This window comes from Durio zibethinus, chromosome 4 (genome assembly GCF_047325235.1).
Source record: "Durio zibethinus cultivar Kanyao isolate XHJ-2024 chromosome 4, ASM4732523v1, whole genome shotgun sequence".
In the NCBI taxonomy this organism is placed as follows: Eukaryota; Viridiplantae; Streptophyta; class Magnoliopsida; order Malvales; family Malvaceae; genus Durio; species Durio zibethinus.
In genome coordinates, this window is record NC_143165.1 from 29,850,507 (window position 1) to 29,922,595 (window position 72,089).

Genomic DNA, 72,089 nt, shown 5'->3' on the forward strand with positions numbered 1-72,089 from the left:
TGTAGATTTTGCTTGTTCATGCATAATGTGGTTTTGTCTGGATAAACTTGGAACTTTAGGTTTCAAACTGGTTGAAATCAAAACCATTTGTCTCCTAATCTATTCTTCTTTCTATATTTTGTTTTGTTGTGATATAACACCATTGTGAGCACTGCTGAAACCCAAAATTTTTCTTTAATTAATAAGTAGTTTGATTTCTGTATTTAGTAGACCTCACGATGCTTCTTAGTTAAAAAAACTAGTTCATGCCAAATTGACTGTCCTCATTTCATATGCACAAAGTGTCATGGATGAGGTATTTGGTTTTTATTGTACCACTATTTCCCTTAAAAGTTAGAAGGCCCTCCTAAAGTTAGTACTTCAATGAAGGGTAACATTAGAAGGTATTTTCCATTTTGTGAAAGTTGACATTGTTTGAAACATCCTAAAATAGTAAGATGGACGTTCAAATTCAAAAGGATGGTGTAATATAATATTGGAGGTGGTAGGGTTTGCTTGCTTGAAATTGTTGAAAGAAGGGTAACAAATAGGTAACGCATCATTGTTTATTTATTTGTTTTTCAATTGGATGAGACAATCTTAAATTGGCTAACAAAAAGTTCCTTACTGTCCTGTTTCGAAAATTAAAAATATCTGTTGTTTCTTGTTTACAGGGCTTGGGAATCTCTTTCAGCCGTAACATGCTGCAGGTCTCTTGTTATTGTTTACAACTGCCAATGTATTGCTCAAATTGGTGTGGCTGCTAAATTGCGGAATGATGAACCTTTCGCTGTGGATGCTGCTAAATTGATGCAGGGATCACTTTGTCAAGGTGTTTTGAAGTCTGGAGCACGTAAGTTACTTCTGTCTGGATTTTCAATTATTCTTTTATGTTGTAACTATTCATGTGATTTGTGTAGAATGTAGTTTTCACTAGATTCCCATTACTCAATTCAATTCTTTGCAGAGAGCTACTTGGCCAACCTGTCTCTTTACCCTGGGAGGTCTGAGCTGCCATTTCTGCCTTCAAATACTCAGGTCTCTATTCATGTTTACTATTTCTCATATGCACCTTCTTTTCATGCACTGGATAGCTGGGATTCCTTTAATGCACTTTATAGAGCTTTTCTCTTTTCCTGGGAATTGAGATTCCTTTAATGCTATAAACTAGAAATTGGCCCACATTAAGCTGCTGCTGTTGTTGTTGTTTTTTTTTTTTTCATGAATTTTGAATATTATAAACTATTGTAATAAAATTGATAACTAAATTTTAAAAATTAAATGAAGTTATTTTTTTTCAAAAAAAAAAAAAAACTTAAATCCAAATAAGTCTTACTGCATGAGTTTTTAATCAAAGTTCACATCTCAATTAATCATCTGTATCATCTCACAATAAAGCAATAAGAAAAATCAAATATATTACGGTGAGTTAAACTGAAATTTTCAAAACACAAAAATTGTGAACATTCAAAGCTGATATTAATTAGTAATTTTTAATCTTTATACAAATGAATGGATGTTGTGAGTGTTAGACCTTTAAGAAACAATATGAGAAGAAAATTAGCGTAGCTGATATGAAGATGTTTAAATAGATGTATGGTAAAACTAGAAGAGACAAAATCAGAAATAAAAGGATTTGAGAAAAATTAAGGATAATCCAAACTGAGAAAAAGATGAGAGATAGTCATTTGAGATGGTTTGGATATGTGAAATGTAAACCTATCTGTGCACCAGTTAGGAGAAATAAGCTTTTGGATTGGGGAGAGACCAAAGCTTTTAGAGGTAGACCATGAAAAATGTGGATGCAAGTAGTAAGGAATGATATTAGGGTTAAGGAAGTAGATAAAAAGGTTGTTTTTTTATAGAAATGAGTGGCATAAAAAGATTCAAAATTACGGCCTAACATGATTCTTTTTTGGCCTTTCATATAGCTGACTCCATAGTTATGGGATACAAAGCTTAGTTTGTTGTTGTTGTACAAATGAATGGATGATAACCATTGACAAAAGCTCTAGGTATTAGATTTTTTAAGAAAAAAGATGAAACTACCATGACTAGGAAAAAAAAAAAAAGACAAGAAAACAAGAATTTTTAAATTGAATGAAAGCATAGATCAACATAATGTTTAACATTCCATCTTCCATTGCTTGCATCTCCAATTGGGCAAACTGGATGACGTTCTAAGAGCATGGTATCAATAGAGTAATAACAGCTTGTGTCATAACAAAAGGAACAAAAAAATTGCCTTCAGGAATCTTTGCCCCAAATCAAGGAGGGAACTCATAATTTCCTCCTAATATGATCCAAAACCTAAATTCTATTTAAAGTTGATGACTTGAGCAATCAAAAACTAAGAATAGAGGTTCTAATCAACAGCCTTAATCTACAGTAATATAAACATAAAATGTTGAATATAAACCTAAATTTCTATAAACAAATAATAAAATTCATAAAATACAAAAAAAAAAAATTAATAACATAAAATAATATTAATTCTTCAAAGAACATTTAGATTCCAAAAAGCAGCAAAAAAGAAAATGATTACTACACGATTTAGGGAACCCAACACTAATAACTTACCTCTGCTATTTCATAATGTTATGTGCGTATATATAGATCAGACAACTAATATTATTTTCACTTTAAAGGCAGTGATCTTGCAACCACTGGGAGATAGTAGCATTGCAATTCTTGGTGGGGACACAATTAGGGGTTTTACAACTTCTGACCAGGTACTTTATTTTTCAGTGGTGACAATTATCCAATCTCTTCTTAGTATTAAGCTGGCCGATAATGCAATTTTTATGCCATAAGTGTCATATTTCATTCCTAGTTGCTCTTTCTTTTCTAGAGTGGGGGGGGGGGGGGTGTTGTAAATTTAGCTCTTTCGTTCTGATGAGCAAAATAGAGATTTATACTTGATTTTTAAGTCCTTTATTGTTCTTCACTTTTTTAATGTAGTTCATTTGTTATTATCCAGTTCTGAATTCTGGTTTGGTGATTTTAAAACTTAAATGATGACTTCAATTTTTTCAGTCATTCTCACCCCAAATGGTACAAAATTTTAAGCATTATATATTGCCTTCTGTTTTCCGACAGTTGAAATAATTCTTTTCATTGAACTTTTGACTCTTGTGCATAAAAGATTTTCTTAATTTCTTAGACATTGTCTATCCTATTAATCAGTAACTCCATTTTGATTGCTATTATGGTAGTTTATCACTTGCTCTCTTCTCTTTTAATTTTTCTTTGATTGGGGGAAAGGGGATTCAAACTTTGCTCAAAGAACAGGGGAATACACGCACCACTGAGTCAAATGCTTGGTTGTTCTCTTTTAATTCTTCTTTCTCTTTTTTTTTTTTTTTCTAAAAAAATAATTTTATTGACCTGATAGGCCTCTATTTTCAGGCATGGATTACTTATGTTGGAGAGAAATTGGATGCCACACTTTCAAAATATCTGAGCAACATGCCATCGGTGGTGCAAGAGTGAGTTTGAAACAAATCAAACTATGAGCAATGATCTCTTGTTTATAACATCTACTGCAGCTTTTGTTTAAGGTAGTTCTTCATTTCCCTTTTTTCTATTGCAATTCAACATTATGAAACTTTAAGAAAATGTGTTACTTCTAGAATATAGAAATAGGGCATTTTGTCCTTTTCTTCATTTTAAAAGATTTATTTTGGTGACAAATTGATTGATCAGGAAAAAGTTAACCCTTAATGACACCCAATGGAGCTCGTCCCATTTCCATTTCTTTTCTGGAGTGCTGATTCTTATCTGAAGGCATCTGTGACAACTGCAAACATCAACCTTTTTTATGTATAAAAGTAGGATGCTCTGCTTATGCATGCCAATGATAAAATTGCAAGATCATATTGTGTTGCCCTCACAATTTTTACCTTAATTTTATGTCACTCTATTTTCCTCATTAACTCTACCACACTCTGTTTGGTTGCTGATGAGACCAAGTAAATAATCATACATCTGAATACATGACATGAAGAGAATATTAGTATGATATTATTATTAAGGACAATTTGATGGTATCTGGATATGTAGCCTTAGTGAAAGTGTCCAGGTTTCTAGGAGAATCAGTGCCTTTTACCTTGAAGCTTACGTTCTGATTTTTGTACAGAAGATGCACCCTGATACATATTGCAATGTTTCCTTTTCCTTTTTCATGCCTTGTTGTCCTGGTGTTGAAAGGGCAAAACTATAAACTGCAGAGTTCACTAGCCAAAATAATGATTAAGATCGACAGGTCATAGTTTCAACTCATGCTTTTAAACAATGGGATAAATTTGGATTGACTGCAATATTTGCAACATATTGGTTCACAAACACATATCCTGTTCAACAACTGCAGACATGAAAACATAAACTGCATGCTCTTGTGGTCTATCTTTTCAAATTTTATAATATGCTATTTTGTTTTTTTGTTTTCTCTACTTTGTGAATTTTGTTCTCCCTCTCAGTCTCTAAATTTCAAGGTGTTTTGTTCTTGTTTATGGATTTTTCGGTTTTCCAGGCAGTGATGTTCCTTGGAATTGAGGGCAGAAGACATCTCTGGACACGGGGCCATACATGCTGCCATGTTATTACTAATTCAATTTTGCTCTGGTCCCTGAAAATATTTCTATTGCCAACTTCTGATGCTTTGCATTGAAACATTCTTGGATATGCAGTTGAAAATTTCTTATTTAAACAAAAACATATCTAAGTCTAGTATTGACACAAAAGGGTTCTGTTACATGCCTTGACGCTTCAAAACCTGCGATGGCGTGTTTTTAGCTGTAGGCTGTGCATGAACAGTAAGTAGATCATGCTTATTTTTGTAATAGGCTAAACTTCCAAATTGCTAGTTCAATTCTCCAGCTTCCAGGAAGCTACTAATGAACGAGCTGGTATCCACTTTCTATATGATGTATAGAGGATGCAGTTATTGTGCACCATAAGGTCTTCAGAAACATTTTACATCATGCATTCAAGTTCATCGCCCTGTTATTAATAAAATAGGATTATGAGTTTTTCCAACATTTTTTAAGTAGTCCCCCTAAATTCGTTCAATTGTTTGAAGTTATGTCCTAGTCTATTTCTTCTCATCTGTAGAAAAACATGAAGATGCTGTAGCACTAACCACTTTAACAGAAATAAACTAGAGGAAAGATCATCAATAACTCTTTAACTAGAATGGAAATTAAAGTGAGGGAAAAATGTTATTTCATCATCACAATATTTACAGCTGTGTAAGAACCCTATAATCAATTGATCTCATATATAAATGGAAAGAATGAATTTTTGCTGGTGACATGACTCCGTTTTACACGGGCACAAGGCTGGAAGCAACCATATTTGGTATTGTTACAAAAGAGCCTTCTCCCAGGGAACGGCTCCAGTGGCAGGATCAGCTAAATTTGTCAGGACAAAGTCCCTCAGACCGGTGTCCCAGATTTCACAGAACTGTAGCCGCCAATTGGGTGGTTCGATGGCCTCAGTTCCTAGCCCAGGCGCTCTGTCCTTTGACCCTTGGTTTTGGTTTTGTTGCCAGTCAACAACATAAGTTGCAACCCTTCTGAAGAACTTTGCTCTAAAGGTCTCCCATACCTGGTACTTGTAGTGGTTTATTACGATCGAACCTTCACGCACATTCAGGTACCTTAATCCCTTTCTCAGCTGGAAGTGGTGCACCACATTGAGAAGAGTTTCATTGAGTAAATCAGGGCGCACAATAGACTTGTGCCGCTCAGGGCTTTGAAGCCGGCAAGTGTAACCTACAGTTACTCCTTGCGATGGAGGTGAGCTCAATCCAGATGGACCAAAGTTGTGGCAAGCTGTTCTTATTTCTGCAATTGTCCTTGATGACGAGTAATTTGCTACCAGGGATCTCAGTAAATTTTGACCCGGTAAACCTCTCCGGTGATGACGAGGGAAGTAGTAGAACTCATCAACATCAAAGAATCCTACCCATTTGCACTCCTCTCTTGCTCTCAAAGCACAGTGTGAAAACCCTGCCTCTTGGGTTTTAATCCATGGCCAGGTATGCCTGCTCACATTGTAGTCTTGAAAATCAAGCTCTTCAATGACTTGTTGAATTCCATCATCACTATTGTTGTCATAAACGAACCATCGTTCAACCCCTAGCCAGGCATGGTACATAATCCACTCCCGCAGTGCCGGTGCCTGGTTCCAGAGCATAGTGCAGGCGCAGAGCTCATATTTCCCCCCCTTCCTTCTCTTCTGGTAGGACTTTGAATCGTATAATTTAGCCACAGAAGGCATAGGCACATTCTCCTTATGCCTTCTCTGATTCATTCTGTTCACGTAGGATCTGGAATTGTGAATTCTAACCGCAGATGGCACTGGCTCATGTTCCACATTACTCTCACCAGCATGGACAACAGTAACTCGAATTTCCTCAGCCTTATCTGGATTATTTCTTATACTACTCGGCAATGAACACCTAACAACCTCTTGTGCAGCCGCTATGGCTTCAGTCATTAGCACAAATCCTTCATCTTTATTCCCATTCCCCAAGCCAAACTGGCACCTGAACCGGGTAGGATCGGATGCTCTATGGGGTCGAAGATTCAACCCTTTAACAAAAACAACCGCAGTTTTCCCATCAAATGCTGCCTCATAAACTATTCTATTCCATGAATGAACCGTCTGATTACTCCTCAAAGACCAAGCATAATCAACCCCATCTCCTCGCCGCCTCAAAGCCACAGCAGCCGAATAATTCCGAGGTGGGATAGGGCACCTAACAATCGATCTAAATCCTTCATATTCATCAATAGCCAAAACCACCTGATGGACAATATCCTTATCTTTACGCTCCTTGACTATTTCACCAGAATCATCCAAAATTTTGTAGTAAACACAGTCCAACTTGTCAGCTTGATCAATCTTGCCGGCTACAAGCAAGAGCAAGTGATCAGGGAACAAAACTCGATCTTCTACTCTCAAAGGTAACCGTAATTTACCAGGAAAAGAATCCTGAAGGGAACTTTTTGACAAGATTGAAAAACTTGGGACGCTGAGAACTGGGTGAAAGGACGCGGTCCGGATTGGAAACCTATCCGAAGACAAGAACAAAAGGAAAACCAAGAAAGACAAGCACAAGATTAACGATCTTACTGACAAAAACTGAGCACGTGAGTACGGCCTGTAGATTCTCTTCCGCTTCCGACGCTGCTCAGAGTCCATATCTTTTCAGAATCCAAAGGCAAAAACCAACAAAGAAGAAAAAAGCTCAAACAAAATACTAGTAAGAAAAAGAAAAATGAAAGAAATAAAAAAGGCAAGAAGGAAAAGAATAATGATAGATCTGGGGTTAGGTGTTTTTGGTTCTGGAAACTGGCTAGTGAGGGAGTACTTGGGGGAGTGCAGATCTGGAAGCAAGTACCGACAGGGTTTTCTTTTTATCTTTGTATGTTTGGGTGGACGATGCTTTTATAGCTGCCGTCAAAGGACAGACTGAAAATGGGGTTAACAGCAAAATTTTGGAGATTATTGGTTGAATTGTATTTCTTTTTCTTTTCCGTTTTGGCTTGGAGAAGATAGTGGTACTGGAACTTCTTTTTTTTTTTTTTCTTTTTGTTCAAGACAATGGACAGGTGGATGTTCGGCATTTGTGTTAGACTGTTTTTTTTAACAGTTGCGTTAGACTTTGTTCTTTTGGATTTTTGGTGACGTGAATTGTGAAAATAATGGACTGGCTATTGACTATTAAAATAATAAAATTTATATTTTACTAGAGACGATCGTCCTGGTGAACTATTTTTTTATTAAAATTTTTTATTATTATTTCTTAATTTTTTTATTATTTTGAATATATTTATAATTATTTAAATATACAAATAATAAATAAATAAAAATATTATAAAATATTAAAATAATAAAATTTATATTTAATTAGAAATAGCCGCCGTGCAATGTTGGGATTAATTATTTTTCTATATCAAAAATTTTTATTATTATTTTTATTATTTTAAATATATTATAATTAATATACAAATAATAAAATAAATAAAAATATTATAAAACTATTAAAATTAAAATATAATATTTATATTATATTTTTTATATTATATTTTGAGTGTCGTATTTTTGTTAATCATTTGATCAAAATGTATGATTTTTAAATTATTATAGTTCATAAATCTTTTTTGTAAAAATATTTAAAATAAAATAAAAAAATAATTTAATTTTTATTAATGTTTTTATATATTTATCACATTGTATTTTTTTTTATTATAATAATTTAATATGTAGTTAAGTTTTGTACAATTAATTTAATATGTAATTTAATATGGGTATTATAGTAATTTTAATACAATACTATATGCTAAATTTTTATGAAGTGATTGTAAGGGTTTTCTAATAATTTAATATATAGTTAATTTAATATAATGTTAAAGTTTAATATGTAATTGAATATGAGTATTATAGTAAATTTCAAATAAAATATCATATGTCAAATTTTTATGAAGCAACGGTAAGAGAATTTTAGTAATTTTGAAATAAAATATCATATGTAATTTAATAAGAGTTTTATAGTAATTTTCAAATAAAATATCATATGTCAAATTTTTACGATGTAATGGTAATGGTATTTTAATTTAATATATAATTAATTTTATATTATGTTAAAATTGAATATGTAATTTAATAAGAATATTATAGTAATCTTGAAACATAATGCCACATGTCAACTTCTTATAAAATATTCATAAGGGTATTTTCATAATCATATAGGGCAATATTGTGATTTTAATCAATTATAATAAAAAATATTTTTGTAATTATGATAAAAAGAGCATTACAGTAATTTTAATTATTTATGAAAAAAGTTTTATTTCTATAATTATTGTAGAGAGGTATTATAATAAATTTCAACACATGTCAATTATTTATCAGATAAATAAAAAGTCATTATAATAATTTCATGAAAATTTTTTTAATATATAGTTATTGATACACGGTTAATGCATATATCTTGAGAGATAAAAGATTATATTATACACTTTTTTTCATAAAATTGTCTAAGGACAAGGAAAGGAGTGCCAACGAGGCCTTAGTTAGTAGCAAGGTAGAGGTCCTATAACCTTTAGATCTTAGGTTCAAGTCTCACTATGTATAGGTTTAGTGTATTTAGTTAAATGATAGTTTATTAGTTTATTATTCAATAATTAGTTGATTATTCAGTAATGTAGTTGATTATACGAATATAATATTTGATTATGAGTGTAACTTAAAAAAAAAAAAGGACAAGGAAAGAAGTTGAAATGTTGAGATTTGAACTCCAAACATGTTGAAAACCATTTTTTTATGAGAATTTGCATGACCCAATTGAGTTAAACTTTGAGTTCAATATACTTTTAATATATATATATATATATATATATTTTATTCAAATCATATCATATAACTGTGTTATTAAAAAAATCAATCTTTTATTATCATAATTATTAATGAAGATATTAAAAAATATATTAACTATTTAATTATCATATGTATTGTATAATAAATAATTTATTTTTTCAATAAAGAGAAAAATAGTTGCCATATATGTTATGTAATATTTCAAAAGTAATGTTATTTTTAGTGTTCTATGACACTTTAAGGAATGTTAATTACATTTGAATGTTTTTGTATGATGTAATAAAACAATGAATTATCTACTAGGCCTATTCATTTATACATCACAAATGCAATATAAAAAAAATACAAAAAAAATTGAATTTTAGTAACTTGAACCTGCATCTTTTAACTATTTGTAATGAATAGTAAATTTTTTAAAAAATTCCATTGTTTTCATTTTCTTCATCTTTTTCAAAGTATTTTCACTAAAAACAATGAAACTTTTTCTTTGATTTTGGTTTATTTTCATTTTCATTTTGGTTAAAGGGTAAAAAAAAGTCCTCAGACAAAAAAATTTAATAATCATTCAAACTTCTATCATTTTATTGCAATCAATTAAGCACTCAAACATTTATTTTTATCGATTAAGCTCGTATTAGACAAAATTTGATTAACCATCAATATTCATTTCCATGTAATTAATGGCTTAACTAGGGTGAAAATAGATGTTTAAATATAAAATTGCATGAAAATAAATATTTAAGGGTTCCACTAATCTGAAATAAAAAATTTAAAGTTTGATTTATTGTAATAAAATGTCAGAGGCTTAATGATTATTAAATTTTTTTTAGAGCTTTTTTGACATTTTTGCCTTTCATTTTTTTAAAAAACATTTACCATTTTTTCAACCAAACAAATTTTCTCACATATTTTTTATTTTTAGTAAAAATGAAAATGAAAAACAACCTTACTTATTTATTATTACTGGGTTGTAAGCCTAGCTTCGCCTAGTTATCAAAAGTAAAAGTTCGTAACATTTTCTAATAAATGGTATGTCTAAAAATGTAGTTTTCTCTTGGTATTAAAAGTGGGAAGAATGTTGGAATTGTTTGTGTTGGAATAAACTGCCCATTCATGAGTTGGATAAACTTCCAATAAATGTAAATTGCCTTAGGCAGTTTTTTGCTTATTGGTTTTGAATCAAAACTGCCTTGGGCAATTAAAATGGTGTGGTTCAATCAAACAAAAAAAAATGCCACCAATTTTGTCCTTCATGAATCATGGCATTCGACCATTGAAATGAAAATAAAGATAGCATTTTCGATTGTTGAAGTCTCTTCCTCTCTCAAACAAATCATGGCTTTTGGCCATGATGAAATATGATAAAAGAGTATTTATACAAAGTATGAGATAGGTCTCATTTATACGTGGGACTATGTGATAAGTCACATAAAGAATAAGAGAGAAAAAAAGAGATTGGCAAAGCAAAGGAATAAAGCATTCCTTGTGAACTCTCTAAGGAATCTCATGCTTTGATGTTTAAAGACTTACGCTGTGGATATTAAATAGGTTTTGAATGTGTGAACTTGTCCCTGACCAGTGAATTAAGTCAACATCTCTTCCATAACTCTTTCATAAAAACACTTTTGCTATGCTTTTGTAATCCAAGTAAGTCTTTTGCATCATTTCGAAATATGATTTTTTTTTTCATATTATTAAATTATCCATCATTGGTATCCGAGTCAGGTTGGCTTGATTCCTGGTTATTACAATGTTTGTCGTGAAACATCGAAATTATAGATATATTCTTAAGCTCTTACTAAAATGTGTCCGAAAATCTATGAAGCATAAAAGTGTGTAATTTTGTTATAGAAAGTTGTTATGAATGTTTTGAAACATTCAATGGCATGTCGCCATTGCCATTTGGATTATTTTGGATCAAGTTTTCAATTTTCAAAACTCAAGCATTAGAATGCTCGATAGGGCATTTGAATGCCCTAAGCAAAATATCGATTTTTAACCTATTTTTTGAATAGGCATTCAAATATTTTCTTAGAGAATTCGAATCTTATACATGATTTTTTTAATAGATTGAAAAAATAAAAAATTTAATAAACAAATGTTTAAAAAAATTTTTTTGATAGTTCTTAATTAACTTTAAAAGGATGAAAAAGCATAAGAATGATTAAAATATGCTTTAATCATTATGAGATGTGTGTGTTCATGAAATTTCTTGTATATATTTTATAGAATATCATGAAAATGATTGTGAAAACTCCTATTGTTATAAAGACTTAGGTGTAATTACTTAGAGCCATAAGGCTGCTAACTAATTTAGCGCAGCACCAAATGGATCCAATGATGATGATATAGTGTGTTATATCATTAAAGGTTAACAACAAGATTAACGAGTTAATACTGTTAGGCAACATGCATATAAGGAGGATCTATACATATACATGATGTTGAATAGATACGATCTTTACACTTAGACAAAAAAAATTTTTCAAAGATATTTAGATGTCTAACAAGAGGAAACATCCTAATGTTATAACTTTGATAAAGAATTTTTTTATTTTGTGAGAAAGGGACAATGAGGAATGCGACCTTCTTTATTGGCTCAAGTTTTCATAATGGCATACACAAAATTTTTGAATCTCCATGGATGGATAATAAGAATATGGAATTGTCATAGGAATTTATGGATTCCATCCTAGTCACTAGACAAGTGATACGTACTGATTGTGAACATAGTATGCTTAATGGTGAAATTTGTTTATGTGTTTGGTACGTACATGTTATATGAGACTTGTCTATGCGAATTTCAATCAATGTATGTTATTGATTAAAGGTAACCTTAGGGTTAGTGGGGATTCTAAGATAATTGATTTGTTCTATCTTAAAATGGTTGATTTTATACAATGAAATAAATTAGTGATAATCAAACGCATTAAAAATGGAATTTGATTGTGAACATAGTGACTTTTTGGTTTTATTTTTATGTGAATGATTGTCATTGTTTTATTGGCAACATTGTGGCAAAATAGATGTGTGTAATGCTTGGCATTAATTAGTGCTTAGGTCTTTTAATATTAAATTATCCTTTGAATATGATTTTTATATTTAAGTATATGGTTACTGAATGAGGATAATTATGAAATCTGGATTATGAAAATCCAGTACGTGTTAAAAAAACAATAGGGTTTTTGAAATTCTAAATATTATCCTAGTTGAATATGAAAATAGGAATACATCTGAACATGGAAAGGACTAAGGGTTTGTGACACCTGGATAGATAAAACTCCATTTCTCGCATTACGTTGCTAAGTAGTATGGAGAATGATATCATGCATGAGGTAAGGTTGCATAATATTGCTAAAAAAGATGTAAAGTGCCTTAACAATAAAGTTTATATAAAAAAATGACTGATTACACTCTGGTAGATGAACACGAAGTTCAAGCTATAATTTGGTCTTTGCCACATAATTGAAAGCACATAAAGTTGAATCTAACCCACAATAAAAGTATAAAGACTCTCGATGATGCTTCTCATCATCTTTAATTAGAGGAAGATCGTATAAAAAGCATCTAAGCCTAGTGCTAATATGCATATGGCATATGCATGTTTAAAGGAAGTTATGGGCTTCAACCGTCGCCCACATGGTAGGAATAAAGAGAAAGCTCTTAAAAGATAAAAAAAAAGTGGTCAAAGTGGCAAAAAGAATGGTCCTAAGGCTCAGTCTAAGAATAACAAAACTAAAGTCAAGTGCGTTAGCTGCGATAAAAATAGTCACTTTGCTTGTGAATATAACGAGACAAAAAAGACTCATAAACCATAAACCATATTGCACAAGACATGAGAAAAATGTATTTATATAGGAAACAATCGAAGGATTAAAGTACAGGGAGTTGACACTTGCAAGTTAAGTGTGTAAGGTGGAACAACTCTCATCTTGTATAATATCTTGTTTGTTCTTAATATTTGATGAAATTTAGTTTCTGACACTGTTTTTCTTTGTCTAGGATTTGTTACAATTTTCAATAACACTAATATGGATTTGTTTTTGAAAACAAATCATTATGCATTTGGATCTTTATTAAATGGTTTTGTAATGCCAATATTAATGTGAATGTTTGCATGCTAGACTTGACCATATGAGTCAACAAAAAAAATGGATAGATTAGCAAAAGAAGGATTATAATGCCTTATATGAAAATTTTAATAAGCTATTATGTGTGTCAAATATATCGGTTCGAGGACTCGATCGCTAGATGTAGTAATCAATAGGGATGGCAACGGGTCGGGTCGGGGTGGGTTTTTGCTCGCCCCGAACCCGACCCGATTTTAAATATACAATACCCGAACCCGTACCCGACCTGATATTTTTTTCATTTTAAATACCCGAACCCGACCCGACCCGATATTGTATAAAATTAAATTCGACCCGACCCGAAATTAATAAAATATTATTTTAAATATAAATATAAAATTAAATATATATAAAAATATATATAATTAAATATATAATTAAATATAAAATTAAAAAAATAACTAAAAAATAATTTTTTATATATATCGGGTCGGGTAGGGTCGAGTTTGCTTAAAACCCGACCCCGACCCGAACCCGAATTTTTTTTTACTCTACCCGAACCTACCCGACCCGATACCCGATTTTCAAAAAAAAAAAACCGACCATAAGGGGTCGGGTCGAAACCCGACGGGTTCGGATGATTTTGCCCTCCCTAGTAATCAATGAGTCGTTGCCAATATTTTTTGTTGAGGTGCGATTGGTCATCAATTCTATCTTTTAGTCTACGAATTCGAGGTTAAGTTTGGGAGTACAATTATGTATGAAAAAAGTTATAGCATCTTCACAGCACTCGTCCGAAGACAGTACCAATTAATCTTATATTACCTAAATTGGTCTTATTCAAATAGTCTTTTACTTATTACCTTATTATTTTTATTTTTATTTTTATTACTTGAATATTGAAAATTTTTTAAGTTATTTTTAACACTTTTGGTATAACCTAAGAAATTTTCTTACCTCAATAGTATTAAAAAAAATCACTTATTTTCTTAAAGAGGCTTTTCATCATATTTATTTTAATATTTTTTAAGTAAATTATAATTTCTTTATACAAACGCTAATGGTATGATTTTTTTTTTCCAAAATTGGAGAAAAATTATCACTTATGACTCCCTCTTAATTTCATCATCAATGAAAATTTTAATCTACTTTATAATATTTCTTTATTGTTTATTTTATTATTGAGGTAAAAAAATTTGTTGGTTAAATTTTCAAAATATTTTCAAAACTTTTGGAATATTCTGAAAAAATTGCTTGCCTAAGAAATTTTGATAAAGTCACCACTCATGACTTTTAATCTTGTAAAATTTTACTTAGCTTAATAATTTAAATATTTTATATTTTATTATTTTTTATTGAAAAGATTTTCAAAAATCTTATTAACACTTTTGACAAATTTTTGAAAAATATTTTTTTAAGAATCACCACTTGTGATTTTATTATTATTGTTATTATTATTTTTTTCTTTATGTATTTATTTAATTCTTGCTATTTATTCAAAGTGAAAAAGAATTCTAAAATATTTCCAATACTTTTATATTTTAGAAAATTTTTTTGTGTAAATATTTTTAATAAAATCACCACTTGTAATTTTATTTTTTATTAATATTTTTTTTTTATGTTTGAAAAAATTTTAAAATATTTCTAACATTTTTAGAATATTCTAAATTTTTTTGTGTAAATATTTTTAATAAAATCACCACTTGTGATTTTATAGTTATTTTATAATATTTTTTATTTTTTATTATTTATTTTTATTCATCCATTATTCTTAATTTTATATTTATTATTTTGTTTTTATTATTATTGTATTTATTTTAACATATCGTAAATTGGAAATTGAAACACTAAAAATAACACAAAAAATAGAAAAGTGGAATAAATTTTTAAAAAAAGAAAAAAATACCAAACTTTGTTGGTTAATGTCGAAGTCAATGCTAACAGTCCAATCCCAGTCTAGTCAACCTAAGGCAATTCTGGATCAGTTCAATTGGACCAATTAGTGGCTGATGGAGAAATAGATCATGGGTTAGGTGCGCAGACCCCAGGTCGAATATAGGTCCACAACAAATCCTTTTTACTTAAAACGACGTCGTTTCATCTTTTTTTTTTGGCAACACTATAAAAAAGCAGATTTTTTAATTTCATTTTATTCAAACCTTTCTTTATCTAAATGAGATAGCTTCTCTCTTTAAAAATAAACCAAACCTACCCATCAAAAAACCTAATAATCCCAGAATCTGACGACTAGCTACCGTGACAACCGCCACCGATCGCTAGTCATTGGAGCCAAAAAATGCCTAAAATTTTCTCAATCTCCTTTTTCTTTTTTTCTACATGGTTTTACCAAATAACCCTTGATTCATACTAGACCTAGGTCGGAACTTGTAGCTAAAAATCTTAAATTTTCCACCTCTGTTGCACCATTTGCTTTTCTTTCCCACTATATTCTTTCCTTGGTCTTAACCTCTTTCTTCACCAAAAAGCTAGGCCTAAAATTCTTCAAAAATCAAAACCTTTTTCCCTTTTTTATTTCATTTTTCAATATATTTTTTTGTCTTTTTGGCGTTATGTTTCTCATTACCATTGGCCGTAGCTTTTTTTTTATTATTGTGTGTTTGTGATTTTTTTTATGTTTTTATAAGCCATTTGTTTTTTTTTTTTTATCTGGCAAAATGGATTTTGTTGGTCAGAGTCTTAGGTCGGTGGTCTTGGTTTTGGTTTGCTTAGATGATGGTGGTTAAAGCACCAGACTGGTGAGGGGTGTGCATGAAGAAGAGGTTTAGTGAGGTTCGATTTGGAGCTGGTTGGTGATGCTTAACGGTAGTATTGATTGTGGGTGGTCTGGTGGGAGTTTATGCGTGGCAGGACTGAAGAGAAGGCTATATTAACGATAGGCAAATGCTGATTGAAAGCAGTATTGGTTCGTGCAGTGTAGTAGCCAAAGGTGTTTTTTTTTTTTTTTTGGGCTACTCGCTAGTAGTTTTAATGAGGTAAGGCTTCGGTTTACAGAAGGTTGAGTTTTGTGATTTTTACAAGATTTTTTTCGAATTACCCCATGTTGCAACAATTGTTTTTAGGCTCAATTTAAATAGACAATCTGAAATGAAATCCTAGATTTCATGGGATTTAAATAAGACTTTATGGCTGATTTTTATGCTGCCAAGTTAGGTAGTAACAGGGTGGGCGATTCGAAAAATTCAACAGTCAAATTCAAGTAATTTGGCAAATTAAAGTTTTTTTCAAAGTTTTTTGCTTTTTTTTTTATTTTTTGACTTTTTTCTTTTTTTTTTCCTTTTTTTCTTTGACTTTTTTTCTAAACTAATTAATGAAATAGTAATATATAATATATAAAATAATTATACTTAATAAAGAAAAAAATGATCAAAATATCTAAATAGGTTTAAATCGAACATATAGATGCAATTTAGATCTATTTCGATCAATTTAGATAAAATTAGGTGTCTACAGCTATCCATCTTTGCTCATTATTGAGAATCAGGAATAAGACAAAGATCAAAAGATAACAATTTTATCAGGACAAACATATATAAATATTTTTTTAAATCAAATCTAAAACTCTTCTCATTAGAAGCTTTGAATAAAAGTAAATTGAAACTAAAGCATAGGTATCACTGTAAAAAAATAACTTTGAATATTACCACCGAAAAAAACTCAGATATCACCATTAAAAAGATGTAAATAATTTCAGATATTATCACCGAAAGAAACTCAGATATCACCACTGAGAAAATGTAAATGACTTTAGATATCACCACCGAAGAAAACTTGAATATCACTATCAAGAAAATGCAAATGACTTCAAATATCGCCACCAAAGAATATTTGAATATCACCAATGAGAAAATACAAATGATTTCAGATATCACCATTAAAGGTAACTCGAATATCACAATCGAAAAAATACAAATGATTTCAGATATCACTATTTAAGTAGAGTCAAATATCACCATTGAGAATATGAAATTCAGATTTTTAATACTCAAATATCACCACTAAATACTTTAAAAACGATTTATCACAATATTTTTCTTGACTGATGCTAATTTTTCTGAGTTTATAACTTTCATGCCAACTAAATTTAGCTTAAAACTCTCATCTTATGCCATCTCATTTAAATTCCTACAAATTCTTAATCTTTGGAATATGTTTTCGCCTTTTTTTTTTCCTTTTTCCTTCTCTAATGTTTCCAAAATTGGCAAACACCATTACAATACAAATGTCTTCTCTTATAATGATGATGCAAATGCAATGCAAATGCGATGCAAATGCAATGCAAATGCAATGCAAATGTCTTTTACAAAGATGCTAATATATACATCCCTATCAATGATGGACAAACTAATGATGCAAAAGCAAAGTCAAAAGATGCAAATACTCAAAATTTTCTTTTCTTAATTAGAAAAACCATGCCAAAATATGCAAATGCCCAAAATCTTCTTTTCTTAAATTTTTCAAAGTTCTTTTTCTTTCAATCCCAAATCTTTCATCTCATTTCAATTCCAAATCTTTTCTTTGTTGCTCATTTTTCATCAATTTCTACTTTCTTTCTTCACAACTTGGATTTCTCAACTTTTCTTTCCATTCTATTTTCGCCTTTAGATCAAACATACATATGATCAGCTTAGACTTAATGAAAGGGAATTGAAGAAAACAAACCATCAAACTATGGTCAAACTCAACTGATTAAACATATTTTTGTATTATATAATGCTTCTCATCATGCCACTTATTTTCTTCAAAAAAAAATTTTTCAAAATTTTATTTTCCTTCCAAAAACAATGCCTTAGTCAACCTTTATGAAACAATGTCAAATCTCTAAAAAAAAAAAAATTGGTGATCATTATTATGCACATGTTTGGACATAGTGGCAATTCCATCTTTTCAAACAGCTTAGATGGTTAATTGTCAGATTGAGGTCTTGATTATCAAAAGTGACTTCACGACTTGATGGGAGAAGTTGAATTTTTATTCATCCATGCTCAATAATAAATTTCTTTAGAAGGTTCTTTTGAAGTACAATCAGATCTAACACTCTTTTCAATATCATAATGTAGTATTTTAATAGATGTCAAGACCAGCTACTTTAAATTCAATATTATATTGAAAAAGGCCAGGATTTTCTATGATAATCCTTAAACACATCTCAATCATTGATTACAATGAGTTTTCCTCTTGCAATCTCATTTCTGCTCTAGATTGCCCATTTTTTTGTTTTCACCCTAGAGCTTCATTCTTTCATTCTTTTTTGACAATTTCACCATGCATTCAAGTACTCTTTGAGAAAAAAAATTTACAAAGAAAAGAGGCAAAAGCAAAATTGGTTATGAGGATTCTGCAAGGAATCAACTATTCAATTTAAGATCCATGTTTGATCAAAATAAACTTTTTAAGGTATATAACATAGGCTAGGGTTCGAGGTTTTGAAAGAATGGATAAATAGGTCCAAAATATGTGTTTAAAGGTGATCAAACTAAAGATCATTTTATATCATGTGACGGACTTTCTTTCAAGCATTTATCCTTTTTATTTCTTCAGTCTTAACATCATATCATCTCATTTTTTCTTCCCTCTTTTTTTCTCTTCTTTTTTTTGTTTTATTTTTTTATATCATTTCTACATTTGCTTTTTTTTGCATATTTCCACTTTTGCTGGAATATGTTCAAAACTTCTAAAACTCAATTTATCTAACATTTGCCCTTACAACATAAGGTATTCTTCCTTTGTTGTCGAAACATAACTTCATCAAATAAATCATTCTTTGTATTTTTTTCCCTAATGTAGAAGGTGATTTTCGGTCAAGATTTATTTAGAAAGAATTGATTAAGTTCAAAAGGGTAACAAATGGATAATTTCTTGTTTGTGAAAAGATAAAGAAAGATGGCCATTAGTTATCTCAAGCCTGGTCACTTGCGTTGAAGAGTGATTTCTTGAAAAATCTTAATTTTGTTTTTATCATTTTTTTTTGTTTTTTCACTTTCTCTTTTTGGGATCATTTGAATATCTAAAGCACAGAATAAAACTATCGACCTTTTTTATTTTTTTTTTGTTTTCACAACTCATATGACAACCAGTCTTTCTCTTATCTTGATAAATCAACTAGGTTTATTGACAATAGAAATCATGTTGAAAAGGTTTATTTAGGTTCCAATTGTGCACATCATCACCAAATTAGATAATGGCATGAACTAGTCAATCTTGGGGCAATTGAAAATCATGCTTCTCTGCCAATATGCCCTTAGATGAAAAAAATGGTGCATTTGTGTATTCATGGCTATCTAAATGATTTTGTGTTTGAAGCATAGCCTTGACACCTATTAAATCAACAACCTCTAAATAAAAAAGCATCATATTTATTTGATTTTCAAGAAACTCAAAAAGTTTTTTCAAACTGATTGTTTCAATGTTTGTTACCTTTACGAGAGGCATCACAAAGTTCAAGCTTGTATCCTTTGGAGTATTAAGGTTTTTCAGGTAGTTTTAGAACATGAAAAAGACATGAAAATACTTTATTTGTATAGTCTCATAATAACGACCATCAATTTTTCTTGAGACTTTTTATTATGAAATAAAAAGAATTTTTTTTCTTTTAAAAACTTGAGAGAAAAAGAGAAATGGAAAAAACATTATCTCAATTAGCATTCAAATTCAAACTTTCATACAGTTCATGAAGTTCATATACATATCTAATACAACAGTGAAAGATTAAAATGAAAACAAAAAGATCACATTTTTTATTTTGAATCAATCAACCTCTTTGTAACACTAAATGAAATGTCCACCATTTTCTTACAAAAACACACAAAACCATTCTCCATTTCCTCCTCTAACCATTGCCTCAAAATTATGCATATTAATGCTTTAACACCCTCGGTTCACCTCTTTTTCAATAAATCAAGGTAAAGTGTCTTTAGTGACACGATGATCCCTTTTAACTCCAAACTCTATTTTTCAAGCTTTAATCAAATTTCTAACTTTGCATTTTAGTGTAGGGCAGTTCTTTGTTGAATGGCCCTGATTTTCATTGTGAAAATCACATTTTGCATTAGGATCATACCATTTTAGGTAAGGGGGTTGAAGGGATTCTAAACACATAGGCTCCAAAAGTTGATTCTAGATAAGTTGGGATAACAATTCAGTGTAAGATATGAGAATGAGATCAACACCATTTTTTATTTTGTTACTTTGCTACCTTTTTTTGTTATTTTCGAAAGAATTTAAATGATTGGCTAGTTAAAGGTGTAGGTGTAAGTGTTTGAAGGTGAAAGCTTGGTTAAACCTTTAATTGGTTCGAGTAAAGATTTGATGAGACATTATTTATGGCAAGGTAGTAAGGGTGGTAAATTGGGTGAAGATAATACGAGGCAAAACCATTGTCTCATTGCTCCTCATGAGTTGTAGTTTGCACATCTTTTTCTTTTTTAGATGCCCCATCTTTCTTTGTATCTCTCTCATTGAGGTTTTCACTTTTGATTGCATTTTCAATTATCTTCCTTAAAATTACCATGTCCATAAAATTTTTTGCGCCATTCCCAGTCATCTTGTCATAATAAGGTGCTCGAAAAGTGTTAACAAACAAAACAGTGATTTCTTTCTCTATGAACAATGGTTGAACTTGGCAACCCCATATTTCCATCTTTGCGCATATTTTTTAAAGCTCTCACTAGCTTTTTTCTCCATTTCTTGTAATGATAGACAATTTAGGGTCAAATCTACTATGTGCTTGCATTGGGTTACAAATGCCTTAACCAATTTTTTTCATGAAGTGATGCGAGTTTTGTTTAATTGAGAATATCACCTAACAGCATATCTCATAACACTATCTTAAAATACATGAATTAAGAACCTGTCATCACAAACATGGGCAACAATTTTCTTATAGTACATCATGACATGGGTCATTAGGCATTTAGTCCCATTATACTTCTCGAATTTTAAGACCTTAAATTTAGGTAGAACAATCACATCTAACACCAAACAAAGCTTCGATGCATTCATAGATCAATAAAAATTTATTCCCTCAATAACTTGAAGCACATTTTTTATGATATCCATCTTCTTTAAGGCGGTTGAATTTTTTATTAATTCAAATAAACTTTCTTTCAATTTTTTTAGCTTTTCAAAATTGTCAGATATTTGAATTAGATCAAATTTATCTCTAGGAATAATGTATCCTTGGGACTATCCTTGTACAACTACTAAAGGTATTTGAAGATGAGAGTATGCCCTAAAATGTAAGGCTTGTTGTGATTGTGTTCTTTGGGATACTTGGACTTGATGTGAACCAAACTTAGCGAGATATGAGGAATCTTTGATTCTTTGAATGTGGGCTTCATCTGCTTCTCTATTCAAATTTTTTAACATTCCATTATCTAGACCAAGTCTCTTCTCAGTTCATCTTGAGCTTTCTAAAATTTTTTATTTTGGCTATTTTATTTTTACTCCATATGTATTAGATAAGTGGCAACTAGAATGTTTTGAAACTTTTAATGATCAAATTCTTGAACCATTGTTACTACAATCAAGAATTAGGATGATAGGCAGTTACAAATTTATGCAAACAAAAAAAATTTATATGAATGAATGGATAGATGCATCCATTGAATGCTATCAAATAAAAAGCTTTTAAAAATTGAAAATCATCTTGACAACAGGAATCTCCAAGTAACACTCCTAAACAATCCTAAAATCTATTGCCTTATCCTATATTTCAACTTCAAGATCATGGTACTGCTAGTGATAGGTTTTTTAACTGATACAATTAGGTAATGAACTTTCAGTAATCTTAAGCTTCCTTTCGTTTTTGAAACTTAATCGACTAGCTTTGATTAAGCCCTAGACTTTACATTTGAAAGCGAGGTAGTTTTTTGTTGAATGGCCTGTATTCTCATAATGATAATCACACCGAACATTAGCATTATAACACTTAAGATAATGAGGTTTTAGTGGCTTTAAAAAAAATGGTACAATCAGATGGTTTTTAAAAAGTTATGGGAATAGCTTAGTATAAGTCATGAGGATTTGATCAATGATCGCTCTTTGTTTATTTTTACTTAATGTTTTTTTAGGTTGAGCAGTTATTTGTCTCATCACTATGGGCCTTGAAATAGAATTAGGTGTATTTGTTGGATAGTTTATTGGGAAACTTAGCTATTGGATATACTGATAAGCACTAGGGTTTTAGGACACACTGCTTATAACTGTGATATAGTATGGGTTTGGGTTGATTTGTTGAGGTTGAATGGGAGCAGATTTTGTTTAAGCTGCCAAAAAAGATTGTTAAGGGATAACTGGATGAGGATTTAGATTTGGGTGTGAACTAATTTGTGGAGTTCGGACGAAGTTAGAAGAACTTATCTCTTCTGCTTCTTTTCTAACTTGGTCTTTTCTTAAACCATCAGATGCATTGGTAGCATCAGTATTTTGAAAAGCTTTTTGGTCTTGACCTAGTGTTTGCTTGATGCATAAACAAATTGGGTGTGATGAGGTTTCTTGAGAATGGGCTACTTCAAGCTTTCTCACCAACTAGGTAAGTCTTATTTTTATTTCTCATATGTCATGATCAAATTCCTCTTGGTTGATTCCAACGCTCGTATCTGTGCTTCTAATTGATCTCCCATTTTTTTTAAATTACTAACCCAAATAAAGCAAAAGAGTTTTGTATTATGCAATGACATGATGAATGAATGATAATGATCTATGAATGAATAAAATGCATGAAATGAATGAAAATAGATAAATAATTAAACATACAAATAAATAAATAATTGCAAACCTATTGATGTTAACATGTTCTATGCAAAAATGGAATAAAAAACAAGAATATAGTTAGCATACAATATAAATCACAAAAAAGACAAAATAAGTTAGTGCACAATTTATGTAAAATAATAGGTATGTGACCTAAATTTAGGTTACTTCTACAGAAAGGAAGGACATGGCTCTATCCAAAAGCTGGACTCCTAAGGTTCACTATATGCATGGTTTAAGGTTTGATATAGGCTAAAAGGTTTTCAAATTGTTTTTCACTATCATCCACATTGGACTAGTAAGGCATTTCGATCCTCACCCATAATAGGCATCAAATGAAAAAGATTCAATTTAAGTATCAATACTTCATTAGCCATTGTGAAAGTTAACATCTCACAAGAGCATAGGTACTCTACCCACTCCTAAGAAAGACGGAGCTCAGGTTTAAAGCTTATGTTATGATATGCACGTGAAGTGTGTGAAAGAATAGACTTTTGAACACATTTCAAATAAATAAACAAATAAGAAAATAATCAAGCAGAGAAATCAATAAAATAAATAAACAAAAAAATAGACGATTCAATGAAGACTTTAAGATCATGTAAAATTAATTTTTGGTTCGACTCTCTTAAATCCCCAACAAAATCACCAAGCTATCATAACGTAATGGTTTAGAGACTCACTCACTAGATGTAATAATCAAGTAGTTACCACCAATCTTTTTTGTTAAGATGCAATTGGTCATCAATCCTATCTTTTAATCTACGAATTTGATATTGGGTTTAAAAGTACAATTACGTGTGAAAAAAATTACAGCACCCCCACAATGTTCGCCTAAAGATAGTACCAATTAATCTTATGCTATCCTAAACTACTCTTGTTTAAATAGTCTTTTACTTATTACCTTATTAATTTTTTTTATTTTTATTTTTATTAGTTGAATATTGAAAATTTTCTAAGTTATTTCTTACACTTTTGGTATAACTTAAAAAAAATTTTCACCTCAAAAGTATCAAAGAAATCACTTATTTTCTTAAAAAGACTTTGTCATCGAATTTATTTTAATATTTTTAAGTACATGATAATTTCTTTATTCAAATGCTAATGGTATGATTTTTTTAAACAAATTAGAGAAAATCACTTGTGACTCCCTCTTAATTTCATCATGAACAAAAATTTTAATCTACTTTATAATATTTTTATTGTTTATTTTATTATTGATGTAAAAAAAATTTTATTAGTTAAATTCCCAAAATGTTTCCAACACTTTTGGCATGTTATGAAAATATTGCTCACTTAAGAAATTTTGATAAAATCACCACTCATGAGTTTTATTTTTATAAAATTTTACTTAACTTAACAATTTAAATATTTTATATTTTATTATTTTTTATTAAAAAGATTTTCAAAAATCTTACCAACATTTTTGGTAAAATTTTGAAAATTACTTTCTTAATAATCACCACTTTTGATTTTATTATTATTGTTATTATTTTTTTATGTCTTTATTTAATTCTTGATTTTTATTCAAAGTGAAAAAAAATTTTAAAATATTTCCAATACTTTTATATTTTAGAAAATTTCTTTGTATACATATTTTTAATAAAATCACCACTTGTAATTTTTTTTTTATTAATAATATTTTTTTATGTTTGAAAAACTTCTAAAAATTTTTAACACTTTTAAAATATTCTAAAAAAAATTTTTGTGTAAATATTTTTAATAAAATCACTACTTGTGATTTTATAGTTATTTTATCATATTTTATTTACTTTTACTATTTATTTTTATTCATTCATTATTCTAAATTTTATATTTATTATTTTATTTTTTATTATTATTGTATTTATTTTAACATGTCGTATATTGTAAAATGAAATACTAAAAATAACACAAAAAAATAAAAAAAATCGAATAAATTAAAAAAGAGAAAAAAATACTAATTTTTGTCGATCAACATTAGAGTCAACGTCAACTGTCCAATCCAAGTCTAGTGCGGCTTGAGGTGATTATGGACCAGTGCAGCTGAACCAATCAGTGGCTGAAGGAGAAATGAGTCATGGGTCGGATGCATGGATCCCAAGTCAAAATCAAGTCCATACACAGATCTTTTTTGCTTAAAATGGCATTGTTTCATCCTTTTTTTCAGCATTATCAAAAGGTAATTTTTTCATTTCATTTTTATTCAGACCTTTTCTCTCTCTAAAAGAGAGAGCTCCTCTCTTTTAAAATAAACCAACCCACTAGAAAACCTAATAATCCCATAATCTGGCAACTGATAGCTGCACCGCCCACTGGTCATCGAAGCCTAAAAATACGTAAATTTTTCTAAAAAAATTTTCTCATTATCTTCTTTCTTGTTTTCTACTTGGTTTTATCAAATGACCCTTGATTCGTCTTAGATCTATACCGAAACTTATGGCTGAAAATCTTAAATTTTTCACCTCCACCACACCGTTCACTTTTCTTTCCAACTATATTCTTTTCTTTGTCCTAACCACTTTTCTCACAAAAAAAAGAAAAAACTAGGCCTAAAACTCCTCAATAACCAAAATATTTTTCCCTTTTTTATTTTATTATTTTATTTTTTTGGCTTTTTGAAACTGTGTTTCCCATTCCCAAAGGCTATGGATTTTTTTTATTGTTGTGTATTTGGGTTTTTTTTGTGTTTTTGCAAGCTTTTTTTTTATCTGGTAGAATGGACTTTATTGGCTAAAGTCATTGGTGGGTGGTCTTGGTTTTGGTTTGTTTGGATGATAGTGATTGAGGCATCAGAATGGTGAGGGGAGTGTATAATGCTGGGCAAAAAAGAGGTTTAGTGAGGTTTGGTTTGGAACTAGTTAGTGGTGCTTAGCAGTGGTATTGGCCACAGGTGATCTGGTGGGAGTTTATGCATAGCAGGATTGATTAGAGGGCTATCTTAGCATTGGGCAAGTGCTGGCTAAAAGTAGTATTGGTTCTGGTAGTGTGGTGGCCAAAAGTGTCATTTTTTTGGGCTACTTGTTAGTTGTTTTTAATTAGGGTAGGCTTTGGTTTACAGAGGATTAAGTTTTGTGATTTTTATAGGATTTTTTTCAAATTGCCCCCTCTTTGTAGTGATTTTTTTAGGCTCAATTTAAATAGTTAATCTAGGATGAAATCATAGATTTCTTGGGATTTGGAGAAGACTTTAGGGTTGATTTTTATGCCACCAAGTTAGATAGTGACAGGGTAGGCAATTAGAAAAAATTCAATAACCGAGTTTAAGCAATTTGGCTAATTAAAGTTTTTTTTTCAAAGTTTTCTTGTTTTTTTTTAATTTTTTAACTTTTTTTCTTTGACTTTTTTTTCTAAACTAATTAATGAAATAATAATGTATAAAATAATTATACTTAATAAACAAAAAATGATCAAAATATTAGAATAGGTTTAAATCGAACATACAAATGCAATTTAAATCCATTTGATCAATTCGAATAAAATTAGGTGTCTACAATGTATAAACTGTCTAGCAAGGTAACTAACAAAAAAAAAAAACTATTTGATAAAGAAACTAAAGTTAAAGTTCCATTGCAAGTAATACATTTTGATATTTATTTCCCAATGTATGTAAGAACACGCAATTGAGGTTAATATTTCATCATATTTATTAATGATAACACATATTTCAATTTTTGTCTATTTGATTCTTCACAAGTCTAAAGCTTTAAAATGCTTTAGAAAGTATTTATACTTTGTGAAAATCAATTAGATAAAAGTGTTAAGGCGTTGAGAATTGATTGTAGATGTGAGTACTTGTCTAATTAGTTCAAATAGGTATATGATGAAAATGGTATTAATAGGCAATTAATCATTCCAACGACTCTACAACAAAATGGTGATGTAGAGAAAGGAAACAAAACTCTTCTGAAAATGGTTAGGTCAATATTGGCAAAAGTGAGTTTGTAAATCATTTTTGGTGTGAAATATTATTATTAACTATCTATATATTCAATAGAATATCTTCCAAGCCAATTACAACCATTGCCTATGAATTATGGATTTGTAGAAAACCTAATCTTAGTAACTTGAGAACTTAAGGTTGTACTGTTTATGTTCTTGAGTTTACTAATTAACATGACAAGTTAGGTCTATAATGCAAAAAGAGTATATTTGTAAGATACTCTAAAAATTTCAAAAGGATGTGTTCATAAGTGAACAATTAAGTGAAAGCGTCACTGAATTTTAAAACTCGGAATGCCATTTTTCAAGAAAATAAGTTTTCAAATAAAGGTGAGATGAGTCAGAAAATGTCTCTTTATGAGATTAAGGATGCAAATGATTTGGTAAGTTGCAAATCAATTAATATATATTCCCAATCAATAACTAACAATATCTCATCCAAGCGGGAGCATGACTAAAGTTGATGAATTTGTTTCACAAGAATCACAAGTTAAGCAAAAGAAAAGTGGATAAAAGCCATGAAAAAAGAAAATTGAAGTTTAAAATCAAACAACATATGAAAATTGATTTATTATCCAAAGGACGCAATTCTAGCCACTGTAGCCTGTTTAGATTTGGAATTACATCTAATGGATGTGACAAGTATCTTTCTAAATGAAAAACTAGAAAAAAATATATATATGAAATGGCTTATAGGTTTTATTGACAGAAGTTAACAGCATAAAAGTGTGCAAATGATGAAGGTCATTTTATGGTCTTAAAGAATCTTTTAGGCAATGATACATTAGTATTCATCAAGCAATAATTTCTTATGATTTTATTCTAATTGATGAAGATCACTGCGCATATGTCAAAAAAGTAATAAATAAGCTTGCGATCTTGTAACTCTATATGGATGACATACTATTGGTTAAAAATAATAAGGAGTATTCCATTATAACGAAAATTGGTTGTCTTCAAATTTAAAATAAAAGACATATGTGAAACAGCTTACATACTTGGTTTAAAAATCAATAGAGATTGTTTCAAGAAATTGTTCTTTTTCACATGAGTAATATATTAAGCAAATTCTTGAACGATTTAGTATGCAATACTGCAAACCAATTGACACTCTTATGACAAAAAATGAAGGCATGAGTCAAAGAACATGTCATGGGACTCCACAAGGTAAAGGAATAAATGAAAAAAGCTCTTTACTCTAGTGCTATTGAAAACCTTATGTATGCTATGATGTACATAAGATCGAACATTTGCTATGCCATAAGCATGGTAAGCAAATATCAATCCAATCTAGATTGATCCCATTCGAAAGCCATGATAAAGGTATCAAGGTGTCATAAAGACACTGTTGATTATTTGTTGTGCTATTAAGAAAGTTGTCTGCATTTAATTAGCTATATGGATGCTAATTGAAAAGAAGATTTAAATAAAGAAAAATCTATCTCTCGCTATGTTTCTTATTGAATATTGGGCTATATTTTGGATTTGTAAAAAAAAAACTTGAATACCACTATCCACAATGAAAGCTAAACTTATAACATTTTCAGTGGCAGTGCAAGAGGTTGTTTAGCTTATGAAATTTTTTTAATCTTTTGGGAATCGAGAAAGATGAGTCTAACTCAATGTTAGTGAATTGCAATAATTAGGTAACAATCGCATTCTCAAACAAATTCCAAAAACCAAATACAAAAATACTAAATATAATTTTATAAAAGATATGGTGGTATAAAAAAAGTCAACAAGTACATTTCTACGCATGAGATAATTACTAATCCATTAACTAAGCTCATGCCCAAAGATATGTTTCATAGCCACATGAAATCTCTAAAGTTGTGTAGATAAAGACGTATCGATTAAGATGTTCCATGTGAACAATCTATGATTTTTTCCATTTGAGTTAAATTATATTGAATGAGATTAATGTTGTTAAAGTTTATACTTTATTTTGTGAAACGTGCACACATGTATATGAATATGTACATAAAAGATATGATTTGAAAGGTATGTCTAACAGATGATTGACCTTTACACACAAGTAATCGCCTTAATGGTTTGGCACCATGTAAATGATATTAGTTTTAAACTATGGCCCCAAGCTTAAAATGAAATCCCTTTGATAAGGGATCAAGATAAGGTCACTTGATATTGAGCTTTGTGACTGAAAATGAATAATCCCACAAGTTACTTTGTCTGTCTTAAATGCTAAATGAAAGTCTTATTGATTATGTGGAATCGAGTTATGGATTAAAGTTAGATACTAGGAGTATCTAAACTATCACATATACGTATGATATTAATATCAACTGATAAAGACAAATGCTCCATGAAAAAATGAGTAATATTGTAGCATGTGTGTCATACCACATGTCCATTGTTCGAACAAGACAATAGAAGAATAAATTTTTACTTCTTATTGTGTGAGACCCTTAAAATCAAAAGATCTCATATTTAGCATCCTTAAAGACTTTCGACCGTTTCTTAAAGTTTCAGCTCAATGTTAGCTATCTTAGATTGTTGCCAATGGTCATAGATGATTTGATTTAATGGGACATATTTGGATAGCAATTGAATTGAAATGGAAAAATTCTAGAAGAAAGAAAAACCATTCTAGTGTCAATGGCTGCAATCACAAGCCAACTAATTATGTTTGAGAAGTAAAACATAATTGTGAATACACAAATACATCAAGCAATATGATAAAAAAGAGATCGTGAGAAACTTGAAATATAACTGAATGGATCTAAAATGCTACATACTTATTCTAGTTGTATTTGAGAGTTACTATATATATCTAATAGTTATATAAGTGACTAAATATGATTTTGAGGTCTTATATGCACCTAACAGTCGTATAGCAACTATGCTTTCAAAGTATGCTAATTGCATAACTTATTTTCTTATATGAACCTTTTATAAAGAGTAAAGAAACGTTTTCATGATCGTGAGAGTTTGCCACCCATTCTATGTGAGCGAGAGATATTGGAATAAATCACCCATTCATGGGTTAGATAAACCTCCAATAAAATGGTGTTATTCAATTAAACAAAAAAAAAATACCACCTATTCTCTCCTTCATGAATCATGGCATTCAGCCATAAAAAATGAAATATGACGAAAGAATATTTATCCACAATATGAGAAAGGTCTCATTCATATGTAAGACTATATGATAAGTCACATAAAAAATAAAAAAAAAAAGGGAAATTGGTAAAGTAAAGGAATAAGGCATTCCTCACGAACATTCTGAGAAATCTCATACTTCAGTGATTAAAAACCTACACTATGGATAGTGGACAATTACTGAATGCATGATCTTGTCAATGACCAATGAATCAAGTCAACATCACTTTTACAACACTTTTGCAAATATTCTTCCACCGTGCCTCTACAAATTATGTTTTCTACATTATTTTTTATATATGATCTTGTTCATATTATTATATTATCCTTTGGTTTGAATAACTTTGCATACATTGTTATACAAACAATTCCTTTAATAGTGGGATGTAGGATCATTTCTTTAATAGTTTTCAAGCTAAAAATTTTGTATGTAGAAACAATGATCGAGTAAAATTAAATTTTAGATTTTCTGCTAATGCATTTAAAAAGTAAGGCCAACTATTTTGTTGTTACAAAGTGGTTATCTGAAGGTCAGTTTATCCATTTACCATCAAATCTTCTATGAACCTTGACAAACCAATGTATGCAACAGAATGCAACCCAAAACACATTCCAACTACCATTCTTTTTTTTTTTTTTCTGTACATAGTATCACCAAAAAAAAAACAATGGAACGGAAACAACCATTGAAAAAGACTTTCCACCCTTAACACATTAAGAGAGTTAGAACTATTTGCACATGCTTTTATGTATTTACAAAGCTTCTAAGAGGGAGGCAACAAAAAACAGAACACTATACCAAAAGGAAACAAATAAAAAAAGAATATCAGCACGATGGTAGCAGCAAACATCTCTAAGATGATAATATTTGATGTGCTTCATAAGCTTGTTGGGTAAATATTTTTTTTTTTTTTTTACATGTGCTCAAGACGTAGGTGGCTATTGTCTTAGGAAGCTCCATCAAGTTGTTCCAACTTTCAACCTGGGCTATGCCAGTAATAAAACATGAGAGAACGCATGATAACCCAACATTAATTTGGTCAAAGGCTATTTTTTAAGAGGAAAGGTAGGTTGCTATAAGTTTAGTTGTAATTAAAGGATAAGCCTACAAAAGCTCTAAATAAAGTTAAGTTTTATAGTTAATGGCAATAGCATATGAAATTCTATTCTGAAGCAACTTCAGACGAAAGCCGAAAGGATGTGCAAAAGAGTAACATTGCAACTTATGAATGAAATCATATTAAAAGGTCACATGGATTTTTTTTTCCTCAAAACAGTAATAAAGTTGATAATACATGATAAATTGTATCTAAGGAGATATAAATATTAATTTGTACCTTACTTGGAAGAACCTACAAGAAATTCTTCATATTCATCTTATGAAACACTGTGTGCAGTGCTCTAAGCTGTTTGGCATTCATCTCTGTGGCCTAAAACAACTTTTACAGGAGTTACTGGTATGTCTTCAATACCAGACATGAAAGATTCATCCCGCACTGGCGCATCAAGCTTCACAATCATTGATGAGCTATTTAATTAGGGATCGGAGATAATAAGTAAAATCTGTATGAAGTATTTAACTGGTGACAGCAATAATAATAGGAAAAGCAGGCAGACAAAAAACCAATTCTAAGTGATAACAGAATCTTACAAATCATAAGATATCGCAATAAAGGAGGAGCAAAAAATTTGAAGTTAAACAAGCAAAGAAAAGAAAATGAAAGAACATGAAAATGTAAATGGAATGTTGGTGGTCATATCAGTTGTTGCAAACCTAATTGCAATTTCGGTTGCAGCAGTTTTAAATCTTTTTGTTGTAGATTTATCTAGAAAATGTTAGCTCGTTGTTTGTCTGCCAGTTATAGATGTGGGCAGTGACTGTGGTGTTTGATTGGCAGAAATAATAACTTTTGGTTGACAGAGTTGCTGAGGGGTTGTCAAAGTTGTGGTTGTAGGTGGGCTGACTATAACTTTGGACGATTCCCATGAACTCATTTGTGGTATAGCCATTGAAGGAGTTTGGAGATTGGGAGCAGAGATTTCGAGACTTTGGTGCAACAAGTTATAAATGTCTTCTTAGACCGTTTGTATCATCACTCTTGGAGTTTTTATCAGGGTCGTGGCTCCAAAGAATTTCATGCTTTTTTTCCTTTGCTCAACTAACACGATCTATGACTAAAAGCTACTGCTTAACAGACCAATCGTCCAAGCAATAAAACACAAAGCAAAAAATAGAAGAAAAACAACACAATAACTTATAAGGAAAAATGCGAGAGATCAAGAAACCAAAAAAGCAAAAAAAAAAAAAAAAAGTGATACACAGTCAAGAACAATTGAGCCAAGATGATCAATAACATGCTGAGTGTAATACAATAATTACCGTTATTGCTTTTGGGTCTCAAAAGACAAAGCAAAAGCAAATAAAAAAACCAACAATAATGAAAGAACAAAACCTTAACCTGAATTCATCTCAAACTTAATGAGCCAAAAACCTTCAACAGTGCCTGCAAAAAAAATAGAATAATAATTAAAAACCCTTTTTGAGCAACACGCAAAACAGACAAAAAATCCATTCAAACTCTTTTCCATCAATGATAGAAAGTATAAACTGATTGAGCCTGGTAAAAGAAACACAAAATGATAAGAAACTTGGAATGTTAACAATCAATCTAACACAAAAAAGGACTCAAAACCAACTATAAAAAAAATACTAATATAAATTAATTTCAAACTGCAATTAACCACCTTGCAAACCTGAAAAAAAGGTAATTCAAAAAATAAGAAAAACATACATTATAAAAATCAGGTTGGGATTATCCTCGCTATAGAGAGAAACAAAGCTGTTCCCCCATTCCAAAGTTGTGATGCTTCTATGCAGACAATTCTGCATGTCCCAAAGCACTTCTCCCAAGATTAATTGAAAAGAAGAAAAGCAATTAGAGCTCAATCTCATCTCTTAAAGCAGTTTTGTGCTAAAAAATTTATATATTATTAAAATTTGACATACCGTCGTGTTTCATAAGCCTCATTCTTGTATCTCTTAGCCAGAATTTTTTGTTGTTATATCCGATCATGCTTCCTTCTTCTCTTTCCACTTCTTTTTCTCCGCTCCCTTTCTCTCTTTTAATTTTTTTCGATTATGAGGTCCATAAGTTTCTACTTTGTTTTTCAATCCTTCTCTTCCCTTTTCTGTTTTCATTTTTTTTTTTTTTAATCCTTTTAAATCTAGAAGCCTCTCCTCTTACAGCATCCAGAAGTTTCTCCTTCTGTCCACCGACTGTAAAACAATTTTTGCCCAAATTTACCCTTTAATTTTTTTAATACATTACTAACATGTACAAACAAATGCAGTCCCTTGTAGTCCAGGGACTACTTAGTTTCTTTTTTTTTTTTTTTTTATCTTTTGCTTTCTATTCGTTTTTTGCAAGAAAATTAAAAAAAAAAAAAAAAAAAAAAAAACAAATAACAAAAGCATCAATTAAAGCGAGACCAATATGAACAAAGTTTACCTTAATTTCAACCATTGAACAACTAAAACACCTCTCTTTTTATATTGAATCACGACAACTGAAATCCCATAACAATATAAACACTAATAATTCTTAAGGCCTTTTTTAGATTCAACAAGCATTTCAGAATTCTAATAAGCTATGGTTTTTTCGAACCCTCACCGGCATATGCTCGGATGGTTTCCACCCTCGCCACCTCCTTGGTCAATGCCGGCAGCTTCTCCCCCATCCTTCTCCATCTATAACACAGTAATTTCCACAAAGTAACAAATAAAATCAACGCTCTCCATGCAAAAATTCAAAAAAATGCCTCAACTTTCCAACAAAAATAGAAAAAATTTAATATCAAAATCAAAACTTTTACATTGATTAGAACTTGAAGCGGAGCTTCGAGAACCAAAGGAGGATCCTAGATCGATATATTTTGAATTTACATTGCCAAAAAGGTCAACAATGCGATCGAAGAAGCAAGTGCGAGGCTTAATTCGAGGGTGCAATTGAGGTGGATTAGGTTTCACTCTAAATCCTCGCAGAGTCAGAAACTCAGAGACCATACTCAGTTCTTGAGTAAGGTCATGGTCGGAGTCGAGTTTAGTGTTAAGAACAGAGGAGGCTGAGGAGGGGAGTCAAGAGTAGAGGGAAACTGTGCAGAGAGTCCATATGGGTCGGGTTTTCGAGTCAAGCCATGGAAGATTAGGGCGACGAGGCAAATTTTATAGGGAAATGAGGGTATATTTGGATTTTGAAGTTACAGATTGGATCGGGTGCGTGAGAAGTGGATCATGATCGGCTGATTCGATGCTAGCTTCCATGGAGGAGATACTGTAGAAAAAATTAGAGCTCGATCTCGTCTCTTAAAGCAGTTTTGTGCCAAGCATCCAAAAATTTCTTCATCTGTCCATACCGACTGTAAAACAAATTTTGCCTAAATTTACCCTTTAAATTTTTGTTAATACATTACCCTAATTGCAATTTCATGTTGTAATCGGGGAATGTTTTAATATATTAGCATAGATTATTGTCAATGTTGTATATATAGGCATTAATCTTTTACTTTGTGGTATAATTTCTATATAAAGGCTCTCGAATTTTAACTTTCAATTATGTACCCCAATTTGTGTGCGTGTGAAATTAACTTTAAGATTACTACGATATAAAATGGGCATCTGGAAACAAATTAACTTCACAACAATTTCTAGGTTAGTTTGTTCACACTATTAAACTAAAAAAAAAAAAAAAAAAAAAGATACGATTCATTTGCAAACAAGAAATATCGACAGCATAGGAGTATTGATTTTGTCATTGATGCATGATATACCTGTTTAATAGAATTATTTGTCTAAATTCAAAGATTTATCTAATATTTAAATAGTCCAAAAATTCAAATTTTGGTACAAAGATAAAAGGAAAAGCAATTCATAATTTGAATAAATCATACAATCTTCAAATTTCTACTACTTGAATTAAGTTTTCTAATTAGTTAAGGCCTAAAATTTCTCCCGTAAGCTCATCTTTACATCAGGAAGTATAAAATGATGAGTAATGCAAAATCTTGTAAAAAATTTTCTTTGGCCTACCCACACTTAATTTGTTCGGTTTACATCAACGATGATCACAAATTAAACAATAATTAAATTGGCATTCTCTTTATAAAACAACATGTAATTGTTCTCATATACATATATTTTGACTAAACCAAAGTCAAATTTTGCCATCTTCGTCTTATGGAAGCTTATCCTTTATCATCACAATGAGATAATCAAAACATGCTTTACTTATGTTAAACTATGACTTACAATTTAAATGTTGAGATACAACAAATAATGTCATATGCTTTGTGCAACCCGACTACAATGACTCATCTACACCATTCATCAAAGAATAAAAGTTTGGTGTCCCCTTATTTGTTATTTCTCAATCATTTCTTGACTCGTTACCAAAATTAACATTTGAACCAAAATTTAGATCTAAAGAATTCATAACCATTTTTGCATAAGGATTTTTTATTTCTACTTTACACATTGGATCAAATTCAAGATCTCTACTTTTTTTATGATTCCGCTTGTTCAACTTTTTCGTGAAGATACCAATTCATGTAACCAATGAAAAAACTTTTATAATAAAGGTTTTTATGCACTTCACTGCATGAAAATCATTTATTCTAACATTTGTTGTAAGGACACTTAATTTTATCCCCACTAACAAAATTTGTTTAAGAAAATGCAAAATTTATAAACTTCTCAACTCTTTTCAGGAATTCATTGATAATAAACCTATTTGCATCTAACAGATGATACATCTAAGATTTATCTCTATCCATTTTTCAAACTTAAGTGGCAAAAAGTTCATAAGCACAAAATTATATATGTCATAATCAAACATTAATTCTCAAAATTCCACAAAAATGCACAATTTTACAATTTTTACAATAATTTCATTATTTCACAATTACATAATTTTCACAAAAATTCACAATTTCACAGTTTTCACGATAATTAAATAAATTTTGGTACAACATAATTTTCACAAAATTTTTAAATTCCACAAAAATACACAATTTTCTCAATAATTTTACACAAATTCCACTTCAATTCAACAAATTCCAAATAAACTTCATATTTTCAAAAATATTTCTACACAAATAACACTTAATTCAACATCAATTTTAATAATTCACTACTAATTTCATAATTATCACAAATTATTAAAAAAATTACCCTAATTATTCATTAATTTAAACAAATTAAAATTTAGCAGTAAAAGAAATTACCAAAGTATTGTTTAATAATGAAAATCGTGTTAAAGCTTATAACCCAAAAAATAATAATTAAACAAAATTATTAATTCAAAAGATAGAAAAAGAAAAAAGAAAAAAGAGACTTTACAAAGAAATAATTAAGGCTAAGGAGTTGGGGAAAGATAGAGGTTCAACTTACCTCTGAAAGTAATAGCAAACTGTTAGCCATTTATTAAAAAACAAAGGGAAACGAAGGTGATATGAGAGGGTTCGATTTGGGGTTGTTTTGGGGGTAAAATGGCCAAAAGTGGTGCGGATTCGATGAAGCAGAGGTTGGCGGACTTCTAATGGTTAGACGACGTTTGAAGTGACTGAAGGTCGACTGGTTTAAGTAAAATAGGTGAAAGGTAGGTGGGTCGCAAAAGAAGAGGAAGGAAAAGAAAAGGATATTGGAGGGGAGAGAGAAAGACTTTTATCGATGAAATTAGAGACAGAGTTCCATCACAATTTCCCTTTCCAAATTTTTTACGATTGAAAAATTTTGTAGCTATTAATTTCGTTGCTATTTTCTAAATTTTAACATAAATTATTTTTAAAGAAATATAAATTACTTTTTAAATAAAAACAAAAAAAATTGAAATTTATTTCTTTTGAAAATAAATTTACTTATTAGTGTCCCTTATTCCACCAGTATTGAAGACATTAGCAATGGAAATCAATCACTAGTTCCGTCAGTGAATTTGGCACCACCCCTTCAATTTTGGCGCCTAAAATTATCAACAAAATTAGCAACACAGTGATAATCTATCATTAATAATAGAGATTTAGCAACGGAATTAGCGATGTTATTCTTGTTGTGATTTTTCCAATGGAATTAGTGACCTTAACCAATATCCGTCATTATTCTATAGCTAAAGATGACTATTAGCAACAAAATTTTTTTGTCACTAATTTTTTATCGATTCATTAATTTTTACAAAATTTTTTTGTCACTAATTTTTTATCGATTCATTAATTTTTCGTCGACATTGAATTGTTTTCTTGTAGAAATATGTTCATTCATAACTAATTGGGTTAATGGATACTATGAATTCATAAATGACTAAATTTATGAATAGTTAGATTCATTAATATTCAAATTCATGTAATTTAAAATAAAAAAATAAGAACATTATTGAATAATCTCTATGAATCCAATTAAGTGCAAACCTTGTAATCTATACCTTGTAACTCATTCAATTCAACTCAATCAAAATCTCACAATTAAGAGCACACATCATTCAATTAAGCACATAAATTAACCAAATCTCATCTAGTTTCTTTTAAACCCCAAAATAATAATAGGGTATAAATGTGATTATGTGACATGATTTAAATGAAAAAAAAATGCTAACATGAATAACAATATCATACCATCCGTTTTCTATATCTTATACACAACCAATATACATCATAAATTGACATCTCATTAATAAGTAAAATTAAAGTTTAAAGATCTTAAAAATTAAATATCACAAAATATAAAATTAAATGATCTTAACATTTTCAATTTGTGATGTGCTGATATTGTATATCATTTATGCATTAACAACATATCAAATATAAATCTTATTATATGTACTTTTTTTTTTTTACAAAAAGTCACAGCTGGAGATAGGAGAAATGGTTGTAAGTGATGAAATTTGAATATCAAATTTGCTACATGCTGCCTGCTAAGTGTGACTATGTAAATTAACTTAGTTAAAGTTCTAGTTTAAATACTTCTTCTTTTATATGTAATTTCTTACTTAGATTTTCTACAAAATTTAAAAATTTTAAATTAAAATTTGAATTTTATTAATTATAAAATATTTGTAGTAAAATTATTTTTTTTGAAAAAAAAGTTTAGAATTACGGTTAAGGATAATAAGAAAAATTAAAAGTGATTTTTTTTTCTTTTCAAATTAGATATTATTATGAAACAATTAAAGATATGCAAGCAATTTTTTATAGAAAAATTAGATACAAAGTGGCTTATTATAATTATGCTTTCGATGTCATCAATTCTGTTTCATTCATAATAAGTATGATTCCTTATATTTTGTGCTTATAACAAGAAGATTAAAATGTGTCACAGTCCCTTCATTCTTTGATTTTTAGGAATTTAATTTCTATAGCACTATTTAAAAGAACTTAATTTTTATAATATTATTTTTAAGAAATTTAATTTTTATAGTATTATTTTTTTAAAAAAATTAGTCCATATATATATTGTTAACAATTAAATTAAAATATTTAAAAAATAATACTATAAAGACTAAACTTTTTTAAATAATACTAAAGAGATTAAATTCTTAAAAATAAAAAAGTATAAATACCTGGGACACATTTTAATCTCACTTGCACCCTTTGCTTTCCCCTTTCTTTCTTTGTTTAAAATATTTTTAGTAAGTATGATAAGCAATTTGTTGGTTTCTGTCAGTTATGAAGTTTCATTTCGTACTCAACCCTTTTGGCGCTTAAACGTGATTTTTTTTTTTTTTTTGTTTTTTTCTCTTTCAAGCTAGGAAAATCATTAAATTTGTCAGCTATACAATTACCATGGATTAAAATGAAATCAACAACAATATATAAAAGTTAACCCATTCTTATTAAATTGATGCATCAATATCTATGCCAAGTTATATGAGGGGATACAAAATTATTTAGGGGTTAATTGATGTTATGAATAATTTGATTGGGGGTTTGTTTTGTCTTTTAACATGGAATTTTTTAGGTTAACTGAGATCGAGTGGTTTTTTTGAAATTATTTCAGGCCTTTAAGGTTAATTATGTCTTTTGACATCTCTTTCTCTCTTTGCTTTTATATTGCTTCGGTTTTTATTTTTTAAAAAGGATTAATTATGTATTTAATATTCAAATTATAATTAAAAGTTTTGTTTGATATTTAAAATTTAAAAATTCATAATTAAATATTTGAAATTTATTTTTGTCCACCAAAGTACTTTTAAAAATCAATACTATTAATCAAATGAAGTATAAAATTATAACACATTAGATGTTTTAATTGATTATTTTTAGACACATCATGTATTTGACTAAAATTTTGACTACAATTCGAATACTAATGTATAAATAATTTCTTAATAAATTACAATCATACAGAAAAATATAACAAGTTTATTCAACTTTACACTTTCATATAACTTTCTTTTGAAATATCACAATCAATTTGTACAGCAACTGTAATTTTTTGTGATCCAATCATGATTACAAATAAATTATTTTTCAATGAATTCATTTATATCTAATCATCATTAGATGAACTAATCTTAATATTTATTACTTTTTTGAGAAAAAATATTAAACATTTGTAAAAGTATAAATCTGTTCTTTATTTATTATCTAAACTATTATATAATTATATTATACACCCGCAACGAAATATGGCTTCTATCTTGTCTGTTATTATATTATAATTTAATATTAAATTTTGCCATTATATTTTAAATTTTTTGGTTATATTATCAATTTTGTTGATTTTGAACAAAAATATGAAATTAGAATATTTTATTAAATATTTATTAATACAAATGGTAAACTTTGTAATTGTATTTTCATTTTTTGTTGATTTTTAGATAAAAGGTAACAAAATTTAAATATTTCATATAATATTTTCTTAATGCAAATAATAATTTTTCACTAATTTTGTTATTATATGTTCAAAAATCAATAAAATTAAAAATACAATGATCAAATTTAATAAAATTAAAAATATAGTAACAAAATTTAATATTATTCATTGTACAATTATAAATTTAACCTTAATAATGAGTTTTACATTGTGTTTACATTTAAAAGGTTGGCTTACACTACAAACGCAATATCATAGACATTTAGAATCCATCCAAAATTTTCAAATCAAATCAAATTAAAAGGAATATGAATTTTACTTTAAAAATTAAGTAAACTTCATTCTTAAGTTTGAGAAGCAATACATAGAATTAGTGAATTACATCAACCAATCACGTAGTTTTTGATAAAATATTAAACTTTTAATTTTAATAATTAAAATTTAAATTTTGACAATCTCAAATTAAAAAAAAAAAAAAAAGAAGAAAGAATTGCACCTCTTTTGAATAAAGCAAGCCTTTCTTTATTAATTCAATGTCAGAAATGTTGTAACTGATGCCTTACTTTGCCTTGAACTAAAGTTTATTAAAAATTAAAATGAATCGATTTTAGACTTTGATTTATGTGATGAAAGATTCCAATAAAGTCTATCTTTTAAAATTTCCTTAAACTATACTTGGCGGTTTCCCTTTAACCTTTTTATTTGTTTGTTTATTATTTCCTAATGTTTTATTTTTGTTTGTGAAAAGAGTTGGAATTTGTCATTTTACTTTCAACAACTCTTTATTCTTCTTGATGATGAGAGAAGGATCCCATAACGTTGTGCCAAGAGGGTGTTGATCACATTGCAACCTTCAATCAATGAAACTATAAAGAAGAAATATGAAATTTATTTATATCATTAGGTAGGCTATAGATAGAGTGTTATGTTGAAATGTGAATATAGGATATGTTGTTTGGGGGGTGAGTGAATCACGTTCATCGTAGCTGGCTGCAAAGTTTGGTTGGGTTTTTAATTATCATCAATAAGTCAAGGTCAAATTATGCAAGAAATCCCTATATTTTATGAAATTTTAGAATTGTATTATAATTCATATAGATTTAATCTTCATATTTTTTAATTTGATAATTTTAATTTAATCATTAATTTTATTAATTTTTTGTTATTAAAAATGCTAACGTGACCATTGACTTGATATTGTGGGCATTTGCTTTGCTAATATGATATTTACTTATTACCATAGCAATTGAAATGGATAAAATCAGTTATTAAATTATGCAAATAATTCATATACTCATATTTATATGAAATTTAAAATTTAATCTTTATATTTGTATGAAATTTGCAATTTAATTCTTGTATTCACACTAAATTTGCAATTTGGTTCCTTTAATACAAAAAGTATTTTAAATATTTTTATTTTTTAAAAATATTAAAATTTAAAATTTGCCACAATATTATATTCTAATATTCTATCACAATATTGAAAATTTTATCACAATATTCTGACATAATTTTCATATATTATCACTAAATCTATCACAATTAAAAAAAAATCTTACACAAATATATTAAAAGTCTATCATAAATTTTTCAATGTATGATACAAATTGTTATTATCTAATTTTTAATAAAACTATTTTTTTTATTAATTTATGAAATGAATTAGAATAATAATTTCATCAATAAGGGTAAAATTATCCATCAAACAATGTTTCTATTCCTTTAAATTAAATCTTATTTCAGTGGTTTTTTATAATCAAATTTAGATTCAAGATTCTAAACATATTAAAATACTTTACTAAACTTAATCTATATTGGTTTTAGAATTAATTTTATTATTTAATTTAACATAATTATTTATATAATTTTTTTTTGCAAAAATCCAAAAAAATTAAAGTTCTCATTATTATACATGATATTGATACTTCAATTTATCAAATAAATCATTTCCTCATTTCATTTTGTTAAGATTCAACATTTATCTTTCAAGTGAATAAGAACTCAACCCAAGTAAGAATTTAAATTTGAATTTCTTATTTTATTTGGTTTGACGAAATGATCATTTCATTTATGATTAATTTCATATTCATTACAAATATAGTTTTATTTAATAGTTTGGTTCATTATAAATTTTATTATATAATATATTTAAAATAATTAAAATAATATTAATTTAAATTATTAATATTAGAATAAATTAATATAATGATAATAGTATTATTATTAATATGATATTATTAATAATTAATTATATATAATAAAAAATAAAATATTTTTATACTAGAGAGATTAAGATATTTTTAAATTTAATATTTTTAAAATACTAAAAAATTTAAAATATTTTATATTAGATAGATTAAATTTTAAAATTTCGTGCGAATACAAAGATTAAATTTTAAATTTCATGCAAGTATAAAGATAATTTATATAATTTAACAACTGATTTTATTTATTCAAATTATCATGGTAGCAAGTTAACGTCACGTTTGCAAAATCAACAATCATATCAATATTTTTAATAACAAAAAATTAACGAAGATAGTGATTGGATTAAAATTATTAAATTAAAATAATGTGAAAATTAAATTTATATGAATTATAGTATAAGGACTAAATTCCCAATTTTCATAAAGTAAATGAACTTCTAACATAATTTGACTACAAATCAAACATGTGAATTTTCAAGGAAATGAAATATTCTTTCCCTTTAATTTTCATTTTTGTAAAAGGAAAAGAAAGGGAAGAATTCAGGATTTATCTTAATTTGTTTATATAAATATTTTTAAGAGATGATATTTAGTAAGTTTAAAATTTAAATTTTATCACTTATAATCTTTTTTATCCCAAAATATGTCTTCCTTTATAAATAAAAAAGAAAAAGGAAAATGTTAACACTTCTTTTCTTTCAGTCATGTATTCTATCTATCTTCTTTCTAACTCATGATATAAACATTTAATTTTACTTAATTAAGCTTTTGGATTAGACGAAAATGGATTTTGACAGTTAATTAATTTTTATCTAATAAAAATTTAATTGGTGAAAATAAATATTTAAAAATCTAATTGATTTGTAATAAAATAATAAATATTTAAATATTAAAAGCATTTTTTTTATCCTAATGCCTATATTTTACATATTTCATTCAATACGAACTCCTAAATAAGAAATGTTCTTTCACCTTTCTTACTGTTTGCTTTTTATAAGAATGATTTGGAAAGTAGTGATTGCAGAAAATTCCGATGGTCCACAAATCCATGGCATATACCTTTTTCGGACTGAGCATTATAATCTTGTTTTCAAGTCTAGAAGAGGCAACAAAGGCATACATCTCTTTTTCTCATTTCCAAAAACATCGATTATTTACACTTTATAGGCTGATTTACATTCTGAATTGCTAATTATAAAGGAGGAGCCAACGCCTGGATTACTAGAATTACATCTTGAACTAGCCCACTAAAGCTACATAAAAATTTAGAATCTATAGTATATTATTTTGGTTTTGGGTTGGCTGTTGGCTGTTGGCTGTTGGCTATTCACAAACACGTGACATGTGAAACATACTAGAACCTAAAATCTCCCAACACCTCAGTCATTAACATTTCCTTTTTATTATTCTAACCCAAAAAAAAAAGAAAAAAAATCCTTTCTATCAATTAAGTAACCTTATTTTCTTATTCTCCCCTTTTACCTTCACCAAAATATGATTAACCTAAATTTTTACTTGAAACAAAAAAAAAAAAAAGAATATTAAGGTAATTTAAAAAAAGTATTTTATGAAACCTATAATGTTACGTTAATAAAATATATATATATCTAATAAAATTTAGGAAAATTAAAGATTCAGTTTAATGATAATAATCTTTTCTTAAAAGGAATAAGATCCTGTTTGCAAAAATTTTACTTACGGTTGATAAAATAATTAATGCAATTCGGTGAAATTGAAACTTACACTTGTATTGAGAATGAAGATAATTATTTTATTCTTAGCTAATTGCATAACATAGTAATAATTTTTTTTTTATAAAATATAACATATCAATAATTGAGTAAAAGGGAAAGTGGGGGAAATGGCCAAATACGGTGGCATTTGATTGGACATAGGAATTGGAACAAATGTGGTGTTGGTATATTACCAACATAGATGCTAGATATTATTCGAATCAAGCATCAAATCGTTGTTACCTATAGAAGCAGGAGGGTAAAATTAGACCCAGATGGTATAGGCCAGATGGAGCCCATATCTTCTGAAAAAGAAAAATACAACACTTTCAGCCCATCGAATTTTAAAACTTAGCTGATCCATCGACCCATCCCGCATATTAGTCGAGGAAGCATCTTCCACCAGTAACCTCTTCTTTGATTTCCTTCCTTTTTTTATTTGAATTTAGCCACGAGTCTCATGATTTCATTATGTTTATATTTTACCTATGAAGCAAGGACTCATCTATCTATCCAATATATAAAATTAATATTATAAAATAAAAATAATAATTTTATCAATTAATGTATACTATTAAAAAAATTATAAATTACTTCATGCAATCATTTTTAAAATTAATATTGAATAAGCCTCAAGTTAAAATTCTAATTTCAACAAATTTTTTTATTTTTAGGTTGTAATTTAAAAAAAAAAATTAAAATTATTGTAGCAAAGAAAAAGAATAGTGCACTAGTTTACCAGAAAGATGTTAACTAAAAAATCATTAATTTTGTTTAAAAAAAAAAAGAAAAGAAAAAATCATCAATCTTAAATATATATCAACAAATGAATAAAATAGTATTAGAAAGGCATAAAGTCCCAATAACCTTTGAACTATAATGAAATGTTTAATTTAATAAATAATTTTTAAAAATTTTTAATCTGATTTTTGAATTATAAATAAATTTTAAAAATTTCTAATCTCATATTTGAACTACAAATACGTTGATTAATATGATATTTCAAAAATTCGTTGCCAATTATGTATCATCATTTAAAACTAATGACATTATAAGTGCATATCATATTAATTAACAAACTTATAATTTAGATATCACATTAAAAATTTTTAAAATTTACATATTATATGAAATATTTTAATATATTTTAAAAAGACATTAAACCTAATAAAAATATATTTATATTTGATACAATGTCAATGTATAAAATTTATACACTATCAGTGAATAAAATAATAACATTTCATTGATAAAATAAATCAGATAATGTCATCTTATTAATAAATTTTTTAAAAAAATATTAATTTTTACATATTTATTTTAAAAATTGATATTTGTTTGTTAATAAAATAATATTATTTAATTAATTGACAAAATATAATGAATCAAATATAAACTCAAAATAAAAATGATGAGAAAGCCCAGTCAATAAATGTCAAAGGAGTGTGGTCGGAGACTTCAGACTCTGACTCAGTTAAGTCAGGGTTCCTGCTATGGTCCAATAAAGTTAAATGAACGTTGTTGTATGCTGGAAATATAACATTAGAAACTCAGGTACTCAAAGAAAGCAGTCCAGTATTAAGCCCAACGGAAACTCTCGTACTCGTCAAAATGCCTTTTTATAGCAGAAACTAGAAAGGAACTGTGAAATATTGACAGTCCAGATGTAAATGTTTGCCAAATGCATGGCCTTGGCCTCCTTTATTCCAAAGCCTCCCAAGCCTGATACGTGGGCCTCCTCAGAACCAGCTTTATCTGGCCGGCTATAAAATTTGCTTGAATTGCACTCAAATATTTAACTCAATTAGATGATGCATGATTGCCTAATCTAGAAAATCAAAGAGCAAAGATTCAAATCTCGCTTCCTCCAAATTAAAAAAAAAAAAAAGATGCTTGATTTGGGGCCTATGCCATGTAGCAGTTCGATCTACCAAAACAGTTTAAGACCATATCTCAGTGAATCCTTTTTCTTCCTAGATGAAAAATGCATCGCATAAGAATATGAAAATTTATATGCAAATGCAATAAACTAATAATCACAAAGCTGAAAAGAGATAAACAAAGACTCTATAGACAGGCGGGGTCTCTATTGCAAAAATATCAGTAATGCAGGGAAGGATTCTGTGGAAAACACCGTATATGCAAAACCTTGCTCTAGTATTGCTGTTAATAATTACTAATGAATTTATAAGGAAAACCTACAATCTCGTGTAACAAGTTAAACGGCTGCATCTCTACATCATAAATTGATCTACGACTTGCTTTCATTATAATCATTTCTTCTTCAAGCTTGATTATCCAAGGAACTTGTCTGCTAGATTAAGCTGGTTCTTGAAACAGCCCAAGTTCCATTCAAGTTAAGCTGAAGATCTGATACACAAACAAAAAAGAAGTTCAAACAATTGATTTGGTGAAACAAACATTTTTTTCTCTTTTGCAAGAAGATGAAAATGGTGAATTTCACTCATCAGGCATTAGAAGATATGATTGAAAGTAACATTAGGTCAACTACTTCAATTGTGCAATGAAAGACTTCAGTGACTTAATGCATTATCAAGATCTTGTCCTAGTACACCCATTTTTATCTTTCTTTACAGCTTCCTTAACTCGTCACTCTCCATATATTAAGGCTAGACTTTGTTTGATTTGTTCCTTTACTTTTTGTTTTTTCAATACAAAGGGAAATGCAAAAAATAAAAATGAACTGAAAATAAGATACAAAAAGCAAAAAAACCAATCAAATGGAGTTTAAATAAGCTAAAACATCAACAAAACAACTAGTAGGAAACACTGCTGCATGATTATAACATTGCACTTCTAGAGTAAACTATAAGCATTTAGGAACATTAACTCAATTTTGCCAAACCAAACCTGCAACATTAATAACAGTAATCATATTTAGTTAGTTTAATCTTTAATGAATTGTATGTTAAGTTTTTCTTTTTTCTATCAGGGTTTTCTTTTCTAAGAGAATTAATTACCGGGTTAAAGAATGATAGACAGAGAGTTGTATTTTAGGGTTCCACAAGGTTAGTCGAGATGCACTGCAAGCATGAGAAAAGAACAGCTAAAATCTTGGATTAGGACCTTAATACATTATGTAAGGGCATGAGTTTCTGGTGGGGGTTGAGGTTCTAGGTGTTGGGTTTCAAACTTTCAACGTTTGGTGCCCTTATAACTTTGCAAATGTTCTATGGTCTTAATAGGTTTTTCTATTTTGTGGATGTAAGCTAGTTTGCAAAACCACATCAATGTCTATCTACAATAGGCACTTCAAAACTAAAGCATGTAATTTTTTTTTTTTTTGAAGAATAAAGCACGTAAACTAAAGTAAAAATGATCTTGGCATTATTTATAGACAGTAACTATTTTAATCTGAGAAGGTGATCAACAAGATATTGGGAATAACATTTAAACTAAAGCTGTACTGGATTAGCGCTTTTGTTGTTTTGCCTTCTACTCTCACAATCAGAAAAGCAAAAACAACGCGCATTTGGACACAAGCAAAATTTTTTCTTTAAAACATCAAACACAAAATATGTAATTTTTCAAATAACAAAATGCATAATTATATTTTTATACATGCTAATTATGTTATGATTAAAATTACATTTCCTTTTTTCATTCCATATCAATTATGATGTTACTTTTTAACTTTTGATTTTGCTTTACAGCAATTAATGGTAATTGTGTTTACACCCCACATTTTCTTCTTTACACCCCATTTCTCTCTACACCCAACATTAAAAACCCTAAACCCAATTTTTACTCAATACACCTATACCCCTAATTACAAACTTCACTAAACACCCCTCACCTTTCACCACACTCATTTTACTGTCTTACACCTGTTATTCCTAATTCTCAGATCCTAAAAATCAACTCTTAAATCACTAACTTTTGGAGATAATCAAAGTCACCAAGCTTCAATTTTGATATGATAAATCTTTGATTTTGTTTGATCTTGATTAAATTTTTAGATTTTGTTATGTTTTGATTAAAATATTTTTGTCACTTCAATTCTGGATTCACATTTTCAAAAGCTTTTAAAAGCTTTCGAATTTGAATTTTCGGAATGTGCAAATTTCTAGTTGAAATTGATGTTTAAATGATTCACCTTATCATTTATTTGACAGTCGTCGTCCTCACCAATGTTTTTTTCAATCTGACCTTTCATTTTGACAATGTATAAGACAAGAATAGTACTTTTAAAGATTTAGGGTTTATGATAAAAAAAACTTGAGAGAACAGGGTATATGGAGAGCTAAAAAGTAATTTAATAAAAGGTATTTATTTAAGTAATTTTATTTTAAGGTCAATTTTATAATAAAAGTTTTTGGGTGCGGAAAGGAATTATTGGGGGTGTATTTAGAAGCTTTCTTTTCAAAACACAAAATGCAAATAATAGAAAACAAGTAACAAAGCACCAACTAAAGGGAGACCAAAATGTTGTTACAACTAGGGAAAGTTTTTTTCCATTAGTATGTAGGCTTAAAGCATTTTCAGGGAAAAAACGAAAGCAAATAAAGAGCAACACCTGTTGCCACTTTAAAATAGCTCACTCATGTACATGAAGCATTCTAAACAGTCATGAACCATAGAGCAATTATTGACCCACTAAAGAAGTATGATTATAATAAAATAAGTGCAAGACAACTTACAGTGAAATTCCATTACCTGCGGCTAAGGTTCGTAGGTGCTATATATCAAACCACTAGCATTGCCAACCTGAACCCTCTCAGCATTTTGAATGGTATTCTTTGATATTCTATTTGAGAAGAACCCTGAATTCTCTCTTATGTCACTGCAGGCATCTGCCACTGGGTTCATAACAAATCCACCCCAACCTCGACGCTGATATCTTTGGCTGACTGCTGGCTTATACGTTTCAGCACCTGAATCTTTATCAGGTGTGTTATGTACTGCATTTAGGGAAAGCATGCGCCCAGAAGAAGATAACCTTGAAGTAGAAAACCGACCTTCAGTTTTCCTCCAGAACTTGGGACTCAAAAATTCAGTACCAGGCAGCTTGCAACATGTATTATCTGGAGAATCTGTCTTTGGAATCCTTCCACTTGAAACAGCCAAATCATAAGATATTTCATCCAGAGCCATCTCCAGGCCATTTACACGGGTCTCCAGAGAATTGATCCCACTTTGGGAGCTCCCAATGAATTTCTATAATCAAATAAAGCACAACAATTATAAATGTGTCAGTACTTAAATTAAAATGATCTAACGTTAACAGAGTATGATACATGCAAGTATAAACAAACACATGCAACACATATCACGTGTCAAAGCATGTAAATTATTAAAAATGATCTAGGAAATGGTTTTTTCTCCACCTTAAACAAACTCCAAATGGTACTTTAAAGGGGTAAAAGAAAAAACCAAGCAGATTATGAGAAAGTCGAGTGAGTCGACAAGGTGTTTATTAAGTTCAATTCGCTTGGTCATCGGAACACAATAATTCTTCTTCTTCACAAAAAAAAAAAGGGGGGGGGGGTGTGGGGAACAAATTAGTTCTTGAGAAATACTCTAAGAAGTAGATCCTAAAATATCCTCCAGGAATTGCTAAAGTATAGAAGTAAGCACAGGCAGGCTTCAAAAGAATTTCATAAAGTACAAGGTATTATCACAAATACAACAAGACAGGGACTGTAAAAACCAAAATTAAACATAGTTGAAAACCCGTAACTTCCAGAGAACAATAATAAGAAATTACAAAAAGCATTTAATGGTAGGTGCCAAACTGAAAAACCCTATGCAAAGGAAGAGGAAGATATTTAGCTTCGGTAGACTACCTGCAGGAGGTTTAACAGATTGGATTGCTGGTCTTCAATCTGAGCAAGTTGTTCACGTATCAGAGACAGATCCTCGATGTCTTTGGGGTTCTCATCAACTTCTAAAGCTGCATTTTTGTCGTCAACATCTAAGTTCTCATCATAAAATGGAACCATTCGAGACCCAGATCTCAAAACTCCAAATTTCTGCACTTTTTCATCACGGACCTTACCAATGAGTTCACGTTCTGCTTCCAGCCTAGAATTTTCACTGTCCCCAATTTCTCTTGATTCCAGGACTCCAAGGCCACTCTTCTTGATATTATCAAAGGCTTTATAAAACAAAGACTTTGGCTCAGCAATTTCAATCTTCCAATCATTGGTTTTTGTGCGGTCCAGCCTACCAAAAATCGATGTGTTCACATGCCTATTATCACTCTTCAGAGGAGTCTCTTTCTTGGCAGTGGACACGGTCGAAGCATCAGATGGAGGGGACCTGCTCGTGGGGACTACTTTCTTTGATTGGGGAGTTCTAAAACCAACATCATTGAAACTTTTTTTAACTGAAGGGAAGCATCCAACGCTACCATTATCTATTTCCACGAGCAATGCACACAATCATAAATGATAAAAGCAAATAGTTGCAGCAGTACTTACCAAGCATAAATGTTTACAGCAGCACAACAATAAAAACACTTAAAATTTCAAAATTTTAAACCGAAACTTTGTAACAAATTGAGCACTTTCCTTATAAAAAATTAAAAAAAAAAAATCTATAGAGTGTCAATCTGGGTTTCCAAATATCAGATAGTTACAAGTCAAATAATTGAATGTTTATTATACCTGTTGAAGATGAGTCGGAATGAGAAGGAGCTGAGGTTTCCTCACAAACTCCAGGAACTTCCTTCCATAAACCCAAACTACGATTCATAGTTTCTCGGACAATTTTTACCTGTACCAGCAAAATTTATCAAAATGATAAGAACTTTTCCTTCTTTTTTTTTTAATTTTATTTTCCTTGTTGGAGAAAAAAAAGTCATTATTATTAAATAATTACTGAGTAAAGATACGCACTGATGCACCTTATCAAACCTCTTATGTCCAAGAGCAGCCAGACACGCCGCTTTGTACTCCGTTGCCAGCTCTTTCTCCGCCATCGCCACTTTCCCTAACGCCTCCGCTGCCGCCTTTCTCGTTCCCCAATCTTCGCTGCTCAAAGACTCCACCGCACAGGGCACTAACCAATCCAAAACCCCTTTACTTCCGGCACCACCAACACTAGCGACACTTCCTATAACTCCAAACACCGTTGCTTTCGCCTTGAAACTTTCGTTCCTCACTAACTTCCCTAGCTTTGGCAACAGCTTCCTAAGCTGCTCCGTCTCGGGATCCGGTGCCGCCTCGATCGCCGCGGCCAAACACATCGCGGCTCCGATCTGTGAGTTCACGTCTTGCTCCAGAACGAGCATTTCGATCAAAGGCTTCGACAAAACCGAAAACGGAGGTTTCGTGATGTGAGACGACATGGCGGTGGTTGCCTCGACACAAGCGGATCGGACGGCGGAGTCAGGATCGCGGAGGCGGCGTGCAAGGGTAGAAACCATCTTAGAAAGATGAGGAGACAGAGTGTTACCGTGCGAATGAGACAGCAAAGTCAAAAGGCTTACGCATTGTCTCCGAACAGGAGACTTGGACGAAGAGTCGGTGTTGTGGAGGCAGTTAAGGAACGGAGAGATGGAATCGACTGTTAGGTTTCGAGCGATGGACTCGAGCTCAGCAGAAGCAAGGGCGAGAGTGTCGCGGTCGGAGAGTTTGTTTAGGCAGGTAATAACTCGTTGTTTGAGATCCTGCGGTTGCGGTTGCGGTTGCGGTTGCGTTTGCGGTTGAGGACTCGGCGGTGATCGGTTCTTGAAAGACATTGTTTTTTATCGGTAAGTTATGACTTTTTCTATGTCTATTCAGATATATTTTAGGTTGAATTTGCGATGGATGTAGCGGAAGAGAATTGGCGGTGAAATTCGGAGGTCTTAGGAAATGGGGGTGTTAGTTATAGTAATGGAAGGTTGTAGCGCCCTTTTAAACGTTGAGAGGGAAGTAAGAGAGGCCACCCTTGCTTCTTTATCCAATTTTTTTTTTTTTTTCATGCATAAATTTTATATACTTTTTCTTATAAAAAAATTAAATGGCAAAAGCATCAATACAAAACCTTTGATTAATCATTTCATATAGAAACTATTTCATCGTTATATCATTTATGAAAGTGAAATTATTGGACAACATTATTAATAGAAAAAAGAAGACACATTTGTTGTAAAAAATTAACAATAATTAAGAATTTAAAGACTAACTTAAATGATTGACCAGAGTTAGATTTTAAAAAGATAAGGTTGATCCTAGTGTTTGCTAAATCTTCCATTTCCAATCCATCTCGACATCCTTTGTTAAAAATAAAATCTACAATAACTGGATCCTAAATATGAAGTCAAGGTTGAAGGATCACATGGGAATAAAGTAAAGAGTAGAGGAGTAGTTCGTATGCAACAACGCATACCATAGACATAGAGTTGGTATGAACAAAGTTGAGTGAGCTAGCTAGCTGCTGGCCGGAATATCCCAACTGGAATTATTTTGACTCATTCCTCATATCCTAACACCTTACTATTATTTGATGCAATAATTTAAATGATTAATTATGTAAACAAAACCTTAATTAAGTTATCCAATTAAAACTACACCTAATAATTTTAAATACTATATAAAAAATATGAAATTTAAATAATATATAAATTTTAAAAAAAAAAATCTCATAGTTAATGTATTATTATAAAATATGGTATACTATATTTAATATAAAAATATAAATTATCGAATCTGATTTAAATCGGAGAATTTTATAGTTTTATAACAATGACCGGGATTGGGAGAGGGGTAGGCGCCTGGGGGTGTCCTCCACGGAGAAAAATTAAAGAACTGAGAAAGAAAAGAAAAAAGTAAGAGATTCAGTTACTGTAAAGAGGAAGTAAATGCAGGAGGGAGAGGGGAGCATGAGATGAGAGAGTGAAGCGTAGGGCGTCAGGCATGTGAGGGGAGATAAGAGGGAGAGAGCGTGGAGACAGAATTGTTGAAAGTGTTGACAGTCATTCACGTGACACTGAGGATAGTTTTATTCAATGAACTAAATCTATCTATTAGTGACAAAGCACACCTTCCAAAATTTGCCTTGCTTTGGATTAGACCCCAGTTCTTTTGGATTTTATTAACTTTATAATAATAATAATATAGAAATACGATTGTCCTATTAAATATAACAGTGGATAAATAATTTCATGAAATCTTAACAAAGAACCTACATTACTCTTTCATAATAATCTTATCATACATCAATAAACCTTTTTTTTTTCTTTTCTATACTTAAAAGAAGTTTCCAAATCAACAAAAACCCATCAGTCTAATTATCCTCAAAATGGTAAAAAAAAAAAGGGATTGTGATGCATGGAATGATGATCATGATTGTGGTGAGTTTAACCTGCAGGGTGGAGAGGATGGGATTGGCAACCCACAAATTTTGGGGTTTGAGCTCGAAAACAAGGGAACAGAGCTTCCAATAATGTAATCCTTAGCCACCGGGGCTTAGAAAGATTAGAGATGCTGCCTCGCGAATTAAGTGGAATTGCAATAATGATAATATTTTTTATATTTAAAAGAAACAAATTTTGACAATTAAAATTAAAATTTTAATATTTTACCAATAAATCATACCTTCGTTGATGATAAATTTATGCATGAAAAAAAGGGAAAGTGAGCAGAGCAAACATAGAAAACCGGGTGAGGATAAGTAATTATTATAATTATTATTATTATTATTATAAATAATAGGCTTTAAATTTCCCCTAATTTAAAGATGGGGGGATTTCGGAAAATAAGTAATTATTATAATAATAATTATTATTATTATAAATAATAGGCTTTAAATTTCCCCTAATTTAAAGATGGGGGGATTTCGGAAAATAAGTTAGATCCATGCATGTGAACCTTTGTTTGGTTTGATGATAAAACGGTTTGGCAGTTTTCGGCCTAGTGTTTGTTATCAGCATTACCCATTTGCCTTGGATCCCAAGTCCAAAGTTCCTGCCATTTCTTTCTAGGCTCTTTTAGAGTAAGAATTTTGAAATTTTTAAAAATTTGAAATTGAAGAATTTTTAAACGCATCAATTCAAAATATTAATATTTATAATTATTTTACTTAAATATTTAATGAAATTTATTTTATTTAAAATTTGATGAGATAAGTGAGAGTTGGAAGTTTGAACCTGACCATCCAGTATCTTATTCTGTGGTAAAAAATATTTTGATGAAATAATAAATAATTATAAAAAATAATGATATTAAATATAAAAAACATATATGTATAAATAAAATATACAATATAGCTATCATTAAATTTGTAAAAATATTTAGATATTATTAATAATATAAAAAATAAAAAATATTAGAATTAAATAAAATAATTTTTTTACTTTTATATTTCATGGTAAGTAATGTGTAATAAAGAGGTGAAGGATTTTGAGAAATTTTGAAAAGCCAAGGTGTAATTTCAAGAGATAATTTTAAGTGCTTAAATTTTCTCTTGAAATTTCATTTAAATTTTGAAAATTTCTTTTATTTTTATCGAAATAAATACATACTTTACACATGACTTTTAAAAATCTTGATAAAATTAAATCTTTCCTCCAAATGCCCCATTTAAACATACCATTAGGTAAGTTTGATATCTTTTATAAGATCACTATAATAATGTAATTATCAAGATGATCTTATCACCAATATAATCTTATCATTCCTAATTTGAAATCACTTTATTCAATTAATAATCATTAATTTTTAAAAATTAAAATCACTGTAATTGATGTTACTCAAAATCTAACATTATTTTGTTTAAAAATATGAAAATAATCATATTATTTTAATAGTTATACAAATTAATAATTTTAATATTGTTTGAATATAATAATTTGTAAAATATTAGTAAAATTTTATTTATTTTATAATAAAATATAATAAAATTATTAAATTAATAAATTATTTATTAATAGATAAATTAATTTTTATAATATAAATTATGAAAAAAATATTTGAATTAGAAAATAAATCTAATCTATTAAATTCATAATTAAAAAACAAAAAAATTAAATGATATATAAATTATTAAAAATAAAAAAATACAAATTATTTTTGAACTTGTTACAATGAATATTGGTTTGAAAATATAAAAAAATATAATATAAAAGAATTATAATTTTAAGGGGAAACAAATTTGTAATTCATATATTAAATAGATAATATTAACTATTATTAATTTTAAATATTATTTTATCTCGGTAATAAAAAAATTTTTTATCTTTTTTTACAAAAATTAGATTACCTTCAAAAACAATAATATGATCACTCTTAATTATTTAAGATTACCGTCATAAAAGATTATGAAGTACTTATTAAACATAATAATCTAATTATCATATATAAATTATTATAATTTTTGAAATGATCACCTCGTACCAAATAATAGATTAAAATTTCTCCTTTTTTAGTCCTATAACTAGTTTTCCTCCCTAATAAGTTTGTCAAGAGAAAATGGAGAATCACTGTTGAATTCACCACACATATATAATTAAGGATGCATATGAAAAAATGGTCTTTGCATAAAGATAATAACAAATTTTGATTATTGATGATATAATAATATTATTTTTTTATAAGTAAAATTTGTTGCTTATAAAAAAATAATGCTTTCAATTGAAGCCTATATGCAGTGTTCAACGAAAAAATATTCTTGACAAAAAATTTTATTTCTACTATTATTTATGGAATAAATAATGTTACGCACACATATTTCATATATATATATATATAAATTATATATACATGCATTTTCATTTAATTTTTATATATGTATATAAAATTTATATAATTATTATACGCATATAAAAATCAAATGTTTAAAAGAATATGAGCTCCTGTACATGAAAAAGAGGTGGAGTTTACTACTACTTATCCAAATGTCGGAATCACAAATATATATTATAAATAAATATTTAAAATATTTTTTAAATCCAAACAAAATTCATTGATAGTTCATCAGAATAAGCAAAGAAATGCACTCTTTTTTGGAATTTGGTTGAAATCAACTTCAAAATGGAAACAGAAACAACTATCGGCGTGTCATTCCAAGAAAGATTCTGATACTCCTATCTTAAAAGTAGATCAGTAGATGTCACTGGGTGTGATTCAATCCCCAGTAACAAGAGAAGGACGTGATTTAATACCCATTAACAAGAGAAGGATGTGATTTAATCCCCATTAACAGGAAAAGAAAAAAAAAAAAAGAAGGACAATATACTATAATATATTTTGTTTAGTTGAGGAGAGGACACTTCGTTAAATTTTAGCATAGTGAAAAAGTTGATAAGTGGTTTTCTGGCTAAAACTAAGATAAGCATGTAAAAGGAAAAAAAAAACTCATTTATAAAAAAAATGATTAAATGATCAACTAAATATTTAACATGTGAGTTATTTTAATTAAAAAATTTTATCTTTAATTTAGTTTAATTTAAGATTAAAAGTTTTTGAACGTATTTCGATAAAGATTTTATTATGGTTGTGGTTATAATAACGTGAATCACTATTTTGCATACATTTAAATAGTAAAAACACTTTTTAAACTAAGTAAAAATTATCGTTCAAAAAAAAAATCAAATCTACTGTGACAAAGAGAATTTAAGGATTAGGGGATTTAGGGTTTTGAAAACAAAATTGATCTAGGAAAGATTAAAAAGACAAAACCAAGTTTAGAAATATAATCAACTTAAAAAACCAAGATATTATCTTTTGTTTTTCCAAACCTAACCCATAGTTTTCCTTTATTTTCCCACATTTTCTTTGCATTCAAAGCATAATTGTTAATTTCATTTTGATATTGATCGTACCGATCGGTATGTTTCAATTACATCAAAATACAGTATACTTAAAAATGATTTTTCATACTGGATTTGATACTAAGTGATACCAGTTTTTTTTGTTGGTTTTGGCTGATTTCGATAAATTTCGATGAATTAACTTGTTTCGATTGGTACATGAATGTAAAACATGTTTTATAATTCATAATTTACCTTTTATTGTTTGACTATTTTTAACCTAATAAAAATAAAATTAATTGATAAAATAATTTTTAAAAGTTCACTTTTTCTATTTTTTATTACAACTTGTTTTCTTTTATACTTCATGTTTTTATATCAAAGTTCATAAGTATTTCAATCTCTTTCAAAAAAGCAAGCACGTTCTTTTTCTAAAGTTCATGAAGCCAAAATTATTTTTTTTGTCATCTCTTTATTTTTATCTTAATATTTGTATAAAAAAATATTTATTTAAATATCATATAATCAGATTAAAGGTTTAAAAATATCATGAAAATTTTACAATATTATTTCTTATATTTTTAAACATATTTATTTAATTTTTGAAGATATTATATATTTATTTTGTAAATTATTAATAACATTATAATGTACAAACTCATATATATTTATAAATATATTTATACTAAGCCGAAAAATTTAAAATAATATGTCGAAACACTTGGTACTAGTACATACCACATTTATAAAAAAAAAAAAAAAACCCAAAACATTGATTGGCACAATATTAATAACCTTGATTCGAAAATGCCTAAAAATTTACCAAAAGATTAAAAAAAAAACACCTGCCAAACTTAACTAATCATTTTCTCTATTTTTCACACTTGCTTAGCATCCAAACACCTAAAAATCCACCAAAAGATTAAAAAGACTTGCCAAACTCCATTTTCCTTTATTTTTCTACATTTTCTCAACATCTAAACATCCAACAACACCAAATAATTAAAAAAAAGAACTTGCCAACAATTGACACAATTGGATGGAAATGAAGCATGTGGAGTCGATAAGCACAAATTGGATGGCGTGGGAAAGAAGGGTAAGAGGATAACGATAAAAGATGAAAGAATGAACGGGAGAAGGATGGCTGATCGAATTTTATTTTCTCTGTCTTTCTCTCTATTCTCTTTCTTAAACAAAAATAATAATAAAATTTTAATTTTATTTCTAAAGAAATAAAGTTGAAAAGAAAATAATGTTTAACCTTATTTCTAAAGAAATAAGGTTGAAAAGAAAATAATCCCCCTCTAGCCTTATTAGAAAAATATCTATTACCATAACAGTCTCATTTGGAACTTACTTTGGTCAAAAAATTTATTTTGGCTAAGTTACTACAGAGCTTAAGCTTTTTTCTAAAAAGTGTCTTAGTTAACATATCAGCTACATTTTCATCAGTATAGACTTTCTTCAACTGCATTTGCTATTTCTCGATCGCTTAACATAGCCAATGATATCTAATATCAATGTTTTTCATTTTAGCATAGTATATGACATTCTTACTCATTTCAATTTCAATTCAAGAAAAAATGTTTCATTTAAAGCATTTCTTTATATGCTTCAGTTGCTACGATATACTCAGCCTTTGTAATCAATAAGGTAACACACTTCTGTAACTTAAACTGTCAAAACATAGTTTTTTTTACAAAAGTGAATAAATATCCTAAAGTAGATTTTCTAACAACAAGATCACCTGTCATGTTATATCGATAAATCCTTCTAAAATTGTTTGTCTACTTCTATAACTCAAGCATATTTTTAAGGTACTCTTCAAATATTTAAAGATCTATTTCACTATTTCTCAATTAACTTTTTCTGAATTAAAAGAAATCTACTTACTACATCAACTATATAAGCAATGTCAGGCCATATACAAACCATAAGATATATAAAAAAATAGACAATAAAGGAATAAAAAATACTAGATATAGCTAGTTGCTCTTCTTTAGTTACTAGATAAATTTTTTACTCATATAAAAATGATTAGCAAGTTGAGTACTAATTGATTTAGCATGTTGTATGTTGAATCTACTAAGAACTCATTGAACATATTTTTCCTGTGACAACCATAACTTCTCAGCTTTCTTATCTCAGATAATATATATACCGAGAATTTTATTGAACCTAAATCCTTCATGTCAAAAGATTTAAATAATTGTTCTTTTAACTTGTAAATTATACCAGCATCTTATCCTACAATCAGCATATTATTAACATATAATAAGAGAATAATAAAGTTACCATCAAGGAATCTTTTGATAAATACACAAGGATCCACTACCATTCTTTACAGTTGTGACTTACCATAAAGAATCAAACTTCTTATACCATTACCATGAAGCTTGTTTCAAACCATACAAGCTTTTTTTTAGTTTGAAAACTAAGTGTTATTTTCTTTTCACTTCAAAACCCTTAAGCTAATCCATATAAATTTCTTCTTATAAGTCACCATGTAAGAATGTAGTCTTGATATCAAGTTGCTTAACTTAAGATTCAAACTAGCTGCTAATTTCAAGATCACTCAAATGGAATTCATATTCACAACTAAAGAAAATATCTCATTAAAATTGATGCTGAGGTTTTAAGAAAAATCTTTCACCACTAATCGAGCTTTATACCTTACTAGCTTGTCACCAATTTTTTTTAGCTCGAACACCTATTTATTCTTCAAGCATATTTTTCTATCTATGCTTTTTATAAAATGTCAAAGCCGAAAAGAACTGATAGTGATTTGTTAATCAAATAGTAAGCTGTGTTGACTGCTTCACTCTAAAAAGGCTTTGGTAATTTTACCATCCTTAACATATATTTAACTTTTTCCACAATGGTGCAATTTATCTTTTTAGCTATACCATTATGCTGCGATGTTCCAGGTTCTATCATCTTATGCCTGATCCCATGCCTTTAATAGTATTCTTCAAAGTTTTAGATGTGTATTCTTTACCATTACTAGTGCAAATACATTTTAAAGGTAACCCTATCATTTTTTTTATCATGGAATGAAATTTTTAAAAATATTGTACTATCAAATTTTTGCTTTTTTAACATATACACCCATATCTTATGTGAATTATCATCAATAAAAATAATAAAATGTTTATTATCACCCAATGACTCAATCTTAATAAGACCACCTACATCAAAATGAATCAATTCTAATTTGTTTTCTTTCTTATGAGAACACTTATGAAAAGAAACTCTATAATGCTTATCATGTAAACAATGATCACATGAATCGAGAAAGATATACCTTTGATTAAGAAAATGAGAAACTGCCTTACCAAAATTTATAACATTTTCTCGCTTATGGGTGCCAGCCTTTTGTGCCACAAATTTGCTAAAGCATCATCTTCAGTGGCATTTAGTTGATTACTACTTAATTATATCCATGTCTTGTACATTGTGTAGCATAGTTTTTTCTTACAACTATCATAGATCTTTTAAAACGCTTTTATTGTCCATTCTTTTATTGGCTCTCATATCCTTCTTTATCAAAGAGATTAATCGTAAGCAAGTTCATTCTCATATTTAAAATGTGTTTGACATCCTTTAAAGTCAATGTTTAGCTCGTATTAGTTTGTATAACAATATTACCAACCCCAACAATCTACGATACATTCTTGTTTTTCATCTTAGTGCAACTAAAGTCTCCTACTTTATAAGTTGTAAAGAACTTTCTCTTGAGAAATTAATGATATGTCGTTCCATTGTCAACTATCCATTCAATGCATAGATCACCAATATGATTACAGTAGCCATGTGTACAAATCAAAGTAACTGAATCATTATCTTAATTTACTGCTGCAACACTGCCATCATTTGAACTTTTGCCTTTCTCATCTTTTCATTCCTATTTCAAGATTTTGCAGTTTCACTTTATGTAACTGGGTTTATTACAATGGTAGGAGTTTATTTTATCTTTAGATTTGGGTATATGTTTAGACTTACTATGGCCTTTCAAGTTCTATCCTCTATTGATGCTTCTAGCTTTATTCTCTGTGACAAGAACTTGATTTTAAGTGTTTAACTCTTTTTGCTTTACTTTTTTATTAAGCATACTGTCCTTTACCATCTTCAATATCCCCTTATATTTAGAAGTTAAATTAAGAATAGTCACAATTAGAGTATTCCAACTACCTAACAATGAACCTAGAAAAATCAACGACATTAGTTCATTATTCATTTTAAGCTCCATAGTAGTAATCCAATTGAATATATATTGAAAATCATTCAAGTACTTTACAATCGATCATCCATCTTTGTACTATAAAGTTGTAAGCTTTTTAACAAGCATAACTTTATTCATGTTTGTTTTTCTCTCATACATCGTTGTTAATTTTTTTGAAATGATGTGGGCATTTGTTTTTTCGTTATATGATGAAACACATTGAGATCAACCTATTGCCAGCATTCTTTTGCCTAGTTTCTTTGAGCTTTCTTTTTTCATATCTACTAGTTTAGTCAAATCACCCAATATTGATTCATACAAATTTTTGCAGTGTAAATGATCTTTTATCATTGGCTTCCAAATTGAATAATTTATCAATTTTATCATGGAACCTATATCACCCTCCATGATCTCAAATAGAATTTACTTCTGTTTTGGATTGCTATTGTATCAATGTCTCAATAAATAACCATAGCTTTGATATTACTTGTTGAGCATGAAATGACAAACATAATAAGGCAGAAGCAATATATCACAATAAACTCACAGCAAGCAGACAATAATCAATAATAAAACAATGTAAAAAAATAAAACTCATCGAAATGTACATGAAAAACCCTCTAATGTAGAGAGAAAAAATCACAGACCACCAGAAAAGTCTTCACTATTAAATAATTGATATACAAAGTTTTTCTCTGATTAAAACTAGAACCAAATAACCATTAGAGGGATAATTAGAGAAATCTCATTAAATATATGATTCAACAAATACATTCTGAATTTGTTTCTAGAAAGCTTTAACTCCAATCCAACCATTCAAAATGTAAAATACTAAATCATGAACGTGCTAATAAAATATTAGCTTAATTGAATCATGAGTCAACTTCTATTCAATGTTTTGATTAAACTGATAATTCTCCTCTTCTTTTCCCCATTTCTCTTTTTTTTTTTTTTTTAGTTTCTCTTTTTCTCTCGTTCAGTGCCACTAACTTTTTTTTTTTTATTTAAAACAGCCCCATTTCTCATTAAAAATAGAGGTTTAATGAGGGCTCGTGGGGTTGCATAAAACAAAGATCCATGACTTTTAATTGGTCAAAAGTGAATGGAGTTGGACCTACATCATAACAAATTTTGCATAGAGCATAAATTGCAGTTTATCTAGCTGGTTTAATTTAACTTGTTTGATTTTATACTCTAGTTTATGGAAATGCCAAATTTCTGCAAAATCCGAATAGTTGAATTCAGTTTGAACTACTAAATTTATCCGCTGAAAATTTTGAGTATTCTTTATCTCTAAAAGATTATATATATATTATATAGAATCTTTTTGACATTTAATATACCTTTTTTTATTGGTGAAAAACATTTAATATTGGGATTAATATTATAAAACAAAGTTGTCAATGATTTGATAAATATAGGACAAGAGAAAAGTTCATCAACTGCTAGCTGCAAAATTTGAGGAAAGCATTTTGACAGGGTATCACACTCTCACTGTTTTACCTGATCTTTTCTTAACAAATTACAAAACACCAAATCCTCGTTTAGTTTTGATCTGGAACTAAACATTAAATTTTCATTCACAAACAGTATAATTGATCAAATGAAACTAAATTCTCTATTAAAACGAGTTAATTATGCAAATAATTGTTTAAATAAAATGAGTGAATTTTTTTATAAAAAGGAATCGTAATATGAAATTTAAAAAATACAATATTAATATTTATAAATTTTTTATAATAATTAAATTAAAAGATTTAAATGTATATTATTAGAGTATATCTATAAAAATTAATAATTTTTTATGATAATTAAATAAACACAACCTTATATTCCGTTTATAAAATTTAAAAACTCACAGCCATGAATAAAATAATTAAACACTTTTTTTAACAAGTAGAAAATTAATGTACAACATCCAAAGATGGGGGATTGTAGTGGAAAATTGGGATATCCTTGTAATTGCGAGGAAATTGCGAACCCGGATCTGATTGTACATTCCAAGCACAATTATTAAAGCCGAGGGAGGAGTTAATAAGAGTTAAATATGGGTGGTGGCGGATACCTTGGCCATCGGGCCAAATGGTCAATGCTCCATCTCTATGTTGTTTGACTAAGAGGCAAAACCATCAAACAAGCTTGTCCTTGGATTGCTATTTGCTAACCCTTTCACATGGCAAGTCCAAAATTGTGAACAAAACCATCGAATTTTCTTCATTATTCTTGTATGTTTTCCGTGTTTAATTTCCTGCTTCGGAGACACTTTCACGTGTAGCTCCATTGCTGGGGATGAAGAAAGCCATGAAAGATATGGGTTTTTTCTTTTTTTTTTTTTTTATTTATTTTAGGTGATACAAGTCATTAAATTACAAGGTATGTATTGATTCACGAATGATTTTTAAATTATAATAAAATATTTAATATGATATTTAAATTTTAAAAATTTTTAATATAATATATGAGTTATAAATTTATTGATTAATAAAATATTCACTTTTAAAATTATTAGCATTCAATAATTGATAAATAAATTTTTAAATATCTTATTAATCAACATATTAAAAATAAATATGTCATATTAAATATTTTTAAAATTTAAATATCATATTAAATATTTCATAATAATTCATTGATCATTTGTGATATTATCCAAGTAAAAACTTTATCTCATGGCCACCACCACGCCTCGCGAAAATCCTCTTCGGACCCTTTTTTGAAATGATTTTAAGGGTCCTTGTTTCGATCCCGTTGGCTGCTCTGTTCTCCTATCAATATCAATGGCCTTGTATCTCACATTTCGAACTTGCTCGCATATAAGCGATCCCAATGTTGCTGATGAAAGTTGATACTCATTTATCTGTCAAGTTAACCAGGTGGTTGCAGTTTAGAGAAGAAAGCTCGCAATCGCAGATGTTATAGATGAAAGACATTGATCAAATGAGATGCTCATGTAGTGTCGAATTCACGTGTTTAATTGAAATCCGAAAGTCATGGCTGGTCTAAAAAGGACAGAATATCATTGAGTTGATTAGACAATGTGTACTTATCATTGTCCCCCGGCTCACCTCGTCTGAGAGAGAAAGCCCTCTTTTTCAACAAGTCATTAGAGAGGAAGGAAAGCAGCTTCACATGGTTAATAACCATTTGCCATTGGCCTTCCTTTGTTTCATTTTGAAATTTTAAAATGTGTAACATGTGAAATTGTAGGTGCATAATTGAAGTGCCAAGCAAGAATTAGGACCACCTTTCTACAGCTGCAGCCATATTCCCATGATTTTGCTCTTTGTAATTAAAGATTCATTTGACTTGGCATGCCTCTAACTTAGGCCAAAGCCAAATTCTTCAGCTTATCACCAATCTAACATAAATCATATCTTCAGCTTACCACAATCCCAGCACTCATATATTGTTCCTCATGCTACTCCCAAATTGATGATATTTTAATTAAATATATTTTTGTGAAGCGGATAGGTTTCGATTAGTATGTTCCTCTTTGGACTGATTCAAGCAGATTTATTTACATGGATATAACGAATTCAAGGAAAATTAATTATTTTTCAAAAACCTCTCAATTGATTCAAACTCAAAATAGTCATGAGAAAAAATGACTTAAACCAATCCTTTAGTTAATTAATATTTTTGTATTCCAAGAATGTAGAGACAGATGCACAACGGAGTCCGGATATATAGAAATAAGCCGAAAAGATGAAAGAGTGCTAGAACGAAACCAATTATATGAAGAATTTGAAGATTATCGAGTCCATTATAATTCAGACGATTGAATGAATGTGATGAACATGTATTAGGGTTTGAAGAGCAGCAGAAATTGGTGGTGATGGGTCCATCAGTGTTAGGGCGTCTCGGTCACGACTCCTCAACTTGTTTCATGGTAGTTAGCTTCATACTTATCAGCAGCCCTCATATGGATTAATCAGCATAACAATCATACACTGGTTTTTGGCTTAGCTTTATTCTCTACTGCAAGTGGGAAGATTTTGTATTCAAAAAATTAAGAAACAATTTAGTTTTATGTTTTTACACAATTAATATTTAATCACATTATCATTAATATATAATCAATTTATACTAGTGTAAAATTTTTTTAATTTTATATATTTTTCTACAAATTGATCTTAATAAATTTAAATGATGAGATTAAACCATTTTTTTTTATTTGTCTCTTTTATCCCTTAAATTTATTAAAATTAAAGATTAAAAAAAGTTATAACAAAAAAAATTTACGTAAGTTTGTCCTGACCTATATATATATATATATATATATATATATATATATATATATATATATATACATGTATGTGTGTGTGTGTGCTAATGAAGTTTAAAAGTGACGGAATGATAGTGGTAACGCACGGCTTTATTATAAGTTGATATTTTTAAAACTAAAGTATCAAATAAATAGGTTGAGCTGAGTATAAAATTCAAAGCTTGGATGTTAATAATTGATTTTAATTAAATTAAATAAGTATGAGAAAGATTGTATAGAAAGAAAAGACAGGATGCAAATTGAAGAACAATATGCTTTTGTTTCTATAAAAAGTAGGTGATTTAGGTAGGCGAGGGAACTTACCAACTAATGAAGATATGATGATTGAGACTTTTTAACACTCGTATCTTGTTGTATCTTTTGATGCTGTTGAATCAAAGATAACGAAAACAATTAGTGGTGGATTGAAATTTTTTGTTTAAAATTTTTTATTTATCAATTTTTGGATTGTCCTATGAATTTACAAAGCAATGCTGAAAACAACTTAATTTGATGAGGAGGAGGATGCATGTTTGGTTTAAGCTGCTGGATGGAATTGGTAAAGATCTTTTCCAAATTTTAATAAGGTCACCTAAAAGGGAATAGAATCTCATCCTTGGAACGGTTAATATGACAATGGTCGACCACTGGCTTTTTTTGACCCTGCCGCGTTACCTTGTCCTCAATTTGCCAGGGAATATATATATATATATATATATATATATATATATATATATATATATATTCTCTGCAATGACGAATAATTAAGTGATAAAGGGACAACTTGAAAGTGAAAATTATTCAATTACCTTGACATAATACCTAGAATTAATGATGAAATTCAAGTTGGAATACTTTTAAAAAGATTTTGATTGATCAGCTTCCTCTTGAACAACTTAGTAGATGATACCATTTCCACTTTCTTTGGAGGTACATGCAATCCAGTGGGAGCAACTGTATCCGTTCAAATTTTGGAAAGTAATAATCGAGTGCAACAAATAAAGTTATTTGATTTTATGTTTTTGACATTATTTTTTCAATTTTTTTTTTCCAAATATATGATCTTTTAACATCATCAAAATGAGAAAAATAAAATAAAATACTTTCAAGTTACAGGAATTTTTTTTCCTATTTTTCTTTTATTTTAACAAAGTTATAAATATTATTAGGTCAAATTATGTTAGAGGTCCTTTTACTTTGTCAAAATTTAAAATTTAGTTTTAATACTGTAGTTTATATAAATTTAATCATTATATTTTTTTGATTTGATAATTTTAATTCAATCATTAATTTTGTTAATTTTTAATTATTAAAATAATAATATGGTTGTTAACTTAATAACACAAATGTTAACTTTACTAATGTAATATTGACTTTGTTAACATGAAAACTTATATGGATGAAATTTGTTACTAAATTATATAAATGCTCTTTATATTTGTACAAAATTTGAAATTTAATTATTATACTCAAACAAAATTTGAATTTAGTCCCTTTAGTATAAAAATTCAATATTTCAAAATTTTTTATAAATATTTTAGATTTTTAAAAAATATTAAATTTATTTTTTTCAATATTTTATTTTTTTATTTCACTTTTTTAAAGTTTTTGTATTTTTTTTTCAAAATTTAACATTTTTATTTAGACAAAACATTTCATTTTAATATTTTTAATATTTTTGGAATTTTTATAAAATTTTCTATATTTTTAATTTTTATGTTTTTTAGAAATTTTTTAAAAATATTTATGTTTTTAAAAAGATATTATAATTTTTAAAAAAAATTTACATTTTTTTTTATCTTATTCAAGTGAAAAGTAAATTAGAATTAGAAGCTCTTCGTTCTTTGTTATTTCTCTGTTTTATCTAAGATTTTTATAATTTTTCATCTCAAATATACAAAAACAGAACAAATTCTAAAGACATTAGTTCTTTATAATTTATTTATTTATTCATTTAAATATTAAAAAGTAAAAAATTTATAAAAATTAAAAATATGGAGAATTTTATAAATGTTCCAAAAAGTCAAAAAGAAAAAATTAAATATTTGATTAAATAAAATGTTAAATTTTGAAAAAATAAAAAAATAAAAAATTATTTTTATTAAAAAAATAAAAATACTATAAAAAGTACGTTTAATATTTAAAAAAATAAAAAATTTTAAAATATTGATTTTTTAAAAAATCTGATTTTAAAAACCTTAAAAAATATTATTTTTTTTAAAAATTAAATATTTTAAAATTATGGAAAATTTCTTTAAATTTTGAGATTTGATTTTTTAAAATAAAATATGATTTTTATTTAAAAAAATAAAAAATATATAATTTTTGTTAGTAATTATACCAACATTCTTAAATTCAACTTGTATGAAGTTAAAATTTTTATAAAATTATATTAGAAGAATTAAATTTCAAATTTCGTGTGAATAGAAAATTTATTTGTATAATTTAATAATTAATTTCATATATCTAAATTGTTATGTTAATAAATTAAAGCTATATTAGTAAATACAATGATTATAATATTTTTAACGATAAAAAATAGATAAAATTAATGATTAAATTAAAATTATACAATAATTTAATTTATGTAAATTATAATACAAAGACTAAATTTTAAATTTTTATAAAATATAAAAAATTTTAACATAATTTGACCATAATATTACTATAGATTGACCTTATAGAAAAAATCATACAGCGATTTTGACTACGCGGCGATCAAAGGGTTATCATCCTCAATACTTTCACAAAGGAGGCGGATAGACGATATGATCACATAAATAATGAAACTTGAATAGTTAGTTAAATAAAACTAACTGAAAATAAGAAAGATAAATGCATTTAACGGTAAGATAAAGTGCAATAAAAACTTTAAAATAATTGAAGTTGCATTGAGTGGTGGTTTTTAAAATCCGGTTTATATATTTAAGCTCATATATATATATATATATATATGTATATATGTATACATAAAAGAAGAAAATAAAATTCTATAAAGTTACAAAGCTAAACTATCGCCCACTAACTGCCGTCCTTTGATGTGTTCAATAATCTGTGAAAAATACTCCATACACTGTTCTTCACTCTGTAACTGCCGATTAATTAAATATCTTTATCAACCTATTTTGACAAGTCTTTGCCTTAATAACTGCTGATTAAGGATGACAAGTCTTTGTTAATGTTGATCTTTCTCCGACACTAATGGCTAGTTTAGCATTGATTTTGCGATTAAAAAAATTTAAATTAAAAAATATAATAAAAGAAGTGTAATTACAAATTTTAAATATTTGATATTATTATAAAAGTATCTGAAATATATGAAAATAAATATAGTTCTTAATTAAGAATATAATATTTAATTTGAATCAAATTAATATTATATGTTTTTGAATTTACTCAATTAAGGACTATTTAATGGCAGCGATATACGCACGCACATAGTTAACTTCAACATAGAGCTAAAAATGTAATATATATATATATATATATATAAATAACTTACCCATAAACGAAAAATAAATAATAAAATGAAAAATTGTTTTCTCAATCTTTCTGTTTCATCCCTAGACAAGAGAGGACTTTTTTTTTCAAAAAAAAAAAAAAAAAGAACCATTTTCATTCTTCAATATGCTCTCATTTAATCATCTATGAAAACCCATCAACTTTCCCATCCCTCTCTCTTCAAAAAATAGCTTCTCTCTTATTTCTCTACTGTTTTCCTTCTTAACAAAATTTTCAGAAAAAAAAAAAAAAAGTTGATAGGCTTCTAAAGACTCGTTCAAACCTCTTAAAACCCCAAAAATTAACCCCTTAAAGCCCTAATATTTTTAAGTAAAATTTCATTTTCCAATAAACTCAAAACCCATTTCATCTTTGTTTAAAAGTTCAAATTCAAACCTAAAAAGATTAAAAAAAAAAAAGAGATATATTGACCAACAAATCAATACTCGATGTGATGTGTGAATTAGTGACCGAAACGAACCAGATTTCTTTTAAAAAGACAAAGGAAGTGAGAGAAAAAAAGAATTTCATGGCTAAAGATGGAAGAGTAATAGGGATAGGTCCGACCTTGCAATCAGGTGTAGAGTGGGCGAGATGTTCTTGGCTTGATAATGACATCTTGGTAAAGCTTGGCAAGGTTACAACATTTTATTTTTCTCGTTTTTGTAGTTTGTAGAAAGAGAATGACAGATATAAGGAGATACTTTTTTAGGAAGAAAAATGACGAGAAAAGGTAAATTAAAAAAGAAATTAAAAAAAAAAAAGAGAAAAGAAAAGAAAATAGTTTATTATGCTAGCTGCCAAAATAAATGAAACGTCAAATTTATTATAAGGGTTCACACGATTTTAATTGCACGTGTAAATCACTGTTTTTTTTTTTCCTGTAAAACAATTTTTATTTTAACAAAATTTAAAACTTTCGGTCCTGATTTGATTTAAATTAAATTAAATGTTATATTTTTAATTTAAAATTGATCCAAACATTAAATTTTAAATTGAATATTTATTTATATAATGTTTAATATTATAATATTAATAATATAAAAATAATACGGTGATTTCCTATTTCAAATGTATTTTGTCACTGTAAATGCAGCTTCAATTTTTTTTTTTTGTTTGGGTTTGCAAATCAAATTTTTAAATTAAAAAATCATTTTTTTGTTGTTTAGCATTTTATTTTTTAAAATTAAATTTATTTTTTAGTATTAAAATTGAATCAAAAGCAATTTTTGAATGTAAAAACTATTTTTAACAATAATACTAAACTAAATCTTAATCTTTTTTGGCGATTTTTCAAGACAGTGAGAGTCCCAACACGTTAAATATCCTTGATTACTGAACTTTATCTTTCCTTAATCATTGTGCTAAATATCCTTCTAGCACCAAATGCATGTCAACCATCTTGCTAGATTTTCTCCAACAAAGATTGATGAGTTTGTAGTTATAACCAGATTAGACTTTCTAATGCTTAAATTGAATAAAGTCTTAAGTATCATGGACTGTTTCCTACAATCGGACGCTTACTAGCCCCAATACGATGGCCCTATTTCAGTTTGGACTCCAATTATGGTATATCTTTTTTTCTTGATTAGTTAATTACTAATTAATCACTTTTAATATTATAAAAAAATAAATCACTTTTAATTTAAATCGTTATGGGTTTTTTTTCCACAAATTCTATGAATTATATTTTAGCTCAACAATCTAATATATTAATTTTATAGAGACTGAAGGAAGTGGAGGGTGTCCAGGTGAGATTTATCCCTTCCTCCATTTTTTGAATTTTTATTTTTTATTTAATTTAATTTTTTAACTTATTTTTTTATTAAATAAATTTTATAAAAAAAATCAATAAAAGTAAGGATTAAGAAATAATTCATATTTGATTTATTTTAATTTGCATTAAACCAACATATATGTGTTCAAAAAAAATGAAATGAAATTTTATTTTTTAAAAAATAAAATCAAGTTAAAGTTAAAGATGGGTTTAAAGTGTTTCGTTCTACCTCGGTTATTCATGTGACACCTCTCTCTCTCTTTTCAATTTTTATAGATTTTTTAAAGCTTTTTTTTTTTTTTGGTTTCTTTTTCTTTTTTAAAAAACTTTTTTACTTTACTTTTTTATTAGATAAATTTCGTAATAAAAAAAATCAATTGATTATATGACAAAATAACTTGTATCTGATGAATTTTTATTCACTTCGATCCAATTAATGCACTTTTTTTTAATTTAGAATAATTGAGTTAAGTTTTTTAAAATCAAGTTGGGATCATAATAAAGTTTTGGGTGTTATATTTTGGTCTTGGTATATATAAAAATATATTTTTATTACTTATTTAATTCTTTATTTATGTATTATTAAAAATATTATTTAATACTTTAATTTAATAATTTTATTGTATTATCTTATTTAATTTTTTTATCATTTTCTTTGTTTTTTAAAATTTTATTTATTAGATAAATTTTGTAAAAAAAAAATAAAATTAATGAATGTAAGTATGACAAAATAATCTATATTTAATAGGTTTCAATTCACAATGATTTAATCAATTCTTTTTATTTTTTTTAATATTGTGTTAAATTTTATCTCTTCAAACAATTTAGATTAAATTAGGATTGAATTTAAGGTAATTTGCCTCAATCCTCCCATAAATATATAAAACTATATATATTTTATTATTGGTTTAATTTATATATATGCATTATATTAATAAAATATTACTTAATACTTTAATCTAATAAGAATTATATTTATATATAATTAAATTATAATTTATATTAAAAATAAAATACAATTATATTTATTTATATATTGTCATCTATTAAAATTTAGCATAAAAATTTTACTTCTTCTAATTCTGGTTATATATAAATTTCATTTTAGGCCCCACGGAGTGAAATCCTGGATTCGTCCCTGTAACTGTGGAAAGATGAGAGATCACTTCAAAACAGAAAGAAAGATCTGTTTGAGTGAATCATAGTTCCAAAAATGCGGTGAAGGAGTGAAATGGAGTTAGAACAAAAACAATTGAAAAGCATGGGGATGGGAGGCATTCCGAGTATTCTTAATGAACTTGGGTATTTAAATTTGCTTTTGGGTATTGAAGTTCATTTTTTAGACCAAAAATTGTGTAGAACTTTCCCTGTTCATGTTAAAGAGAGCTTAAGATTCTTTGCGAGAGAATAATGGCCGGGCTTATGCAACCTTAGCCTAACCCTCCATGAATATGGATCACCAATTAAATGCCAAGCTTCCAGGATTGAAATAAGGCCTGCTTGCAGCCAGCCAACAAGGGCTGGCTAAATGTTTATACCGTTGCTGAACAGGCTGGCAACGAGGCCCAGCTAAGGCCC

The 72,089-nt window shown here is 28.5% G+C and overlaps 2 protein-coding genes, 1 long non-coding RNA gene and 1 pseudogene across 11 annotated transcripts in view; 1 reads left to right on the forward strand and 3 right to left on the reverse strand.

Moving 5' to 3' along the window:
• The window catches only part of CCB4 (cofactor assembly of complex C), a 6,711-nt gene extending 1,693 nt beyond the window's left edge, over nucleotides 1-5,018 (forward strand). For 2 of the 6 annotated variants that reach the window (XR_016341682.1, XR_016341678.1), the window contains 5 exons: nucleotides 654-832; nucleotides 947-1,017; nucleotides 2,628-2,711; nucleotides 3,388-3,539; nucleotides 4,511-4,721. Coding sequence is in view for 1 of the 6 variants with exons in the window: in XM_089759854.1 (XP_089615980.1) it covers nucleotides 654-832; nucleotides 947-1,017; nucleotides 2,628-2,711; nucleotides 3,388-3,471 (418 nt within the window). In the remaining 5 variants the exon portion in view is untranslated. Of the gene's footprint in view, nucleotides 1-653; nucleotides 833-946; nucleotides 1,018-2,627; nucleotides 2,712-3,387; nucleotides 3,541-3,684 lie in introns of those variants that run through there. The other 4 variants (XR_016341680.1, XR_016341681.1, XR_016341679.1 and 1 more) reach the window with 4 other exon arrangements.
• A 122-nt stretch (nucleotides 5,019-5,140) lies between these two features.
• On the reverse strand, nucleotides 5,141-7,583 carry LOC111287234 (glycosyltransferase family 92 protein RCOM_0530710 pseudogene; annotated as a pseudogene). The gene has a single exon (XR_016341677.1). The product of XR_016341677.1 is annotated as a glycosyltransferase family 92 protein RCOM_0530710 pseudogene (transcript).
• A 23,864-nt stretch (nucleotides 7,584-31,447) lies between these two features.
• On the reverse strand, nucleotides 31,448-37,018 carry LOC111287723 (uncharacterized). 2 transcript variants are annotated; one of them, XR_002690011.2, is made up of 6 exons: nucleotides 36,694-37,018; nucleotides 34,122-34,664; nucleotides 33,920-33,996; nucleotides 33,256-33,525; nucleotides 33,041-33,149; nucleotides 31,448-32,752 (listed from the first exon to the last, which is right to left on the reverse strand). It is a non-coding gene; the product is annotated as an uncharacterized LOC111287723 (long non-coding RNA). The 2 variants fall into 2 exon arrangements; XR_002690008.2 differs by lacking the exon at nucleotides 34,122-34,664 and having other exon boundaries at nucleotides 36,694-37,014.
• A 9,087-nt stretch (nucleotides 37,019-46,105) lies between these two features.
• On the reverse strand, nucleotides 46,106-52,471 carry LOC111288425 (TORTIFOLIA1-like protein 4). Of its 2 annotated transcripts, none has more exons than XM_022879308.2 (5): nucleotides 50,919-52,471; nucleotides 50,680-50,788; nucleotides 49,858-50,429; nucleotides 48,728-49,228; nucleotides 46,106-46,420 (listed from the first exon to the last, which is right to left on the reverse strand). In XM_022879308.2, exons 1-4 carry the CDS (start codon nucleotides 51,753-51,755, stop codon nucleotides 48,734-48,736), a joined length of 2,013 nt encoding a protein of 670 aa, XP_022735043.2. In that variant the 5' UTR covers nucleotides 51,756-52,471; the 3' UTR covers nucleotides 46,106-46,420; nucleotides 48,728-48,733. The 2 variants fall into 2 exon arrangements, with proteins under 2 accessions (XP_022735043.2, XP_022735044.2); XM_022879309.2 differs by having other exon boundaries at nucleotides 48,712-49,228; nucleotides 50,919-51,891.
• Nucleotides 52,472-72,089: the final 19,618 nt, after the last annotated feature.

Bases quoted from the DNA above. Each gene is read 5' to 3' on its own strand.
- LOC111288425 (XM_022879308.2), bottom strand. From the start codon at position 51,755: ATGTCTTTCAAGAACCGATCACCGCCGAGTCCTCAACCGCAAACGCAA. The intron at 50,789-50,918 runs GTGCATCAGTGC...TTGCTGGTACAG, and splicing joins GACATAAGAGGTTTGATAAG to GTAAAAATTGTCCGAGAAAC. The intron at 50,430-50,679 runs GTATAATAAACA...TCGTGGAAATAG, and splicing joins TTCCGACTCATCTTCAACAG to ATAATGGTAGCGTTGGATGC.